Genomic DNA, 60,948 nt, shown 5'->3' with positions numbered 1-60,948 from the left:
GAATGATCTTGCAGCCACTTTCTTCCCTGCCCCCCTTAAATACATATTCGGGTGAGCAAAACACGTATGAGGAAGTCAGGGGTATAGCTGTCCGACGTACAATCGTTCAGCCAACAGCTCTTGAAATTGTATGGCCGCCATTACTGTTTAGCTATAGAGGACACTATGGCTGGCTCTTAAAGGGGTTGTCCAGGTTCAGAGCTGAACCCAGACATATCCCCTTCTTCCCCGACTCAGCCCCTCTGACATGAGCATCCATTTCATGCTCCGTTGCTTTCTTGCTTTTTTCTTTATGTTTACGGCGGAGGCTTCCTTCCTAACAGTGTTCACAGTGATGTCACAGTCACTAATGGGCGGGCTTTAGCGCTGCCCTAGCTTGTTTTACAGGCTAGGGCAGCACTAAAGACCGCCCATTAGTGCCGGTGATGTCACCGGGCTCACTGCTAGGCGAAAGCCTCCGCCAAGCTTACCCATGGACAGCCCGGATCTGCAGAAAAAGCCTTTGACCTGCACGATTCAGCACAAGGCAAAGGAGAGGGTCGGAGCATGAAACACTCCGATGCTCATGGCAGAGGAGCTGAGTGGGAGAAGATGGCAATATGTCAGCCCTGAACCCAGACAACCCCTTTAAATTGAGACACAATAGCCTACATTTACTAATTGTCAGCGCACCTAGAAAATGTAGAAAACTGCACCAACTTTTGGTGCAATTTGAAGCTTATAGTTTTTGAAAAATCCCTTGTGCTTAGGCTGCCATGGGAGAGTGTCTTTGCAAGAGACGGGGAGCGATACAACATGGTGCCCTAATTCTTGTATAAAATTATGTTGCAGAAGGTGGTATGGCGGTAGACGGAAGTGTCCATGAGCCGCTGTGATAGATCTGCTGCAGGTCTAGACTGCCGGGCTAAGCTTCCGCCATCGACGGGTTTAGTGAATCTGTCCTGGTGACTGCACGTCGGGGGCATTGCTATGACATATGTATCCAAACAACCCCCAGGGGAGGCCAACCAGATTTTTTCTTTTTTCTGCACAACTTATCCCAAAATCATGGACATCCAACATTTGTTATGGCCAAATTGGAAAACCATAGTGAATGATGAAGATTATAAGTAATCCATGTCTACCGAACTCCTCACGAGCGCTTACTGTGAGCTGTAATATCATGATAATTACCACCAAAATAATCTGCCCAACTGCCATCAGCCTAAAAAAATCACGGACACAGAACAAAAAGTTGCCTATTTTCTTTCGGACTGTCCAGAAATTTCTGGACCTTTGGCAACCCTGACAAACCCCCCCCCCCCCCCCCAGCACCACAATCATGTCCACTAATTAGCACTGAAGAGACTCAATAACCATATTGCTCAACTAGAAACCTCTATCCCACTACTATCATACACCGCTATACAACCGCTACCACGGTGACGGAAGGATACCACCATAATGCTGTCTCTGATTGAGGTTGTCCATTTTCCCAATCTTTTCTATCTGACCCAGACCGCCATGAAGACTTCTCCCGGCCACAACTGAAACAGACAGAACTGTCTTCAGAGACCATCTGCCCCCATAACCCAGCCTCGGCCTTCTCTTTAGGTTGAACACTTATAGGCCTCTCATTCCGAGCTATAACTCCAGGCCTGTAAGCTATATTGCACTAGTATTTATGACGCGCATGCGCAGAGGACGCTACCAGAAATCACTGCAGGTGCCCGAGGAACGCATGCGCAGTGGGATCTGCCGGGCTGGAACCTGTAACGTTGGAATCGGCTTGGTGGAACCGCTCTAGCCCCGCACCTTACATCCTGCAGGCGTGTCTCTCCGATTCACTCAGACGTCTCTTTGGTAACCGCGCCTTAGTCTAAGCCACGCCCACGTCAGACGCGTCCATGTCAGGTGGCCGCGCCCCTCCCTTCCCCCACTTCCGGTGCAGTTCGGGATGTGGCGTTCGTGACGTCATTTGGACCGCGTTGGAAGCGCTGCCGGGGCTGAGCGTGACGTGGCAGACAGACGAGTATCCGTCGGGCGACAGAGCAGAGCAGCACAGCGGCCGCCGAGCACCGACCTCCGACCATGGGCCTCACCATCTCCTCGCTCTTTTCCCGGCTCTTCGGCAAGAAACAGATGCGAATCTTGATGGGTGAGTGGGCCCGGCCTGTGACAGCCTCCTGCGGGCGCCGCTGTGGGGAGCGGGCATGAGCAGCCCTGGCTCAGAGGGGCACCCTGGGTGCTGGGGTAGGGGGGCACATAGGCAGAAGGGGGGCTCCGGGTGGCCCTTAAGCCCATGACCAGTGCACAGCATCTATAAGGGTGAAGGTCTTGCCCCCTGGCATAGGCTGCTTGTTGATGTGCCCAGTGCTCAGCCCTTGTGTAGGACTCTGAGCTGCTGCACAATTGGCACAGTCCTTGGGCATCTATTGTAACCTCAGTGATGGCAGCGGGTCCCCTGGCGTCCCCTGGCAGTCCGGGGAGCGGGTCCCCTGGCAGTCCGGGGAGCGGGTCCCCTGGCAGTCCGGGGAGCGGGTCCCCTGGCAGTCCGGGGAGCGGGTCCCCTGGCAGGTCTTCTGGACCCCAATGAAAACCTGGCTGTTCTTTCCTAGTCAGGTGCGCTGACACCCTCCCCAGGGAGAATAGTGGTCTCTTTTCTGGTGATGATAGCCAGTCTCTAGGGACTGCAGCACCCTCCTCGGGCATAATGGCTAGTTACTAGGGACTTCAGCACCGCCACATCATCTCTGGTGATAGGGACTCCAGCACTCCCACATTCTCCCCCCTGGCGGGTCACTACTGGACTCCAGCACCGCCTCATTCCCCCCCCCGGCGGGTCTCTATGGACTCCAGCACCGCCACATTCTCCCCTCCTGGCTGGTCTCTATGGACTCCAGCACCGCCACATTCTCCCCTCCTGGCCGGTCTCTATGGACTCCAGCACCGCCTCATTCTCCCCCCCCCCCCTTGCGGGTCTCTATGGACTCCAGCACCGCCTCATTCTCCCCCCCTGGCGGGTCACTAGGGACTCCAGCACCGCCACATTCTCCCCCCCTGGCGGGTCACTAGGGACTCCAGCACCGCCACATTCTCCCCCCCTGGCCTGTCACTATGGACTCCAGCACCGCCACATTCTCCCCCCCTGGCCTGTCTCTAGGGACTGCAGCACCCTCCTCGGGCATAATGGCTAGTTACTAGGGACTTCAGCACCGCCACATCATCTCTGGTGATAGGGACTCCAGCACTCCCACATTCTCCCCCCTGGCGGGTCACTACTGGACTCCAGCACCGCCTCATCCCCCCCCCCGGCGGGTCTCTATGGACTCCAGCACTGCCACATTCTCCCCTCCTGGCCGGTCTCTATGGACTCCAGCACCGCCACATTCTCCCCTCCTGGCCGGTCACTATGGACTCCAGCACCGCCTCATTCTCCCCCCCCCCCCCCCTTGCGGGTCACTATGGACTCCAGCACCGCCTCATTCTCCCCCCCTGGCGGGTCACTAGGGACTCCAGCACCGCCACATTCTCCCCCCCCTGGCGGGTCACTAGGGACTCCAGCACCGCCACATTCTCCCCCCCTGGCCTGTCACTAGGGACTCCAGCACCGCCACATTCTCCCCCCCTGGCCTGTCACTAGGGACTCCAGCACCGCCACATTCTCCCCCCCTGGCCTGTCACTATGGACTCCAGCACCGCCACATTCTCCCCCCCTGGCCTGTCTCTAGGGACTGCAGCACCCTCCTCGGGCATAATGGCTAGTTACTAGGGACTTCAGCACCGCCACATCATCTCTGTGATAGGGACTCCAGCACTCCCACATTCTCCCCCCTGGCGGGTCACTACTGGACTCCAGCACCGCCTCATTCCCCCCCCGGCGGGTCTCTATGGACTCCAGCACCGCCACATTCTCCCCTCCTGGCCGGTCTCTATGGACTCCAGCACCGCCACATTCTCCCCTCCTGGCCGGTCTCTATGGACTCCAGCACCGCCTCATTCTCCCCCCCCCTGGCGGGTCACTAGGGACTCCAGCACCGCCACATTCTCCCCCCCTGGCGGGTCACTAGGGACTCCAGCACCGCCACATTCTCCCCCCCTGGCCTGTCACTATGGACTCCAGCACCGCCACATTCTCCCCCCCTGGCCTGTCACTATGGACTCCAGCACCGCCTCATTCTCCCCTCCTGGCCGGTCTCTATGGACTCCAGCACCGCCACATTCTCCCCTCCTGGCCGGTCTCTATGGACTCCAGCACCGCCACATTCTCCCCTCCTGGCCGGTCTCTATGGACTCCAGCACCGCCACATTCTCCCCTCCTGGCGGGTCACTAGGGACTCCAGCCACCGCCTCATTCTCCCCCCCTGGCGGGTCACTAGGGACTCCAGCACCGCCACATTCTCCCCCCCCTGGCCTGTCTCTATGGACTCCAGCACCGCCACATTCTCCCCCCCCTGGCCGGTCTCTATGGACTCCAGCACCGCTACATTCTCCCCTCCTGGCCGGTCTCTATGGACTCCAGCACCGCTACATTCTCCCCTCCTGGCCGGTCTCTATGGACTCCAGCACCGCTACATTCTCCCCTCCTGGCCGGTCTCTATGGACTCCAGCACCGCCTCATTCTCTCCCTCCCCCCCCCCCCCCCCCCCCCCTGGCCGGTCACTATGGACTCCAGCACCGCCACATTCTCCCCCCCTGGCCTGTCTCTATGGACTCCAGCACCGCTACATTCTCCCCTCCTGGCCGGTCTCTATGGACTCCAGCACCGCTACATTCTCCCCTCCTGGCCGGTCTCTATGGACTCCAGCACCGCCTCATTCTCTCCCCCCCCCCCCCCCCCCCCCCCCTGGCCGGTCACTATGGACTCCAGCACCGCCACATTCTCCTCCCCCCCCCCCCCCCCCTGGCCTGTCACTATGGACTCCAGCACCGCCACATTCTCCCCCCCCCCCCCTGGCCTGTCACTATGGACTCCAGCACCGCCTCATTCTCCCCCCTGGCGGGTCACTAGGGACTCCAGCACCGCCACATTCTCCCCCCCCCCTGGCGGGTCACTGGGGACTCCAGCCCTGCCACATTCTCCCCCCCTGGCCTGTCACTATGGACTCCAGCACCGCCACATTCTCCCCCCCTGGCCTGTCACTATGGACTCCAGCACCGCCACATTCTCCCCCCTGGCCTGTCTCTAGGGACTTCAGCACCGCCACATTCTCCCCCCCCCCCCCCCCAGCCTGTCTCTAGGGACTCAAGCACTCTTCCAAAATGCTTCCCTAGTGATATTAGCCAGTCTCTAGCACCTTTGATTTTAGAACTGTGCGGAGTGTTATTCCATCTAGAAATGTCTCTACATTTGGGGGGAGGTGGAGGACGGTTACTCCTTTTGAGAAGGGAATGGCATTTCCTCACATGAGGACACAGGCAACACTCATTAGACACGGTTGACAATTTTTACATACATTCCTAGGAGGAATAACAGAGGGACTACACCACACAGAGTCCTGAGATGCCCCAGGATTTATATATTATGGGGTAAACTAATACTTACTAAACCAGAGATGTCACATGACCTTTCCTTACCCACCCAGCCAGGCACACCGGATACCTGAGTAAGTATCGGCGTTGTCGTCATTCCCACCTCTCATCAACTCACTGATTCTCCACTTTGGTCAATCCCCATTTGTTAGTTGATTATAGGGTGGCGGGGTCCTGCAACAACCTGTGTTGAACCCCCCCCCTCCCGCAGCGCCTCCACTGGTGCAGTGATGCATTACAGTTTGTATGAGCTGTCCATATAACGCATGGATCTGCTGGGTCCCGCCTGCTCTTTGGAGATAAAAATGTATAGTTCAGGCAAGTATTTCCTTTCCACACATCGTATAATATTTATATGGTGTTTTAGTCACTGTTCAGAGAGTTTTGACCTTTTTCCATAGATTTTTAATGGTAGTAGAACTGATGGAATAACGTATTGAACGAAACTTTAATAGGACGGTAAATGGAAGCTGTAGAGCTGGAATCCTGGCAGGTGGCTGGCTGCATTGTGTTGTATGACTGGGTTATACAGGTAGAAGGAATTTGAGGGAAGGGTTGGGAGGCGGCTCCAGGATCCTGTAATCCCAGTTGTCACTAGCCCTGACAGCCACATCACTTCCAGCAGGTCCCCGGCCCATCTGAGGCCCTTTGTGTCAGGAATGTGACACATCGGACTCCGGCCGCTGCGCGCGGCTCAACCACAGCCTGTCATCCTGTGCAGAGCCCGCAGCGCCGCTTCCTGGTTGTGTCTCCGTTCAGGCAGCAGCATTATGCAATCGCCTTTTCTTCCTGTTACAGGACTCCTCAGCGATGTGGAGGGAGACTTCTCGGCACGCTTAAACTTCTTGTCTTGCAGCCCTAGTTAAGGAAAGGCGCGCGGGTCCGTCCAGTGTCACGAAGTGGCAAGCTTGTTTTTCTTCGTACGTTGTTGCAGCCGCTTTTGTGGTGACACGCGCAACTCGTCGGGTGAAATTTGCAGCAGTTCAGGCAAGTGGTGATAGAGCTAGACAAGTGAACTGGGGGAGGGTAACCCTTTCCTGACCAGAGGATTTTGCATTTTCGTTTTTTTTATAGACTTTTACATATGGGCTTCTTTTTTGTCGGTGAGACAAGTTGTGCTTTCTAACTGCACCATTTAATATTGCATACTATGTAGTGGGAAGCTGGAAGAACAAGTTCCAAACGGATAGGATTTTGAGGGGGGGGGGGGGTCATTCTGCCACAGTTTTTAGTGTTTTCTATGCAGTAAAACTCACCTGTCCCCTTTGTTCTGTGGGTCAGTACAATGACAGCGATAGCACATTTATAACGTTTTTCTTCTGTTTTAAAGCCTCATGCAGACGTCAGTGTTTCACAGACGTGTGCTGTACGTGTTCTCCACGGACAGCACACGTCCCTATTCATTTTAATGTGTGTATTCACACATGAGTGGTTCAGTTTTTTTACCACGGATGCATGCTCTATTTTGTCCGTGTTCACGGATCCATCACGCCCATTATAGTCTATAGCCATATTCTGACCACCCCCATAACTTTATTTGTCAACATAGCTATGGGATGGCTCACTTTTGTGGGAAGATCTATAGTTTTTATTGATATGACTTATTGAATTTTTTGGGTGGATTGAAGATAAAAAAAAGAGATGAATTGCTGCCCCCCCCCCCCCCATTACTGTACAGGATAAATGCGTTTATTTTAAAGGGAACCTGTCACCTTGATTTTAGGTATAGAGCTGAGGACATGGGCTGCTAGATCGCCGCTAGCACATCTGCAATATCCGTTCCGCATAGCGCTGTGCTTTTATTGTGTCAAAAAAACTATTTTATATATATGTAAATGAGGCTACTAACGTTTCCGGAGCCCAGCCACGCCCACTGTGAAGGAGCCCAGCACCGCTCCGCATCCTCCGAATATCCTCCTTGCTCCCCGACGTCACAAAACTAGAGCGTCATAAACTCGCGATGCGCGAGCTAGCGCATTTACAGTGTCGGCATAGTGTTCCTTCCCTGCCTTCTAGCCTCAGGGATTAAACTGCATGCGCATCGCGAGATTACGGCGATCTAGCTTTGTGACGTCCGGGAGCAAGGAGGATGTGGGGCGGTGCTGGGCTCCTTCACAGTTGGCGTGGCTGGGCCCCCGGAACGTTAGTAGCCTCAAATATATATATTTAGTTTTTTTACGCAATAAAAGCACAGAGCTTGGATATTGCGGATGTGCTAGCGACTATCTAGCAGCCCATGTTTTCAGCTCTATACCCAAAATCCAGATGACAGGTTCACTTTAATAGTTTGGGTGTTTTGTGATGTGGCAATACTAATCAATTTTATTTTTTTTGTGGAAGAGGGTTTATTCTTTTTTTTTATTTTAATTTTTATTTTTTACATCCCTCTAGGGGACTTTAACATGCCATCATCTGATCACTTCTGTAGACTACAATAAATTCGCACTGCAGCCTGTGGGAGTTCCATTATGGTCCATAGGAACTATTGCTGTGGTAGCCTCGGATCCTTCAGAGGGACTTGAGGCTACCACAGCAATCCAACGGCTTCCCGGGGCTTTTTTTTTGTTTGTAGCTAATTTGAAGATCTGCAATTACAATTTCAGTATAATGTAAATCATAGCACCTGCTCGAATCGGATGAACTTTCAAAGCGAATAAAGGGACTTTAAATGGGGTTGTCTTTCCTCATCCCCCCTGCCCCCCAGGCCTCAGCGGGTAGTAGTACAAGGCAAACAATTCCGTAGGTACCTGCTCCATTCCGGTCCGTGGCTCCCTTACTACTTCTGCACAGACAGGGTCACGTGCTGCTTGGGGACACATGACTTCTGAAGCCAGTAGTCCGCACATGACCCTTTCGGTATGCCAGCTAAAAGTAAACAGATTGGACACCCGGCAGATTGTTGAATGGAGCCGGTGGTTTTATTTTGGGTTGGAAACAAAAAAAACTGCCTGAAATTCATTGATTGGCTGATCTTTTACCTTGTGGCAGGAAGTAGATACCGGTAAGGGGACCGGACCTGTAGGGAAATGAGGTGAGTATACCTTTTTGGTATTTTGCTCCATTCTCAAGCTTTTATATATAAAAAAAATCGCCTGGAGAACCCCTTTACCAGTTCTTTGCAATCTGATCAGATTATGTCCTTTGTCTGACCACCAAACTGAAGTGGTTGCCCGAGATTTTGATATTGATGACCTATCCTCAGAATTAGTCATCCATATCAAATCTGTGGGAGTCTGACTCTCGGGACCCCACTGATCAGCTGTTTGAAGAGGCCAAGGTGCAGCTCAGTCCCATTCAAGTAAATGCGGCTGAGCTGCAGTACCAAGCACAGACACTATCCAGTGGATGGCACTGTGCCTTGTGAGCTACGAGAAGGTGGCACTCACCGGAGCGCTGTAACCTCGTCAAACAGCTAATCAGCAGCGGTGATCCTCGCCGATCTGATATCAATGACCCATCCTCAGGGTAAGCCATCAATATCAACATGGCTTTTACATCCCGGTCTACAATGGCTTTTCATCAATTTTCTGTGTAGTCAGAAGTCACCATATTTCTCACTTTGTGTTGCCCGTTTTACCTCTTAGTCTGGCCTCACTTATCGGGAGCCCCCTGAGCCTGTCACCCCTTGCCCACCTCTGACCTCCACTAACAGGGATGTCCTCTTGGTGCATGCATTATTTCCTTTCACTATAATGTTCTATGGATTTAACTCAGGGCAGTTACTTCACGTAACACAACAGTTGTGCCCAGCTGGCCAGTCTGCCCATTACTGCGGAGAGACTTGGCACTGAACCTCCCTCCCGATTGATCGCTGGTAGTTAAGGAATGTGAAGGGCAGTGGTATGGTGGTGCTGGCCCTGCCGTGTGCTTGTTCCTTCCGTCTCTCATCGTGTGCTAGGTGAGGTGGTAACAGGAGGCACTGCTACAGGTGACACCGTCCTGTTGACTCCATCTAGACAAATCTGGTGTACAATAGGGGTTCTAACCCTGAAATGTGTTGTCTGTTTGACCTTTGCAGCCTTTTTATACTTTTATATGGATTGGAACATTATCATTTGTTGACTTTGGAAGTTCTTCAACTCTGGACTGTGCTCTTCAGCATTGCTAGCAAGTCCGGTGTACGTCTATTGGTTAGGCCAGGGATGCTTAACCTGCGGCCCTCCAGCTGTTGTTGAACTACAACTCCCACAATGCCCTGCTGTAGGCTGACCGGACATGCTGGGAGTTGTAGTTTTGCCACATCTGGGGGGCCGCAGGTTGGGCATGCCTTGGTTAGGCTGTACCACATAGGTGGCAAGCGTTTTGGTATGATTTTCCAGCAGAGTAGCAGAATACCGGAATTGAAATGTCTGGCCTAGCCAGGGCCCCCCAAATCGCCTTCACTATAATGGGGTCCATCTAGTTTCTGGTATTCTGCCAGACAAAAAACGATACCCGTTACGCCAATTCCCGTATTCTGTTCCTATGTCGGAACAGATAACCTGCCGTGTATGTGGATGTAGCCTTAGGTTAGTTGTGATTGAGATGCGACTGATAATTACTTTTTTTTACCTGTAACGCGCCGGTGCCGTAAGCTCCTATTCCCTTGAGTCTGTGTTTACATGGACACCACAAGCTTTTTTTGCAGATGGCAAGATAGATCTTTAGTAAATGAAAGTCCAGCTGGCCTGCCCTACACCTGGGATGCATTTACATGCTTACGTTTCACGTGTAACTTGTATGTAGAGGAAAGAAGATCTTGTACAGGAGGCCGGTGGGTTGACAACCTCTCGGTGACCACAGGAGGATGGAGGTGTGCTGTTGTCACCCAGAACCTTGGATAGTTGTATATGTTATGATACTGCTGATGTGTTGGCATACATCTTCAGTCCCTCTTTAGGTCAGTGAGTGATCAGACATGACCAGTCGGACCTGCCCATAATGTGCCCAGTGTTATGGCTGGTGGCGCTTTTTGTCTTTCAGCTGCGAACACGTCCTCCCGGGCAGTGGTCATGGTACAATGGGTTGTTCTGTTAGATGGAAAGAGAAACCTTAGACGATTGACATTCACTTTGTCATTATCGTTGATTTGTCATGTATTCACTCAACATCTGATCTGTCCTGAGCGACGCACAATGGTTATCATTCCAGATCATCCAGTGTTTCGACCCCTCAATAAGCAAAATTGACTCGTGAAGTATTGTGTCCTTACCTGGCCAGGAATCTGGGTTTGGGAATGCCAGGAGAATGTTACCTACCTGACTGCATTGTGCCAACTGTAAAGGTTGGTGAAGGACTGATAATGCTGTGGGGGTCGGTTTAGGCCCCCTGATTCCATTGATGGGAAATCTTAATTCTTCGTCATACCAAGACATTTTGGACAATTCCTTCCAACTTTGTGGGAACAGATTTAGGAAAGGCCCTATTACTGTTCCAGCGTGACTGAGCCCAAGTGCACAAAGCTCTGTTGGGGGAGTTTGGTGTGGAAGAACTTGAATGCACCAAGCCCTGACCTCAACCCCATCCAGAAGAACTAGAATAGAGATATTGAATCAGTCTTCTGACCTCACAAATGCTCTTCTGGATAGATGGGCAAAAATTCCCAGACACCCTGCAAAATCTTATAGAAAGCCTTCCCAGAAGAGCAAAGGGGGGGGACAAACCTCATATTAATGACTGTGGCTTTAGAATGGGATGTTTTAAAAATGTAAAACCTGCAGTGCCTCCCACTGACCCTCATCCTGTCCTGGTATCGGATCTCGCTGATAGTCTTAAATATTTTGTTGTAATAAGTTGCATTTTAATTCCTGATAAGATAAGGAAGGGAAGGGCTAGGTGTGCCGGGAAACCAGATTCCTGAAGCCTAAGGATCTACTGCCGGGGCCTTACTTTTGGATGTATTAGTTTGAGATAGGCAACTGCAAATCTCTTCAGCCATTTGAGTCCTAAGATCAATCCATTGACCCACCCAAGGTGGTGGTCTCAAAAAGCATCTTTCCTGTATATATGGCATTTGGGGAGGCAGATAAGCTGCTTCGAGACTCGTGTCATGGAAAAAGATGATCACCATGTAACAGTCAGACGGCCCCCATTGTGTTAGGTTGCCGTCCTCATTTGTTGTACAGATCTGCCATGTGGGATTTCGACGTGCCCTGATCCTTTGTTCTGACGGCAGATTAACCTGGCAAAGGTGTCTGGCAGCTGCTCGTTCTCTTCTCCCCATTGGGAACGCAGACCGAGCCAAGCATTCATGTGTATGGGAAAGGGTGATCAGGAGGAATAGCTAAATGCAATTTAAAGGGTCAGTGAGTTTTCAAAAAACACTATCTCCTAGAGATGATCGGCGCAGGTCTGAGTGCTGAGACCCCCACAATCCCTAGAACTAGACTAGAGAAGCGCTAGCATATGGTGGTCTGCCACCTTGCTGCAGAGGACAGAATTGAGCCAGGCCATATACTTCTAAGGCGTAAGAGCGCGATATGTGAGGGCTTGTCTTGTTCTGGTGATCGTGGTGGTCTCGGCAGACCCTCACACGTGGTTTATTTTTTTTGTGTAGCCCTTTTTAAAGGAGTTGTCTGACTTGTATGAACCTCGGTGCCCCTGTATGATAAATAGCATTCAGTAGTCATTTTTTATATAGCGCCAACAAATTCTGCATCTCTTAACGATACTCATCACTTCTAGCGCTCCATCCTCAGCTTTGGGTTGTATTTACAGGCTGCAGCTGTGACCTAGCTGTATGGCACGTACCTCTGCAGCCAGTCACTGGCCACAGTGGTATACAATGACAGACCTCTGAGGCCAGTAATTGGTTGCAGCAGAGTTAACGCTGCAGCCTGTAAACAACTTGGAGTTAAAGGGCTTGTGTCATCTCAGACTTTGGCGTATCACTAAGGATATGTCATAAAAGTCAGGTGCAGGTCCCACCACTGAGACCTACACCTATCTCTAGAATGGACGCCTTCGAAATTGAAGAGCACCCTGCGCATTTCCGAAAATAGCTGAGCCAGCACTCACTTCGGGGGGTCCCGTCCCGGAGATGGGTACGAGCCCCGGCTCTGGCAAAAATCCTAGCAATAGGTCACCAATATAAGTATTCTTTTATTATTTGAACTCATTTATGGGCAGGTGTTATTGTTTAATTTTGGTTTCTTCATAAATGGGTGGCATTCATGGACCTTTGCCTGCTGGGTGGCCGGGTTTAGATCCAGGGGTTCAATTCCTTTGGAGATATTGGTGTCCCAGAGGAGGAACGTTTTATTGAAATGGAGAATAAAGTTTGTTCTAGAAAATGTACACTCTGCCATTAACTTGCATTGGATTTAGATCTCTGTAAACTGTTACAAAATGGCCGCTGTAAATGTTCCTAGACACTAGGGGCATTACCCGTTACCATAAACTGAACTCGTCCGGCCTGTTCTGTGTACTGCGCTCACTTCATTTATTTAGTGTTGGAGTCTGTTCATTGTCACTCTGCCACCTGTCATAGTAGCGGTAGGTTAATAGTCACGCGTTAATGGATATGTGTCCTTTCGTTTCAGTCGGTCTTGATGCTGCCGGTAAAACAACAATCCTGTACAAGCTGAAGTTGGGAGAGATTGTCACAACCATCCCCACCATTGGTGAGTACATGTCAAATGTCAGATGAAATCTGATGGTGTCCTTTGCTGGCTCAGTGTGTTAAAGGGGTACTCTGGTTTCATACAATAACCTGTCCTTGGAACAGGTCATAAATATCAGACAGGCGGGGGTCTGATTCCCAGCACCCTCGCTGATCATCTGTTTGATGGGGCCGTTGCACTGGTGAAAGTGCTGCATCCTCTTCAGTGGTCACCTGAATGCTTGTAGCAGGGGTGCGGTGTGATCACTGCTGCTTGTCCCATTCAAGTGAATAGGAGAAGCTGTAATTACTCTGCACCGTCCTAACATAGACTGTGCAGGCAAGAGGATGCAGCACGAGTGCAAGGGCCCCCTTTAAATAGCTGATCAGCGTGAGTGCTGGGAGTCACTCCTGATTTCATATTGATGACTGGTCCTGAGGAATAATAAAGAAATGGCACCAAAAAAGAATATTAAATGTGCAGCTGATCTAAGAAGCCCTCAGGTGTTTGGACTGAAATGGTGCTTCTTAGGGCACTTTTACATCAGCGTCTTTGTATTCCGATTTTCAGAGGGTCTCAAAACCGGGCCAATGTATTCTGAATGGGGTATGCATTCCGTTCTGGCGGGCAGCCCGTTTTATGACCGGACGCACAACTGCTGCAAGCTGCAGTTGTGTCCGATCATTGAAACTGAACAAATTGGATCAGTCACTAAAAAGTAAGGCCGAATGCACACGACCGTGGAACACGGCCGTGAGTGGTCCGTGGTATCCCGGCCTGGCATCCTGCTGAGAGCAGGAGCGCACGGCATCATTGGTTGCTAGGACGCCGTGCGCTTCATGCCGCCGCTGCACTACAGTAATACACTGGTATGATATATACAAGTGTATTACTGTACAGCAGAATGAAGCGCACGGCGTCATGGCAACCAATGATGCTGTGCGCTCCTGCTCTCAGCAGGATGCCAGGCTGGGATACCACAGACCGCTCATGGCTGTGTTCCACGGCCGTGTGCATTCGGCCTAAGTCAGTGGTGCCTGATCCGGTTTATTCTGATCCTAGAAAAAAACATGCCCGTTATCCATTGACTTACATTGTTTTTAGTGACCCGGTTTGTTCCATTTCGACTTAACACAACCGCATCCTAGCGGAACGGATGCGTCCTGATGTGTTGAATCAAACTGAACCATTGGTTTTGACATCCTCTGCTGGATCTCAAAACCAGAAACGAAAACACCACGTGTATTCCGCAACATGTGCAGGTGGTCTAACGTTGGTCAGATAGGACATCCCTATGATGCTGGGGAGGGAATGGTGGATCAGTGGTTAGCACTGGTACCTTTCAGCACTGGGCTCCTGGATTTGATTCCAGTCAAGACCATTATCTGCATGGAGTTTGCACATTCTTCCCTTGTACGTGGGTTACCTCTGGATACTTTGGTTTCCTCCACATGACAAAAACATACTGATTGATTCTGAATTTAGATTGTGAGACCAGTGGGCGACAGGGACTGATTTGAGTGAAGGCTTTGGGGGTCATTTACTATAGCTCTACACCACTTTTCTGGCATAGAAAAGTTGCCCATTTTGTCACTAGTGCTGTTTTGTTGCAAAGTTCAACTTTTTAGCTTTTTCTGGAACCCTGGACTTTTTTTCAAAAAGTGAGCTGGGTGGGAGGATGTGGTCAGCAGACGGGGTCACCGTGTCCTGACTTGGTTAACGTGCACCAGAAAATTAATGATGAGCAAATTGTTCTTGAGCAGCAAGTGGCTGTCCCTGCTGGAGAAGTAACTCCACCTGCCGCTTGATTGACATGGTGCCCGGCCCTGGTGCTGTTGCTCCAAGTAGCAGCTGCTGAGCCTCTGCGCTTGCGCCTCAGCTTGGGGTAGGTGCAACATGTTCGGTCTTGTCTATCTTCAGCAGTGGGACAGCCCCTCTAAAAGAATCGATTTGCTCATCTCTGCCCCCATTCAGTGTACAGCGGCGAGCAATATGTAGGCGCTATATACCGTAACTTTTACTGGCTCGGGTTTTTAGGCTTGTCAAATATATAAGTGTGTCTTAATTTGTTTTACAGGTTTTAATGTGGAAACCGTAGAATACAAAAACATCTGTTTCACCGTCTGGGATGTTGGCGGTCAGGACAAAATCCGACCCCTTTGGAGGCATTATTTCCAGAATACACAGGTAAAGGCGTTAATGTTTTTTATTTTTCAATTCTTTGATCACGCTGATGTCATGGCCTCTGTGGTTACAGGAGATGTGAGGGGTTTGTTCACATGGTGCTATCATTAGTAGCCTGCTACAGTTCACCAGCCACTTGTATAAGTGAAGGGAATGGATAGTCAATAGTTCAAGACTGAAGCTGTAAACCATTTGAAAAACTGCTGTCATTCAGCTAAGGCTTTAAAAACTTGTAAACTCAGATTGTTAGCTTTAAACTTTAAACATGACTATGGGATTCTACTAGGGAAATCATGTTTTAAAATAAACGCCCCTTCCTGGATCTTTCCTTTGCCCGATCTTCAGCAGAAGATCAGCACACAAAGGAGAAGGCAGTGGCTTCTGCCCAACTACCTCTCTGCTATAAGAGCTTAGAAGAACTTGGTGGAACAGCTGTATGTTGCCTTTCTTTCTTTCAAGGAATGTATAAAATATATTTGCATATTAAATACAGAGGAGTTGGGGAGTCTGAGTTGGAGTTGGAGCATTTATCTACCGACTCCACGGCCCTGGTTGACACCACTGAGTTCGCTGCTGCTGCTAAGGATTGTCTGCAGCAGTCACATGTCCATATGTCGTTGCTGTGGACCAGGCTACAGAAACTAGCGGGACGTGTCAGAACAGGAGTCTCAGGGTATCGGTAGGGTGTATACTGCTTCCGTTATTTTATACCGTGCTAATTGGATATACACACATTTTCGGTGGTTGGATAACCCCATTAATATATAGGTTAATACATGTTTAGCCTAGTAATTGGTAATGATGTATCTGTTTTGTACGATCATTTCTTTCCATCTCGGTTTAACCCCTGTTGTGCCAGGATTCATCACATTTTCTGTCTTTCTTCTAGGGCCTAATTTTTGTTGTAGACAGTAATGACAGAGAGAGAATCCAGGAAGCCGCCGAGGAATTACAGAAAATGGTAAGTAAAATAAGAGCAGAAATTGGGGGAATAAAGATCTCTTCCATTATTTTTTATTTATTTTATTTTTTATTTTGTTTTGTTATCAGACATTTATTTCCTTTGGTTAACTTATTGGTGTACATATAACTCAGATTTAAGACTCAAAGCAGGTGGATGATGAGTGTTCTGCTTTATTGGTTTTATAACACATGCAGGTAACTTGGTGACCCATGTTTTAGGCTAGGGATGCTTGCCTTGGGGTATGTTCAGATGTCATCTCTCTGGGCAATGCTGAAACAGCCTCTTATTGTTTTCAGTGGGAGGTGATGCTGCCGTTCATGTGGCCGAGGATTTTTATCTGCTGCGATTCCTGCCATGGGATACGCTGGATTTTGACAGTCGGTCTGCCATGTGAACATACCCTTAGGCCTTTTTCACATGAGCGTTACGGATTAGGTCCGGATGCCTTCAGTGAAACTTGTACCATTTTGCAAGCAAGTTCAGTCAGTTTTGTCTGTGATTGCGTTCAGTTTTTTCCGCGCGGGTGCAATGCGTTTTTCACGCGTGTGATAGTCTGTAAACCTTCAGGTTTTTTTTATCTCTTAGCAACCATCAGTGAAAAACGCATTGCATCCGCACTTGTGTATTTTACGCAGCCCCATTCATTTCTATGGAGTCAGGGCTGCGTGAAACACAGAATATAGAACATGCTGCGATTTTTCACACAATGCAGAAGTGATGCATGAAAACCAGCACTCATGTACACAGACCTATTAAAATGAATGGGTCAGGATTCAGTGCGGGTGCTATGCATTCACATCACGCATTGCACCCGCGCTGAAAACTTGCTCGGGTGAAAGGGACCTTAGAGTGGGGTCATATGGCTTTTTGAGCCAGAACAAGACCAGAAAGGAATGAGAAATGTAAAGAAGGATTTACACTTCTCCTTCCTGCTGGATCCACTGCTGTCTTTGGCTCAAAAAACTGCACCAGAAACTGCTACAAAAGCCGAGTGTGATGTCGCCTTTAGGCAACCTGCACACGGGTGCAGGTTTTTAAAACAGAAAATGTGTCCGGATTTTGGTGCTGATGTTCATGCAGATATTCCGTAGATCTCTCCCTTGCATTTAAAATGGTGAAATTCTCACACACACAGAATTGACATGCGGTGGATTTCCACACAGAAAAAAATAAAGCCGTATACATGGGGTTGTCCAGTCTAATTAATTTTTCTGGTACTGTATTAGGCTTAGGTTTTTAGCACATTGATCCCTGCAAAGTATGTAGGAAGCCTTACAGAGTATAAGGGAACGTTCACATCTGCAGCAGCGATTTTAGCATGCTGGATTTTGCTGTGAACTGTAGAAAACAGCAATGCTGGATATCCACTGGCTATATTGGGATTCAGCGGTGATCCAGTCGGTTTCCAGCGTAAATGCCAGGCTAACGGAATAGCCTGCCGGGATAGTGAACACAACTGGGAACGTAGACTTGGTTGCCAGCGGATTAATGAAGGTTGCCTGTGCTTATAATGGAGCTTAGCAAAGGGCAACTTTTGTTCAGCTGAAATTTGGGACATGCTGACTTCTCTGCAACAGAAATGTTCGCTTCGTTGTTCACATGGCAACTCTATACGTGAGCGTCCCCAGTACAGGCGTCCCCAGTGTGTATGAGACCACTGGCCTGGAGCAGAATTACTTTTTCTGCTGTAAAGGTCAAGACACAAAAGGATAAAAGTGCACGTGGTATAAAAGGGAACCTGTCAGTAGGATTGGGGCCACCACCAGCATGTCCTTACACAGCTGGGGTTTAGCCTTCCAAACCTGCCTGTATGAACGCGCTATTGCTTCGTTACACATGTACTGCACATCAGGTGCATGCGAGGTGTACCACCCTTGGCTGGCTTCATTTACACATGTGCTCAGACTCCTCTCTAGTAAATTTCATGTTCTTTAATTTTAACCTAATTCCAGAACAGTCAGATTTGATATAAGCCGGTTTTGAAAACTAAACCCTAGCTGCATAGAGATGCTAGTTTAGTGGCCCCCAAACCTACTGTCAGCTTCCCTAACATTTTTTTTCACGTCTTTTTCAGCAAAGACCTTGGGTATAGCTGCTGCCTCTAGGAAGCGGACACTGAGCCAAACGTGTTACTGTAATTCCTCCTAACAGCTATATACCCCTCCTGCTGGCACTGAGCTCATCTGTTTTAAGCTTGGTGTCCGTAGGAGGCAGACATCTGCTCTGCAGGTCTTGCCTTTTAGATGAACTTGGGCCCAGGGTGTATTATCCCCCGGTTACCCACCTGGCAGCACAGTGGGATGCCCCCAAACATTCCCCGGTAGTCAGTATGGAGGAAAAGGTGGCATGGGGGACCACTAAATCCTCCACCAGCCTCAGGTCTCTTCTACCTTGGGCATCCCCCATCAAAGGGAGCGACTTGGGAGGCTAAAGGGTTCCAGAGTTACTGTTCATGGAGCTTGACTATTTAGTAAAACGGGCATCCCCGCAGAGCTGACAGGTCGTCTGTAGGCGATATTGCTGTAGCATATGGCGTTGTCAGTGACTGGTACAAAATATTCCATAGACTGCGGCAAAGTGTGGGTGTGTTGTCAGAAGATCCTGCAGTTCTGGGCAGATATAATCGTATCCTCTGTAAAGCAGCACATAAAGAGCAGTCTTCCAGCGTATCCGCAGAACAGAAGCGGTTCACTTAACAGATGTCTTCATTATCTTTTCAGCTCCAAGAAGATGAACTGAGGGATGCCGTGTTGCTGGTGTTTGCTAACAAACAAGATTTGCCCAACGCTATGGCCATCAGCGAGATGACCGACAAGCTGACGCTTCAAACTCTCCGCAACAGGACTGTGAGTACATTTCCCATCATCCTCACCTAGAGTACATCCTTCATATAGATTCTTCTAGGAAGCAGGGTTGCATCTGGTATCAGTCTCAATTTTTCTTTCAATGCTTTGATACCCGGTTCAGTTTGGGATTGGCATTTTCTCCATACTAAGCTGCACTATTGCACAGCTTAGCATCAGTTCCTGTCAGAGAACCTGGTGCACACAAAGTGCAGCAAACTCAATGTTATCAGCAGCCTCACAGAAAGGAGGGAGAGCATCCTTTACCACTGTGACGTGGCCGGCCACTGCCACCAGTGGGGAAAAGAGTGGCTCGATGGAGTGTCGGAGCGGGGAGAAACTCTCCGCAGTAAACACTCCTGGCGGTGCTGGATGCTCATAGGATAAAGGACCTGTGATGTCATCGCCTTGTGACCAGTAACATCCATTGTTACTGATCATATAGCGATGACATCACAGGTTCTTTATCCTACAACATTCAGGAGGATCTTGCTGCAGTGGTTTCCTGCTGTTTTTACATGGAGCAGGTGTGACTGATAGTGCCTTTAGTAATGTGAGGCACATGGTCTTATTACTTTAGTACAGGCATCCTCAAACTGCGGCCCTCCAGCTGTTGCAAAACTACAACTTCCAGCATGCCTGAACATCCTACAGCAGGACATTGTGGGAGTTGTAGTTTTACAACAGCTGGAGGGCCGTAGTTTAAGGATGCCTGCTTTAGTACTTAAAATGTCTCACATAAAGGCCCCATTCACACGTCCTGGTGCGGACCCATTCATTCTCTATGGGCCCGGACGTGAAGCAGAGAGCACACTATGTGCTTTCCGCATTTGCAGAGCGTGGCCCAGAACTTCCAGGTTAAAAGATAGAACATGTCCTATTTTTGTCCACAGCTGCGGACAAGAATAGGCATTTCTATAGGGGGTGCCGGCCGGGTGTGTTGCTGGTCTGCAACACACCACGGACGTGTGAATGGACCCTAACAGTGACCTCATCATATACCTCATATAATGGGCAACATGAAGTTATGATGGTGGAGACCCAAAATGTAATAACATGTGCCTTACATTAATTGTAAGTAGCCCCATCATGTACTGTACAGCCTCATGAAATGGACAACATGGAGTAGATGTGAGGTGTTTTTTTTTTTTTTAATCATTTTCTATTGAACATTTTCAATAACGTATAAACATTAGGGATAAAAAGCATTTCATAGTATACTGAAATAAGGTAAAAATACAATCGTTAAACAAATATTCCCCCACTAACCACCCACCCCGCTAGTGAAGAGACGGCTAATAGGAGAGTGCACCTATATCCCACCAGGATGTGTCCCAACACTAAAGTGTATACATAGATGTGCCTTAGGATGGACCACAACCCCCAAATCGCATGATCCAATTATAACACTCTCATTCTACAAAATGTGCATAGAAGCTGGTGAGCTGAATTAACCCAGCAGGACGGAGTGGTCCCTAGTCTCTGGAATGATCGCTCAGGCTGGGAAGGGGAATCACTTATCCCATAGGGCTGTAAATATAGAGGCCTTTTCTCTTTAGATAGACTCCCTTCTAAAGACGTAGCAACTCGTTCACTCTGCATATAAACTCAGTGATTGTAGGGGAAATCGGATGGATTCAGTGTCGTTCAGTTTCCAGGCCTGAAATGGCAAATGTACCCTGAGTTATGTCATGATCTCGGGTACATGATCCCAGGATACCCAAGACACAGATCCAAGTGTGAAAGTACCCTAAGGGTACTTTCACACGTGCGTTGTTTGATTACTGGCAGGCAGTTCCGTTGCCTGAACTGACTGCCTGATCAGGCAAACTGTATGCAAACGGATGTCCTTTTTTCTGACTGATCAGGCATTTTTCAGACTGATCAGGATCCTGATCAGTCTGAAAAATGCCTGATCAGTCAGAAAAATGCATTGCCATACCGGATCCGTTTTTCCAGGTGTAATCAGGCAAAACGTATCATTTTTATTTTTTGCTCTCCATTCAGAATGCATGGAGATATGCCTGATTAGTTCTTTTCCGGTATAGAGCCCCTGTGACGGAACTCAGTGCCGGAAAAGAAAACCGCTAATGTGAAAGTAGCCTTAGCTTATTCATTCTCAGATTTTTCAAATTCCCATTACGTTACAATGTGTGGGTGTTTTTTTTTTTTTTTTTTATTCTTTTGCTTGTTATAAAATTATCAAGTATCTCAATACTTGGTATCGAAAATAAAATTCTGGTAGTCATGATCTCTTCTATGAAGTTTTGATGACTTAGTAGCTGATTCTTTCTTTGTCTTCTAGTGGTACGTGCAAGCAACATGCGCAACTCAGGGGACCGGTCTGTACGAAGGACTGGACTGGCTATCAAATGAGCTCTCCAAGCGTTAAGGTGGAGTGGCGTTCAGCAGAGGACACAATGAATAGAAGTGGTCTAGGCGCATAACATCCAAACTAGTTCTAAAATGGTATAAGAAATGGAATGGGGGCAGCAAACACTCTAAAAGTTTCCAGATTCTTTTGTTGCCGGTTACTTTACAGAGTTTTCACGTTGCTTTCAGAGCGATGTGGTTAGACATAAAGCAGAAAATAATAAATTCTCCCTTATGTGAAAGTGTTTTCTGGTTTTACTTCTCCTTGCCATGCCTGGAAATCATTGTGATGCTATAGATTTGACTGCCTCCCCCCCCCTCCCCTCCTTTCCAACGCAAATACAATGTCATTTCCAAGTCGGTCGCAGCTCTCCTTTGTAAAGTCAGGGCTCTTTTAATTATTGCACACTTGGCAGAATTCTTGCTTTACTGAAGTTTTTTGAAGTGTCCCCATCTTTTGCCCCCACGTGTCATTCCTTAGACTTTCTGCTGAATTAAAACGTAGCATTCCATGTCTATTTATTGTTCATCTATGCCAAAAGATTTAGTTTTTGGGTTTTCCTTTTTTTTTTTTTTTTTTTTAAACTACTTGCCCATTATCAGCAGAGAACACGAAACACTATTCGAAACACCAATTTTCATTTCTTTTAGGCACTTGTTAGCTGAGACTAACTTTGCTTTTGCAATGAGGGTTGGTGGGAAAGGCCTTTGCTGGAGAGCGAGTTTGCAATAACGCCTTTTGCTCAGAACTTGCAGCGGAGGAGCCCCGGCTTGTTTTATTTCAACAGATTTGTCTTCAAATTTAGGGTATTTTTTTAATGTTTCTTTCAGCTTGACTGTTTTTGCCCATTGTATCATAGTTCTGCTGATTGTTTTATTGTTTATTGGTGAACATATCTTCATGATGCAAGATTATTCTTTTTTTGTTTTTGAAATTCCTGAATCTAAACAATTGACGTTTTCTTCATACCCCACTAAGAATTATTCCTAATAAAATAACAAAAAAAGGTTTTTTCTTTGTATTTTTTTCTGTTAAAAATGATTGAATTGTGGATGAGATGCTACTCAAAAACTGTTACTCGCTACTACAGCATTTGGTGCTTTAAGGAGTTATCCGACTGATAGCCTATCTGGACCCCTGCCGATCAGCTGTCAATGGTACTTTCACACTTGTGGCAGAGGATTCCGGCAGGCAGTTCTGTCGCAGGAACTGCCTGCCGGATCTGTCAAAACGTATGCAAACTGACGGCATTTGTAAGACTGATCAGTCAGAAAAATGCATTGAAATGCCAGATCAGTCTTTACAGTGTCACCTGGAAAAACTGATCTGGCATTTATTTTTTTTTTTTTTCGGTCTGCGCATGGATACATTGATGCATTCCTATGGAAAAAATTGCTGGATCCGGCAAGTGTTCCGGATTTTTGGCCGGAGATAAAACCGTAGCACGACTGCGGTATTATCTCCGTCCTGAACAGTCAAAAAGACTGAACCGAAGACATCCTGATGCATCCTGAATGGATTTCTCTCCATTCAGAAGGCATGGGGATAAAATTGATCAATTCTTTTCTGGTATAGAGCCCCTAGGACGGAACTCTATGCCAGAAAAGAAAAACGCTAGTGTTAAAGTACCCTTAGAAAGCCCCAGCACTCCTGTGAGCGCCGGGACCTTCTTGCTGCTTAACCTAGGCCAATGACATCACGACCAACAGTCACGTGGCCTAGGCACGCAGCTCGGCCCCAATCATCAGTATGTCTGTTTCACAGTCCCGCAAAAAAAGATTTTTGTCCGTTTTGTGGAAAAGAATAGGTACTGTTTTGTTAAACACAGACGTCACCTGTATTTTTTGCGGATCCTTTCTTTGCATACAGCAAAATACGGTCTTGTGAATGCACCCCAACTCCCATAGAAGTGAATGTGCGTTGCGGTAACAGCATAGCACAGTGAGCTTAGCTAGTGCAGTGTTTCCCAACCAGTGTGCCTCCAGCTGTTGCAAAACTACAACTCCCAGCATGCCCGCACAGCCAAAGGCTGTCCAGCAATGCTGGGAGTTGTAGTTTTGCAACAGCTGGAGGCACACTGGTTGGGAAACACCGAGCTAGTGGATGTGGCGGCCAGCTGGACAGGGTCAGGAGACTACCATTCTAGAGATAGATTTGGGCTCAGTCAGATTTTTGGCTTTTCTGTGGATCTCAGAATACTGTTAGAAGGGTTAATCCCATCTAGACATTTCTTGCATATTCACAGGATATGCCTTATAATAGCTGGGCACCTGCCACAGATAGTGAGATGGTGCTTCTCTCTCCATTCACTTCTATGGGATTTTGTAAAATAGTTGAGTGCATTTACTTACTCCTAGAGCTGGCTGATTCTCTTATGTTGCTGGAGGTGAGCGTCATCAGATGCATCACAGTCGCTCCTCTGGTTAGGGTGGAATTGGTCATTTTAGTTGTTTGGTAGAATCTGTTTTGGTTGTCAGACTGGAGCAGGAATTCTAGCCTCATGAAAAGGGTTCTAAAGCTGATAATGAAAGGGAGGATTTGCAGTGCCTTATAGAGGAACCAGGATCAATATTCTAATCTTAAGGTATATGCACAGACGTTCGAGCAGAAAATCCGCAATACAATACCAGCTAAGAGGATGAGATTTTCTAAATGTCATATGCATGGTGCAGATTATGAAATCCACAGCATGTGTAGCTTTTCAGCTGTAGCAATGCAAAAGGTGAGATCTGGACCAAATCTGTAAGTTATACATGCAGATTTTGGTGCAGAAATGCAGTAAAAACTGCATGAAAAACCACATACACTACACTGGGATTTTCCCGGAAATTCAATATTAGTGACCTATCCTCAAGATAGGTCATTAATATCTCAGTGGTATGTTTCACTCCCGACAACCTGCCTTTCGGCTGTTAGAAGGGGCCCTATTGCTTGACCAAATGCTGTGGCCTCTTTGTAGTATATACCAAGGACTCTGCAGTGTTCAGCTAGGAAACACAAAGAAGGCGCACCATAAGGTGAGAACGTACGTATATAGTAAAGTGTCTCCAATAAGGAGGCTCACCTTGTGTAGTTGTGCTATACGCAGACACAACTCTAGTGTAAGCTCATCTGTGGTTGTTTTGACCCCCCTCTTAAACAGATGCAGGTACTTCTGGTCAGGGGTGCCTGGAGTCCCTCAGAAGATAAGTAGATCAGCAGAGATGTCCTGTGGCACAAGAAACCAATGATAGTTTGAATCAAATACATAGGTTTTATTCAGCAAGTGGTACAACGCATTTTGGGGACAACTGTCCCCTTCGTCAGGTACAGAATGCTTGTATACAATATTGTCATTGCTACACACATATATAAATACCCTAAAAAAAAAGCCAAATGCACTAAATTGGGGATCAAGGGGTGGGTCATCTGAAGTAGTGTAAAGAGGGTTAAAAAACAGGCCACAGGAGTTCACGACCAAATAGGAGTCAGCCACAACTCCCATACAAACTACAAAACAAGAAAAGGGGGGGTCAGTCAGCACATCCCAATGCGCAGGTGCACGTTGCTATGGCTGAAAACACATATAGAACACGTGTTCTGTCTTGTGGCTGACTCCTATTTGGTCGTGCACTCCTGTGGCCTGTTTTGCATCATGGGCTGATTTTTAGCATGAGTACATAGTTTGCATGCATGCTGGTATTTGTAGTCCCTGGATTCATTGGAGGCCATTTTGGCACCATAGAGATTTAAACCAAAAGGGGCCCAGCATGCATGTGGGACCTACACTTCCTGAATTTCATGGTCACTGTTATGGCACCCAACAGGTGAAGTTTAGTGTTAGGACCCGTCTTATAGAGATCGCCTTGGCGTGCGACAGACTGGCTCAAATAATTTTGTACAAAATGTATTTGCTAAGCATCTCTAGTTTATTAGCATAGCATTGGCAATACAATATACCTTTGTACTTTATTTGGTTTGTAGAGTGCTGTTGCACTAGGTGTTCTATGTGTTTTTAGCCATAGCAACGTGCACCTGCACATTGGGATGTGTTGACCCCCCCCCCTTTCTTGTTCCATGGCCGGTGTGTGTTATTCCCTCATTATCCCAATTACAAAGAGCAGATAAAAGCTCCAGAGTTCAAGTGTGCTATTTGCATTTGGAATCTGGTGCTGTCAACTCTCAAGATGAGATCCAAAGAGCTGTCACTATCAGTGAAGCAAGCCATCATTAGGCTTAAAAAAACACAACAAACCCAACCCATCAGAGAGATAGCAAAAACATTAGGTGTAGCCAAAACAACTGTTTGGAACATTCTTAAAAAGAAGGAATGCATCGGTGAGCTCAGCAACACCAAAAGACCTGGAAGACCACGGAAAACAACTGTGGTGGATGACCGAAGAATTCTTTCCCTGGTGAAGAAAACACCCTTCACAACAGTTGGCCAGATCAAGAACACTCTCCAGGAGGTAGGTGTATGTGTGTCAAAGTCAACAATCAAGAGAAGACTTCACCAGAGTGAATACAGAGGGTTCACCACAAGATGTAAACCATTGGTGAGCCTCAAAAACAGGAAGGCCAGATTAGAGTTTGCCAAACGACATCTAAAAAAGCCTTCACAGTTCTGGAACAACATCCTATGGACAGATGAGACCAAGATCAACTTGTACCAGAGTGATGGGAAGAGAAGAGTATGGAGAAGGAAAGGAACTGCTCATGATCCTAAGCATACCACCTCATCAGTGAAGCATGGTGGTGGTAATGTTATGGCGTGGGCATGTATGGCTGCCAATGGAACTGGTTCTCTTGTATTTATTGATGATGTGACTGCTGACAAAAGCAGCAGGATGAATCCTAAAGTGTTTCAGGCAATATTATCTGCTCATATTCAGCCAAATGCTTCAGAACTCATTGGATGGCGCTTCACAGTGCAGATGGACAATGACCCAAAGCATGCTGCAAAAGCAACCAAAGAGTTTTTTGAGGGAAAGAAGTGGAATGTTATGCAATGGCCAAGTCAATCACCTGACCTGAATCCGATTGAGCATGCATTGCACTTGCTGAAGTCAAAACTGTAGGGAAAATGCCCCAAGAACAAGCAGGAACTGAAGACAGTTGCAGTAGAGGCCTGGCAGACCAACACCAGGGATGAAACCCAGCGTCTGGTGATGTCTATGCGTTCCAGACTACAGGCTGTAATTGACTGCAAAGGATTTGCAACCAAGTATTAAAAAGTGAAAGTTTGATTTATGAATATTATTCTGTCCCATTACTTTTGGTCCCATAACAAGTGGGAGGCACATACAGTACAGACCAAAAGTTTGGACACACCTTCTCATTCAAAGAGTTTTCTTTATTTTCAGGACTATGAAAATTGTAGATTCACACTGAAGGCATCACAACTATGAATTAACACATGTGGAATTATATACATAACAAAAAAGTGTGAAACAACTGAAAATATGTCATATTCTAGGTTCTTCAAAGTAGCCACCTTTTGCTTTGATTACTGCTTTGCACACACTTGGCATTCTCTTGATGAGCTTCAAGAGGTAGTCACCTGAAATGGTCTTCACTTCACAGGTGTGCCCTGTCAGGTTTAATAAGTGGGATTTCTTGCCTTTATAAATGGGGTTGGGACCATCAGTTGCGTTGTAGAGAAGTCAGGTGGATACACAGCTGATAGACCTACTGAATAGACTGTTAGAATTTGTATTATGGCAAGAAAAAAGCAGCTAAGTAAAGAAAAACGAGTGGCAATCATTACTTTATGAAATGAAGGTCAGTCAATCCGAAAATTGGGAAAACTTTGAATGTGTCCCCAAGTGCAGTCACAAAAACCATCAAGCGCTACTAAGAAACTGGCTCACATGCGGACCGCCCCAGGAAAGGAAGACCAAGAGTCACCTCTGCTGCGGAGGATAAGTTCATCCGAGTCACCAGCCTCAGAAATCGCAGGTTAACAGCAGCTCAGATTAGAGACCAGGTCAATGCCACACAGAGTTCTAGCAGCAGACACATCTCTAGAACAACTGTTAAGAGGAGACTGTGTGAATCAGGCCTTCATGGTAGAATATCTGCTAGGAAACCACTGCTAAGGACAGGCAACAAGCAGAAGAGACTTGTTTGGGCTAAAGAACACAAGGAATGGACACTAGAACAGTGGAAATCTGTGCTTTGGTCTGATGAGTCCAAATTTGAGATCTTTGGTTCCAACCATCGTGTCTTTGTGGGACGCAGAAAATGTGAACGGATGGACTCTACATGCCTGGTTCCCACCGTGAAGCATGGATGAGGAGGTGTGATGGTGTGGGGGTGCTTTGCTGGTGACACTGTTGGAGATTTATTCAAAATTGAAGGCATACTGAACCAGCATGGCTACCACAGCATCTTGCAGCGGCATGCTATTCCCTCCGGTTTGCATTTAGTTGGACCATCATTTCTTTTTCAACAGGACAATGACCCCAAACACACCTCCAGGCTGTGTAAGGGCTATTTGACCATGAAGGGGAGTGATGGGGTGCTGCGCCAGATGAAATGGCCTCCACAGTCACCGGACCTGAACCCAATCGAGATGGTTTGGGGTGAGCTGGACCGCAGAGTGAAGGCAAAAGGGCCAACAAGTGCTAAGCATCTCTGGGAACTCCTTCAAGACTGTTGGAAGACCATTTCAGGTGACTACCTCTTGAAGCTCATCAAGAGAATGCCAAGAGTGTGCAAAGCAGTAATCAAAGCAAAAGGTGGCTACTTTGAAGAACCTAGAATATGACATATTTTCAGTTGTTTCACACTTTTTTGTTATGTAGATAATTCCACATGTGTTAATTCATAGTTGTGATGCCTTCAGTGTGAATCTACAATTTTCATAGTCATGAAAATAAAGCAAACTCTTTGAATGAGAAGGTGTGTCCAAACTTTTGGTCTGTACTGTATGCAAACTGTTGTAATTCCTACACCGTTCACCTGATTTGGATGTAAATACCCTCAAATTAAAGCTGACAGTCTGCAGGTATAGCACATCTTGTTTGTTTCATTTCAAATCCATTGTGGTGGTGTATAGAGCCAAAAATGTTAAAATGGTGTCGACGTCCCAATATTTATGGACCTGACTGTATAAAGAAGTGCAAAAATGTTCAGCTGAAATGATCGCAAATGCTTTAAAATGGCAACCAAAATCTGAAAGACGTGAAAGAAAGCAAAAAAGATACCATTTGAATGGATAGAAGAAAAGCGAAAATGGCAAGGACTCAGCCAACAATCAGCTCCAGGAAGATCAAAGAAGGTGTAAAGTTACCTGTGCAACATCTTGGTTCCAGACCAACAATGGAGTGGTCAGCCCAATCCACGGATCTTAATCCAATAGAAAACTTGTGGGGTGACATCAAAAATGCAGTTTCTGAGGCAAAACCAAGAAATAGAGAAGAACTGTGGAATGTGGTCCAATCATCCTGGGCTGGAATATCTGTTCACAGGGGCCAGAAGTTGGTGACTCCGAGCAACACAGACGTCCAGCAGTTCTCAGAAACAGCGGTTATACAACTAAATATTAGTGAAGTGATTCAAAGGAAAGCAAAATATTCAAACATTTTTCAGTTTATATAGTGAATGTTTGAGTTTGTAAAGAAGAATACAAACACTGCTATTTTTTTTGAACAGTCTGATATTCACTTTTTTTTTTTTTTTTACAGGAACAACAAAAATTTTATATTTTTCTTCATGTTTTGATTTGGAACAGAATGTGTAATTTTTCCACTCCATGATATTTGGTGCTTTTTTTTTTTTAACCCCACTCTCTCGCAATAATCACTCTTTCGACCATAAGACCTCTCATCCAAACCCTTTTTTCTTTTTGTCTCTAATTAATAGAGGCATGATACCTAGGACGGCCACTTCCGGGTTAAATGGAAGAGATATTAAAGACTCTACACTTAGGACACGGAAGACCTCACTCCAATAGAATTGCACACTTGAACAGCTCCATATCATATAGTCTGCAAACTCTTCTCTACATTTCCAACAATTTGATTCTCGCTCTTTATAGATCTTACTTAGCGATGTAGGGGTCATATATATTCTATGGATAATGTTAAAATAAATGAACCTAAAGTTACTGGAAATCGTTGTCTTTTTTATATTTTTATATATATTACCCCATTCTATTATATTTAATCCTATATCTTTTGCCCACTTTTCCTCACTCTTAAATTTTAATATTTTTCCCAAACCCTTCCTTATCCTCCTATACACTTGGGGGATAGTGACCCTAGTTGTCATGTGTTGATAACAAAATTCAGTAATTTTGTGTTTTGTAGTGATAAAATATTCCCTATTTTGTGTTGCATCAAATGCGTGTTTCAATTGGTGATATCGATACCGACTCATTAAGTCTAGGTTCATTCCAGGACGTAAATCTATTAACGATCTTATTTCCCCATTCCTAACTAAGTGTGATACGTAAATAATATCATATTTTTCCCAGTATTTGTGTTCTGTGATTGATTGAAATTCACTAATATTACTATTACACCACAAAGGTGAAAGACTCCCAGTATTACTTTTATTTTTCCCCAAACCAAGTCAACCATTCGACATATTAGGCATTTTTTACCTTTCGTTTTAATGAATCCAGTCTCCAATATGCTAAATATGTTGTATTTTGGTCCATTAAAAGCCTTTGCTAGGTATTCATTTATTTTATTTCCCTATGATTTTATCCATTGAACTTGAGAAGCTAATATCCCTGAAAAAAGGGAACCGATAACCCGCCGTCCTCTTCTTCTAACCAATGATATTTTTGTTTTAATTTTACCCTTTTTCTTCCCCAGATAAGTCATTCAGCAGCCGTTCCAGATGGTTGAAGAAATAATCCTCTATACAAACTGGGCAGGCTGCCAAAACGTACAAAATCTGGGGAAGTAACACCATTTTTATTAGTGCAATTCTATCCGCCTGTCCTATCGATAACTTCTGCCAAACGCTAATTTTATTTTTACATCTAATCAGCAAGGGAGAGACATTCAGTCTCGTGAAATCTAATATACTTGCGCTCAATTTTACCCCCAAGTATTCCAGGGATTCCATAGATTTGAATACCCTAATTCCTAAAGAATTTAGTGGAGTTACCTGGTCGAGCGGTAAAAGTACTGATTTGGCCCAATTGATTTTGTATCCCGAAATGTCACAGAACTTATTTATTAGTTCCATAAGATAAGACAGCTGAGATGTTGGGTTCTCCAAAAAGATTAAGTTGTCATCTGCATACATACCTATCTTGTCAGAGATCCCCTTCATACCAAAACCGCTGATCTGATCATCTGATCTAATTTGAGCTGCCAACGGTTCTATAAACAAAGTAAACAACAAAGGAGAAAGGGGACATCCCTGTCTTGTTCCTCTGCACAACTCTATTTGCTCAGACCATACGCCATTGATATTAATTCTGGCTTTGGGGTGATGATACAGGATCTGGACCCACTTGATAAAGTATTGGCCCAAATTCATCTTGTGCATTACTTGCCATAAATATTCCCACTCCACCCTGTCAAAGGCCTTCTCGGCGTCTAGAGACAGGATGTAGCGGGAACCTCCCCCCTCCTCAAACGGCAGGTTCAAGAAGGCTATATGCATGCTAGACTGCACCAATCTTTTGGGTATAAACCCCGTCTGGTCTGGGTGGATTAACCTATCAATAACGCCATTTAGTCTATTAGCTAGTATCTTTGCACAGATTTTATCATCTGTATTTAACAGAGAAATTGGGCGATGCGCACCAATCTCTCTTTCAGTCTTACCCTTTTTTAAGATAAGCGTAATCACGGGCTTCAGATAAAGATGGAGGGAGTTCACCAGTCTGGTACGTGTTATTTAATACCTGTAATAGCATTGGCAAAATTGTCTCTCCATGTTGACGATAAATTTCAAACCGGAAGCCCATCAGTCCCCGTAGATGAATTTCCTCGAATAGTCCGAACCGCCTCAAATATTTATTTTAAATCTATAGGTCCGTTTAGTCTTTTACATTCCTGTTCTGATAATTTAGGGAGGTTAATTTTCCAGGAACTTTTCAGCTTCTCCACACTGATGGTTTTTGTTACTTGTATATAAGGTTTTATAATACTCAACGAACTCTCGCTCAATCTCCTCCGGACGCGTAGTAAAAGCCCCATTTTCCAATCTAATATTTTTTATCCTATTAATATTTTTTAGATTTTGGATCAAAGATGACAACAGGTTTCTGGGTTTCCCGGCTTGAGAAAAGTATTTAGCTCCTGTAAAGAAGATCCTATGTTGTGCTTTTTCCATTAGATCAGGCATGCTCAACCTGCGGCCCTCCAGCTGTTGTAAAACTACAACTCCCATGATGCCTTTCTGTAGGATGATAGCTGTAGGCTGTCAGGAAATGATGGGAGTTGTAGTTTTGCAACAGCTGGAGGGCCGCAGGTTGAGCATGCCTGCATTAGATAATTCTTGTACTCCACTCTGTATCGCTGAGTTTGGTTTATTAGCTATCGCTCCCAATAAGGACTGAACCCTTGTTTTTAAAGCCAATTATTTCGCTGCATATTAATATTTTTTTTTTCCCCCGTTAACTCTGGCTATATAAACTCCATGGAGAAAAGCTTTAAAAGAATCCCATACAATATGAATGGGTGCTGATGGAGCGTTCAACAGCCAGAATTCCCGGATCTCCTTAGTTATATTTTCCTGATCCTTAACCAATTTCATCCAGTGGGGATTTAATCTGATAATTCTAGTTTTCTTCTCCATACATCCCATTTTAATCGTTACTACGGTAGGAGAATGGTCAGATATCGTATGTATTTCATTTTTATTATACAGTTTAATAAATCAGAATTAGCTAGGGCAAGGTCTATTCTGGACATAACCGTATTTGCCCGACTAAAACAAGAGAATACTCTTCTTCCCCCATGTATACAGGGTGGGCCATTTATATGGATACACCTTAATAAAATGGGAATGGTTGGTGATATTAACTTCCTGTTTGTGGCACATTAGTCTATGTGAGGGGGGAAACTTTTTTAAGATGGGTGGTGACCATGGCGGCCATTTTGAAGTCAGACATTTTAAATCCAACTTTTGTTTTTTCAATAGGAAGAGGGTCATGTGACACATCAAACTTATTGGGAATTTCACAAGAAAAACAATGGTGTGCTTGGTTTTAACATAACTTTATTTTCATGAGTTATTTACAAGTTTCTGACCACTAATAAAATGTGTTCAATGTGCTGCCCATTGTGTTGGATTGTCAATGCAACCCTCTTCTCCCACTCTTCACACACTGATAGCAACACCGCAGGAGAAATGCTAGCACAGGCTTCCAGTATCCGTAGTTTCAGGTGCTGCACATCTCGTATCTTCATAGCATAGACAATTGCCTTCAAATACGAGATGTGCAGCACCTGAAACTACGGATACTGGAAGCCTGTGCTAGCATTACTCCTGCGGTGTTGCTATCAGTGTGTGAAGAGTGGGAGAAGAGGGTTGCATTGACAATCCAACACAATGGGCAGCACATTGAACACATTTTATAAGTGGTCAGAAACTTGTAAATAACTCATGAAAGAATAAAGTTAGGTTAAAACCAAGCACACCATTGTTTTTCTTGTTAAATTCCCAATAAGTTTGATGTGTCACATGACCCTCTTCCTATTGAAAAAACAAAAGTTGGATTCAAAATGGCCAACTTCAAAATGGCCACCATGGTCACCACCCATCTTGAAAAGTTTCCCCCCTCACATATACTAATGTGCCACAAACGGGAAGTTAATATCACCAACCATTCCCATTTTATTAAGGTGTATCCATATAAATGGCCCACCCTGCATATCGCCAAATGTCTGTCAATGCCATTTACTGACAAACCTTACTTAGCAATGTTGGCTTGTCTTTTTTTGCTTTGTATACGTGTTCCTTAGAGTATCTATCTTCCTCTAAGTTCATGACATCATTAAAGTCCCCTGTTACTAAGACCGGGCACCTTGCGCTGGAGCCAATAAAGTCCGCCTAGTGTGACAAAACAGAGATAGAAAAAGGGGGCGGAACATACACAAACGCCACTATACAAACCGCGCCTTTTAGGCGGCAATACAGAAAAAACGAATCTGCCCCCTTTGTCAATTCTGTTAGCGATTAGAATATAGTCCGCACCTCTATGAACGTACACACTGACACCCCGGGAGTGAGCCGAGCAGCAAGTAGAACCTGCTATAAAAATATCACATGACCTAATCCCTCAGGTAAACACCGTAAAAAAAATTCTATAAAAACAGTGTAAAAAAAAGCTATTTTTTTGTCACCTTACATCACAAAAAGTGTAATAGCAAGCGATCAAAAAGTCCTACGCACCCCAAAATAGTGCCAATCAAACTGTCATCTCATCCCGCAAAAATGGTACCTTACCTAAGATAATTGCCCAAAAACTGAAAAAACTATGGCTCTCAGACTCTAGAGACACTAAAACATGATTTTTTTTTGTTTCAAAAATGAAATCATTGTGTAAAACTTACATAAATAAAAAAAACATATTAGGTATCGCCATGTCCGTAAAAACCTGCTCTAACCCCTCAGGTGAATACCGTAAAAAAAAAAATGTTTAAAAAAAAATTTTTTGTCACCTTACATCACAAAAAGTGTAATAGCAAGCGATCAAAAAGTCATATGCACCCTATAATAGTACCAATCAAACCGTCATCTCATCCCCAAAAAATGAGCCCCTACACAAGACAGTCGCCCAAAAAATAAATAAAACTACGGCTTTCAGAATGTGGAGACACTAAGAAATATTTGTTTTTCGAAAATGCTGTCATATTTGGTATTGTCGCGTCCGTAACAACCTGCTCTATAAAAATACCACATGATAATAAAAACTGTCCCAAAACAGCTATTTCTTGTTACCTTGCCTCACAAAAAGTGTAATATAGAGCTTCAAAAAACCTACCCTTAGGGCTCATGCACAAGAAAGTATTTTTTTGTCCGTGTCCGTTCCATATAATTTTTTTTCGCCCGTATATGGAACTATATATATATATATATCAGAGCTGTATCTGAAGCTGTTCTGTCAGAGTGCTAGTGGGGGAGGGGAAGACAGATGTAGCAGAGCTGTATCTGAAGCTGTTCTGCCACAGTGCTAGAGGGTACTGGCGAATATAGATGTAGACGAGCTGTATAGGAAGTAGTTCTGCCACAGTCTCCGCCAGTACCCTCTAGTTCTGTTGCAGAACAGCTTCAGATACAGCTCTGCTACATCTGTCTTCGCCATTACCCTCTAGCACTGTGGCAGAACTACTTCCTATACAGCTCTGCTACATCTGTCTTCGCCATTACCCTCTAGCACTGTGGCAGAACTACTTCCTATACAGCTCTGCTACATCTGTCTTTGCCATTACCCTCTAGCACTGTGGCAGAACTACTTCCTATACAGCCCTTCTACATCTATATTCGCCAGTACCCTCTAGCACTGTGGCAGAACAGCTTCAGATACAGCTCTGCTACATCTGTCTTTCCCTCCCCCACTAGCACTCTGGCAGAACAGCTTCAGATACAGCTCTTATATATATATATATACACTCACCTAAAGAATTATTAGGAACACCATACTAATACGGTGTTGGACCCCCTTTTGCCTTCAGAACTGCCTTAATTCTACGTGGCATTGATTCCACAAGGTGCTGATAGCATTCTTTAGAAATGTTGGCCCATATTGATAGGATAGCATCTTGCAGTTGATGGAGATTTGAGGGATGCACATCCAGGGCACGAAGCTCCCGTTCCACCCCATCCCAAAGATGCTCTATTGGGTTGAGATCTGGTGACTGTGGGGGCCATTTTAGTACAGTGAACTCATTGTCATGTTCAAGAAACCAATTTGAAATGATTCGAGCTTTGTGACATGGTGCATTATCCTGCTGGAAGTAGCCATCAGAGGATGGGTACATGGTGGTCATGAAGGGATGGACATGGTCAGAAACAATGCTCAGGTAGCCCGTGGCATTTCAACGATGGCCAATTGGCACTAAGGGGCCTAAAGTGTTCCCAGAAAACATCCCCCACACCATTACACCACCACCACCAGCCTGCACAATGGTAACAAGGCATGATGGATACATGTTCTCATTCTGTTTACGCCAAATTCGGACTCTACCATTTGAATGTCTCAACAGAAATCGAGACTCATCAGACCAGGTAACATTTTTCCAGTCTTAAACAGTCCAATTTTGGTGAGCTCGTGCAAATTGTAGCCTCTTTTTCCTATTTGTAGTGGAGAGGAGTGGTACCCGGTGGGGTCTTCTGCTGTTGTAGCCCATCCGCCTCAAGGTTGTGCGTGTTGTGGCTTCACAAATGCTTTGCTGCATACCTCGGTTGTAACGAGTGGTTATTTCAGTCAACGTGGCTCTTCTATCAGCTTGAATCAGTCGGCCCATTCTCCTCTGACCTCTAGCATCAACAAGGCATTCTCGCCCACAGGACTGACACATACTGTATGTTTTTCCCTTTTCACACCATTCTTTGTAAACCCTAGAAATGGTTGTGCGTGAAAATCCCAGTAACTGAGCAGATTGTGAAATACTCAGACCGGCCCGTCTGACACCAACAACCATGCCACGCTCAAAATTGCTTAAATCACCTTTCTTTCCCATTCTGACATTCAGTTTGGAGTTCAGGAGATTGTCTTGACCAGGACCACAACCCTACATGCATTGGAGCAACTGCCATGTGATTGGTTGACTAGATAATCACATTAATGAGAAATAGAACAGGTGTTCCTAATAATTCTTTAGGTGAGTGTATATATATATATATGGTTCCATATACGGGCGAAAAAAAATTATATGGAACGGACACAGACAAAAAATACTTTCTTGTGCATGAGCCCTAAGGGTAGGTTCACACTGAGGTTTTTTGAAGCAGGTTTTGAGGCAGATTTCCCTTCAGATTTTTCAGCCAACGGCAGAAGTGAATCCAGAAGGATCTTTTCCGATTCCTTTCGAACCCACTTCTGGTTTTGAATGAAAAAACTGCAGGAAAATTCGCCTCAAAACCTCCTCCAAAAATCTCTGTGTGAACCTACCCTTATTCATGCCCTTTTACCCAAATAACTGAAAAATAACGGGGCATATCTGTCAATTTTCTGGACAAAATGCTGTATTTATGAAGCGCTGCTCTGTACCATGCACCAGTGTTGATAGACCTGCGTTCACACTGAAGTCAGTGGACGCAGTTGGCGTATGTAGCCATAGGCCTGTATTCACCTGATGGAGGCCAAAAAAGCTTCCTCTTGGCTTCTATGGCAATTTATTACCTCAGAAAAGAGCGCGTCGGTCTGCCTACTCCTATACAGCAGCCCATAGCTTTTTTTAGTATTATTTAGTAGCCATAGCTTTTTTATTTTTTGGCTGATTGTCTTAGGTAGGGGCTCATTTTTTGCGGGATGAGGTGACTGTTTGATTGGTACTATTTTAGGAGGCATACGCCCATTTGATCGCTTGGTGTTGCACTTTTTAGACAAAATAGACAGGCAAAAAAATGTATTTTTTGGCACTGTTTTTATTTTTTTACAGTGTTCACCTGAGGGGTTAGGTCATGTGACATTTCTATAGAGCCGGTCGTTACGGACGTGGCAATTCCAAACATGTTTAGGGTATTTTATTTTCTTAATTTTTACTGAATTATAAAAGTGCGTATATAGGAAAATGTTCTTTTTTTTCTTACACTTTTTTGACTCAGACCCACTTGATTCTTGAAGATCCATTGAGTCTGATGCCTCTATAGTGTACTGCAGTGTATTTTCCATTACACTTAGCCTGGTAAGGCTCCTGCCTTTAGCAGGAGCCTGATCAGGCTTAGATATACCATGGCTGTGAAGGCGTCCGATTGCCATGGTAACCAGCGGGGCTGACACAGCAGCGCAGCGCCCGATGGGGGAGGGAGCTCCCCCTTCCATACAGCGGTCCTGGCATGGGGTTCCACTTGGCCATCCTGAAGTTATACACAGCAGCGCAGCCCCAATCTCGTCACCATTCACTGAGATCCGGGCTGCACTGCTGACCGCTGAAAGCCCGGACAGCTCCCCTCCTCCTCCGCTAATTCTACACCGTTCTCTCCTAACTGTTTGGGCGGCCGCGCATGCGCTAATCTATATTATTTGTGCCGCGTTTAGAATAGAGCTGCGCATGCGCGGCCGCCCGGAGCTGTGCTCGTTCGCGCTTGCCACTGGAACGCCGGAGTTCTTCTGCGCAAGCGCAGACCATGGATGCGGTAGGCAAAAGGAGGCTGTATCCATGGGAAACTGAACTAAACAATGAGGGAGGAAGCATGTAAATTTATGAAGAACGGTATGAATTTTTGTAATAACATAATGAGAAAAATGATTACTGGCACAACAATATTTGTATAAACTATAATCAATGAGATGGGAATACCCCTTTAACCACTTCAGCCCCGCTAGCTGAAACCCCCTTCATGACCAGAGCACTTTTTACACTTCGGCACTACACTCCTTTCACCGTTTATCGCTCGGTCATGCAACTTACCACCCAAATGAATTTTACCTCCTTTTCTTCTCACTAATAGAGCTTTCATTTGGTGGTATTTTATTGCTGCTGACATTTTTACTTTTTTTGTTATTAATCAAAATGTAACGATTTTTTTGCAAAAAAATGACATTTTTCACTTTCAGCTGTAAAATTTGGCAAAAAAAACCGACATCCATATATAAATTTTTCGCCAAATTTATTGTTCTACATGTCTTTGATAAAAAAAAATGTTTGGGCAAAAAAAAAAATGGTTTGGGTAAAAGTTATAGCGTTTACACACTATGGTACAAAAATCTGAATTTCCGCTTTTTGAAACAGCTCTGATTTTCTGAGCACCTGTCATGATTCCTGAGGTTCTACAATGCCCAAACAGTAGAAAAACCCCACAAATGACCCCATTTCGGAAAGTAGACACCCTAAGGTATTCGCTGATGGGCATAGTGAGTTCATAGAACTTTTTATTTTTTGTCACAAGTTAGCGGAAAATGATGATGATTTTTTATTTTTATTTTTTTCTTACAAAGTCTCATATTCCACTAACTTGCGACAAAAAATAAAAAATTCTAGGAACTCACCATGCCCCTCACGGAATACCTTGGGGTGTCTTCTTTCCAAAATGGGGTCACTTGTGGGGTAGTTATACTGCCCTGGCAATTTAGGGGCCCAAATGTGTGAGAAGTACTTTGCAATCAAAATGTGTAAAAAATGACCGGTGAAATCCGAAAGGTGCACTTTGGAATATGTGCCCCTTTGCCCACCTTGGCAGCAAAAAAGTGTCACACATCTGGTATCGCCGTACTCAGGAGAAGTTGGGGAATGTGTTTTGGGGTGTCATTTTACATATACCCATGCTGGGTGAGAGAAATATCTTGTCAAAAGACAACTTTTCCCATTTTTTTTATACAAAGTTGGCATTTGACCAAGATATTTTTCTCACCCAGCATGGGTATATGTAAAATGACACCCCAAAACACATTCCCCAACTTCTCCTGAGTACGGCGATACCAGATGTGTCACACTTTTTTGCCTTACAAGGTGGGCAAAGGGGCACATATTCCAAAGTGCACCTTTCGGATTTCGCAGGCCATTTTTTACACATTTTGATTGCAAGGTACTTCTTACACATTTGGGCCCCTAAATTGCCAGGGCAGTATAACTACCCCACAAGTGACCCCATTTTGGAAAGAAGACACCCCAAGGTATGCCGTGAGGGGCACAGCGAGTTCCTAGAGTTTTATTTTTTTGGTCACAAGTTAGCGGAAAATGATGATTTTTTTTTCTTTCTCTTTTTTCCTTACAAAGTCTCATATTCCACTAACTTGCAACAAAAAATAAAAAATTCTAGGAACTCGCCATGCCCCTCACGGAATACCTTGGGGTGTCTTCTTTCCAAAATGGGGTCACTTGTGGCGTAGTTATACTGCCCTGGCAATTTAGGGGCCCAAATGTGTGAGAAGTACTTTGCAATCAAAATGTGTAAAAAATGGCCTGCGAAATCCGAAAGGTGCACTTTGGAATATGTGCCCCTTTGCCCACCTTGGCAGCAAAAAAGTGTCACACATCTGGTATCGCCGTACTCAGAAGAAGTTGGGGAATGTGTTTTGGGGTGTCATTTTACATATACCCATGCTGGGTGAGAGAAATATCCTGGCAAAAGACAACTTTTCCAATTTTTTTATACAAAGTTGGCATTTGACCAAGATGTTTATCTCACCCAGCATGGGTATATGTAAAATGACACCCCAAAACACATTCCCCAACTTCTCCTGAGTACGGCGATACCAGATGTGTGACACTTTTTTGCAGCCTAGATGCGCAAAGGTGCCCAAATTCCTTTTAGGAGGGCATTTTTAGACATTTGGATCCCAGACTTCTTCTCACGCTTTAGGGCCCCTAAAAAGCCAGGGCAGTATAAATACCCCACATGTGACCCCACTTTGGAAAGAAGACACCCCAAGGTATCCAATGAGGGGCCTGGCAAGTTCATCGGAAAAAAAAATTTCGCATAAGTTAGCGGAAATTGATTTTTTTTTGTTTTTTTCTCACAAAGTCTCACTTTCCGCTAACTTAGGACAAAAATTTTAATCTTTCATGGACTCAATATGCCCCTCAGCAAATACCTTGGGGTGTCTTCTTTCCAAAATGGGGTCAGTTGTGGGGTGTTTGTACTGCCCTGGCATTTGAGGGTCTCCGCAATCATTACATGTATGGCCAGCATTAGGAGTTTCTGCTATTCTCCTTATATTGAGCATACGGGTAATGAGATTTTTTTTTCCGTTCAGCCTCTGGGCTGAAAGAAAAAAATGAACGGCACAGATTTCTTCATTCGCATCGATCAATGTGGATGGAAAAATCTCTGCCAAAAAAAAAAAAGGAGGGGAAAGGCGTCTGCCAGGACATAGGAGCTCCGCCCTACATCCATACCCACTTAGCTCGTATGCCCTGGCAAACCAGATTTCTCCATTCACATCAATCGATGTGGATGAATAAATCATTGCCGGGATTTTTTTTTTTTTTATATATATATAAAGTGTTTGCCAAAGCATAGGAACGCCGCCTCCTCAGCTCGTATGCCTTGGCAAACGTATCTGTTACTGCAGAGGAGAAATCCCGTCTTGCAGCGCCGCATACACCGACTTGCGTGTAATCTGACAGCAGCGCAATGCTTCTGTCAGAATGCACATCAGTGCTGCAGCTAGTCGATCGGTTGGTCCACCTGGAAGGTAAAAAAAGAAAAAAAAAAAAAAGAAAAAAACAGGCCGCAACGCAATAATTTTATTAACTTTGGAACAGAACATGTAAACTTTAACTTTTTGAACTAAACATTAACGTGTTTGCTTACTGGTGTTTTTTTTTTTTTTTTTTTTTTTACCTTTATAGAACAAACCTCTCCTTCCCCATGGGTCAATGTGCAAAGCGCAAATCGCCCAAAGATGTGGCGAAGTGCGTTATGCACTTTGTCCCAGGTGAAAGGAGACGTTTGCAGCAGCAGTGAGTGAATGGGCCCTAATAGCCCTGTGTGCCTGTCCTGGTGAGATGATCCCTATGCTAGGTGTACCTGTGTGTGGTACTTCCGGAAACACTCCCCTAAGCATAGGGCAGGGTGGTCAGGACAGTCAGGACAGAAATAGCGGGTGTCACGCCTTATTCCACTCCTGCTACAGACACGACATCTTTTTCGGGGTGACGGGTGGGTTGAGGTACCAGCAACGACATTGGGGAAATGTCGCTCGTGTAGACGGCTAACTACACTGGTGGATGGGGCCACGGAACCTCCTGGGTACAGGAGGTTCTCGATGATCTCTTCCTGAAATTTGAGGAAGGATCCAGTTCTCCCAGCCTTACTGTAGAGAACAAAACTATTATACAGAGCCAATTGAATTAAATATACAGACACCTTCTTATACCAGCGTCTGGTTCTGCGGGAAACTAAATACGGAGACAACATCTGGTCATTGAAGTCCACCCCTCCCATGTGAAGGTTATAGTCGTGGACTGAGAGGGGCTTTTAAATGACACGGGTTGCTCGCTCAATTTGGATTGTCGTGTCTGCGTGAATGGAGGAGAGCATGTAAACGTCACGCTTGTCTCTCCATTTCACCGCGAGCAGTTCTTCGTTACACAGTGCGGCCCTCTGCCCCCTTGCAAGACGGGTGCTAACGAGCCGTTGGGGGAAGCCCGCGCGACTAGTTCGCGCGGTACCACAGGCGCCAATCCGTTCTAGAAACAAATGCCTAAAGAGGGCCACACTTGTGTAAAAATTGTCCACATAAAGATGGTACCCCTTGCCGAATAAGGGTGACACCAAGTCCCAAACTGTCTTCCCACTGCTCCCCAGGTAGTCAGGGCAACCGACCGGCTCCAGGGTCTGATCTTTTCCCTCATAGACACGAAATTTGTGTGTATAGCCTGTGGCCCTTTCACAGAGCTTATACAATTTGACCCCATACCGGGCGCGCTTGCTTGGGATGTATTGTTTGAAGCCAAGGCGCCCGGTAAAATGTATCAGGGACTCGTCTACGCAGATGTTTTGCTCTGGGGTATACATATCTGCAAATTTGAGGTTGAAATGGTCTATGAGGGGCCGAATTTTGTGGAGCCGGTCAAAAGCAGGGTGGCCTCTGGGACGGGAGGTGCTGTTATCACTAAAGTGCAGGAAACGCAGGATGGTCTCAAATCGTGTCCTGGACATAGCAGCAGAGAACATGGGCATGTGATGAATTGGGTTTGTGGACCAATATGACCGCAATTCATGCTTTTTAGTTAGACCCATGTTGAGGAGGAGGCCCAAAAAAGTTTTAATTTCGGAAACTTGGACTGGTTTCCACCGGAAAGGCTGGGCATAAAAGCTTCCCGGGTTAGCGGTTAAAAAATTGTGTGGCATACCGGTTTGTCTCTGCCACAACTAAGTCTAAGAGCTCCGCAGTCAAGAACAGCTCAAAAAATCCCAGGGCCGAACCGATCTGAGCTGTCTCAACCCGAACTCCAGACTGGGCGATGAAAGGGGGAACTACAGGTGCGGCTGAAGTTGGGGACTGCCAATCAGGGTTTGCCAGCACCTCTGGGATTCTAGGGGCTCTACGGGCACGTCTTTGCGGTGGCTGCGACGGGGTCACTACTGCACGTGCCACCGTACCAGCTTCAACTGCCCTTCTGGTGCTCGCTACTTCACCATGTTCTACGGCAGTGCTGGTACTAGGTCCAGGGAGGGCTGCTCTGCTGGTGTATGCCTCACCACGTAATCCGACAGCACCAGCCCCACTCTGCTGCTCTTGAAGCGGATCCTGCGCAACCTGCGGTCTAGCGACACGGGGCCGGGTACGCCTGGTGCTATCAGGGACCTCAGCCTCCTCGTCCGAACTTTGGGTCAGAGAGCCACTGCTTTCTACAGGTTCGTATTCTGACCCGCTGGATTCATCAGATGAGGGTTCCCACTCCTCATCCGACTGGGTCAGAAGCCTGTAGGGCTCTTCAGAAGAATACCCCCTGTTTGACATGTGGGCAACTAAATTTAGGGGTATTCCCTGAGACTACCCAAGAAAAAAAAAGCAAGCCTGTCTTACAAATGGGAGGCTAGCGAAGTACCGGAGGCCGCTGCGGTTGATAAAAAATATCAAAACTGATTTTTTTTATCGCCGCAGTGCGTGTAAAGTGAATGTGCAGCGATCCAAAAAAAAATTTTTTTTTGTCACTGCGGTGGGGCGGGCGTGGGCGTGGGCGAACGCACGTGTGGGCGACCGATCAGGCCTGATCGGGCAAACACTGCGTTTTGGGTGGAGGGCGAACTAAAGTGACACTAGTACTATTATAGATCTGACCGTGATCAGTTTTGATCACTTCCAGATACTATAAAAGTACAAATGCTGATTAGCGATACGCTAATCAGCGAATAACGGACTGCGGTGCGGTGGGCTGGGCGCTAACTGATCCCTAAACTACCTAACCAAGGGGCCTAAACTATACCTAAAACCTAACGGTTAATACCAGTGGAAAAAAAAAGTGACAGTTTGCACTGATCACTTTTTTCCTTTCACTAGTGATTGACAGGGGCGATCAAAGGGTTAATAGGGGTGATCTGGGGGCTAAGTGTGGTGTAGTGGGTACTCACAGTGATGTGTGCTCCTCTGCTGGAACCAACCGACCAAAAGAAGGAGCAGAGGAGCACAGCAGCCATATAACCCCATCATATTTACTAATATGATGGGTTATCTGGCTGCTGATTGGTTTTTTAAAAAATCAGCAACCTGCCAGCCAATGATCGTGGCCGGCAGGTTGCTGATGAAATACTTTGCTACGAAATGCCGGCCCGCGATGCGCATGCGCGGGCCGGCTGTGACGAAATCTCGCGTCTCGCAAGATGACGCGCCGATGCGTCCAGGAGGAACAAATCAACCACCTCCCGGACGCATCGGCGCGGTCGGGAGGTGGTTAAGGTGAAAAATGGCAGGGCCCTGATGGGGTTAAACACACTGCTATTATTTTGAACACAACTGTATATGTATATACACTGCTCGAAAAAAAATAAAGGGAACACTAAAATACCACATCCTAGATCTCCATGAATGAAATATTCCAGTTGCAAAGCTGTATTCATTACATAGTGGAATGTGTTGAGAACATAAAAATGATCAATGTAAATCAAAATTAATATCCCATGGAGGTCTGGCTTTGGAATGATATTCAAAATCAAAGTGGAAAATCAAATTTCAGGCTGATCCAACTTCAGTGGAAATGGCTCAAGACAAGGAAATGTGGCCTCCATGTGCCTGTATGACCTCCCTATAACGCCTGGGCATGCTCCTGATGAGGCGGCGGATGTTCTCCTGAGGGATCTCCTCCCAGACCTAGATTAAAGCATCAGTCAGCTCCTGGACAGTCTGTGTTGCAACGTGGCGTTGGTGGATGGAACAAGACATGATGTCCCACATGTGCTTGATTGGATTTAGGTCTGGGGAACGGGCAGGCTAGTCCATAGCATCAATGTCTTCATCATGCACTGCTGACGCACTTCAGCCACATGAGGCCTAGCATTGTCATGCATCAGAAGGAACCCAGGGCCCACTGCACCTGCATATGGTCTCACAATGGTTCTGAGGATCTCATCCCAGTACCTAATGGCAGTCAGAGTACCGCTGGCTAGCACACAGAGGGCTGTGCGGCCCTTCAAAAAATGCCTCCCCACACCATTTTTTACCCACTGCCAAAACTGGTCATGCTGGAGGATGTTGCAGGCAGAACGTTCTCCGAGGAATTTCCATAATTCTGTGATTTCTGTCACATGTGCTCCATGCAAACCTGCTCTCATCCGTGTCAAATCTGCCAATCTTGGTGTTTTCTGGCAAATGCCAATCGCCCTGCACGGCGTTGGGCTGTAAGCTCAACACTGACTTGTGGACGTCGGGCCCTCATGGAGTCTGTTTCTGACAGTTTGAGCAGAAAAATGGATATGAGTGGCCTGCTGGAGGGCATTTTGCAGGGCTCTGGCACGGTTCCTCCTTGCACAAAGGAGGAGGTAGCGGTCCTGCTGCTGGGTTGTTGCCCTCCTAAGGCCCCCTCCACGTCTCCTGGTATCTGCTCCATGCTCTGGACACTGTGCTGACAGACACAGCGAACCTTCTTGCCATAGCTCGCATTAATCTGCAATCCTGGATGAGCAGCACTACCTGAGCAACTTCTGTGGGTTGTAGGCACCGCCTCATGCTACCTCTAGGAATGAGAGCAATGACGAAATGCAAAAGTGACCAAAACAACAGCCATAAAAGATGAGAACAAAGAAGAATAGAGGGAGGAATAATGTGACATAGTAGGATGGTGTTTTTGCTATTAGCGGATGCAATCTGAGGGAGCTGCTCTTTTCAATAGAAGTTCCTGTCATGGGCTCATGGAAAACAGATTGCCGGTAAGTGTAAACCAATATTTTTTCCCTTAAAGGGATTCTGTCACCTCCCCTCAGCCAAAAAACGATTTTAAAGCGGCCATGAAGCACAGCTTACCTGGATTAGGCTGTGCTCTTTTATCTTGAAATCCGTCCAGCAGTTACTGCAAAAAACGACTTTGATTGATAAGGAAATGTGTCCTGAAGGTGCCCAGAGGGGCGTTTTTTTCTTCCTAGTGAGCCCAGTACCGCCCCTCTTTCAGTGCCCAGCCCGCCTTCCTTGTACTGTCTAACCGCCTCTGCCACAGCCTCCCCTCCCTCTCCTCCCCCTCCCTCACGCCGAACGAACTCTCGCACAGGCGCAGTACCCACTGAGGGCTGCGCCTGTGCGATCATCAGGAGACTGAGGGCGGCAGCTTCATCTTCGTCACTGGGCATGCGCCGAGCCCAGTGACGTCCGATGTTCGCTCTTTCCCTCAGTCAGCCTGGTAGGAAGCGCAGAGGATTGCCGAGGATTTCCCTTCAGGAAAGAAATCAGTATTTGTTGGGGCGAATTAGGTATTATTATATTAAGTAAAGCTGTATTGTATTTAGCCGATCGGCAATCCTCTGCGCTTCCTACCAGGCTGACTGAGGGAAAGAGCGAACATCGGACGTCACTGGGCTCGGCGCATGCCCAGTGACGAGGATGAAGCTGCCGCCCTCAGTCTCCTGATGATCGCACAGGCGCAGCCCTCAGTGGGTACTGCGCCTGTGTGAGAGTTCATTCGGCGTGAGGGAGGGGGAGGGGAGGCTGTGGCAGGCTGGAGGCGGCGGTTAGACAGTACAAGGAAGGCGGGCTGGGCACTGAAAGAGGGGCGGTACTGGGCTCTCTAAGAAGAAAAAAACGCCCCTCTGGGCACCTTCAGGACACATTTACATATCAATCAAAGTCGTTTTTTGCAGTAACTGCTGGACGGATTTCAAGATAAAAGAGCACAGCCTAATCCAGGTAAGCTGTGCTGCATGGCTGCTTTAAAATCGTTTTTTGGCTTAGGAGAGGTGACAGAATCCCTTTAATGAATCAGTGAAAAAAAAAAAATATACTAAATGAGAGGGACCGTATGGGCACCATAATAACGATTCACTTACAGGATCTTAATTGGTTGACCTATAGCGTGTGGTATTACCTGAATCACTCTACCCGTAGGCCCCTTTCACACGAGTGAGTTTTCCACGCGGGTGCAATGCGTGATGTAAATACATAGCACCCGCACTGAATCCTGACCCATTCATTTCAATAGGTCTGTGTACAGGAGCATTTTTTTTTCACGCATCAGTTCTGCGTTGCGTGAAAAACGCAGCATATTCTATATTCTGTGTTTTTCACGCAGCCCTGGACCCATAGAAGTGAATGGGGCTTCAGTGAAAAAACGCTTTGCATCCGGAAGCAGGTGCGGATGCAGTGCGTTTTTCACTGATGGTTGCTAGATGTTGTTTTTTTATCACGCGCGTGAAAAACGCATCAAAGCACATTGCACCCGCGCGGAAAAAACTGAACGCACTCGCAGACAAAACTGACTGAACTCGCTTGCAAAATGGTGCGAGTTTCACTGAACGCATCCGGACCTAATCCGTCACGCTCGTGTGAAAGGGGCCTTATTGTAATAGAAATCAACCTTCATGCAGACAGTGGTGCACTGTAAAGCATGGGGGAAGGAGAGAAGCAGTATTTAACAAGATGGGAAGGTGGATTCCGTTAGAGCTATTAAGCAACACACCGTATAGAAAATACATGGGGGGCGATGTGTCAAGTATGTACACCAGAAAAGTGGCATACAAAAGTTTGAATTTTTTGGTGCAAGTGCCATTTTGTGTGAAAAATTTGGGCTTTCCTTATTTCCACCTCCTTCACCACTATTACAAAAAGTGGGTTGGAAGAGACAGGCCCGAGGACAGATCTGTGTAACGTGCTGCAAAACTGGCGCACATTAGACCAAAAATCTACACCAGCTTCCTAGTACCGTATGCCAGCAGGGTTTGCTGGTGTCCGAAACGCCAGTATTCATAAACTCCCCGCTATAAAGTGTTCTTCAATGCCAGAGTCACATGTCCACAAATAGGTGACAGACATTGGGAGAGAAAAGCTGCATGGACGCGATTATCTACGCCAGGGGTCAGCAACCTTCGTGCCATTCATTTCTATGAGAATTCTGAGAAGAGTAGAGGAAGTATGCATACTGGGAGTTGTAGTTTCACAACAGATGGAGTGCCGTAGGTTGCCTACCCCTGATCTACGCAGTCAGTCCCTGATGGACTTTTGCTGTACTCAGGGTGCACCTAACCTTTCTGCTGCCTGAGGTGAAAACTGAAACGCCCCCCATGCCAATTTCTTAACCTAACCCCTTTGCCACAATGAAAGCGCTCAATGCCCATGGCCCTTCCGCTGCCCCCCCCCCCCTTATGCCCCTGTCTGAGCCTCCTTGGTGGTGTACCCCTGGCTGTACCCAGGCATAGAGTGGGTTACATGGCATTGTATGGCCTCTCTAGCAACCCTTCCCAGTCAAATACGAATTTGGAGCAATCAGTCTTCAGGCGACAGACCGTACAGGTACAAATGGCACTACGGGAAAATTGCTGATCTGAAATGGCTTTTTCTTCCCTGTTAAAGACCTAGACATAGACCTGGAGGGAAATTCCTTGACTGAGAAATCCATCATCAAACCTCTGAGGAGGAGTTCACACCTGGTGGAAAAATACACCCTGAAATGAGCGCCTGTGTAAGGTTAGCTTCACGTAGTTTGATGTGGATTATGATTTCCCATTGTAATGTCAAGGAGAAAATGGGCTTCACAAAATCCGTTGAAAATGATGTATTGTTTAAATCACGCTTTTATGTAAAACTTTTTTTTTTTTAAATTTTTGGGAAGTTTTCGTTAATTTGTCCATGTCAATATATATATATAATACAAAAAATTTCAAACTATGGGAGTGCCATAAATCAAGATTTTCTGTTCTGTACAGGTAACGTCTCATTATCACCACAAGCAGAATTACAAGTAACACCTCTGTATAGATAACACATGATCCACCATTCACAATAGGTGATATCGCAGCTTATCAGCTCCCTCCTGACCTCAGCACAGGTCCTATGCCTAGAAAACTCCCCCATATACTACAATGGGGTCATCTCCTGTCCGTTGTGTCTACAGCCCATGTAGTCTTAAAGGGAACCACCCGTGACCTCCCTATCTGTTTGCATAGACGCATAGCTGTGGTTCACCTGATTAAAACACTGTTTTTCTTTTGTTGATCTAAGGCTCCGTTCCAGTTATACTTTTTCTTCATATAAAAATTTGGCATTTGGTGCAATAAAGGCATCACCATTGCTCTTACTGCACCCTAGCTCCGCTTTTTGCCACAGCCTCTCCTTGGCTTCTGATTGACAAGACCAAGCAGTGGCAAAACAGCCGGGGAGCGGCTGACCACCGTTCAGCAAACCCTCCTGCCTATGGGGCTCTGCAATCCTAGCAGACAAATGGTCACCGCACTTCTGCTAACGAAGCTGCATCGGCAGAAAAAAGCTTCAATTTTCACTGCGGTATTGGAATCAGACTTTCGCTGATTGGCAAAGGGTCGTCTTCTCTGATGAGTCAGAAGGATGGACATTGGCGAGAAACATCAGAGAAGAAATATCCTGCAACCCCTGCTAGGAGAGCAGACGCTGGTGGTGGCAGTGTTATGGTCTGGGGAATGTTGTTGTGGCATTCTTTGTGCCCACTGATCCATGTGGAAAGCACGCTCAACTGATTTGGGTATGATTACATCCTTGCAGATCACATACACCAGGCATGCTCAACCTGCGGCCCTCCAGCTGTTGCAAAACTACAACTCCCTGCATGCCTGAACAGCCTACAGCAGGGCATTGTAGTTTTACAACAGATGGAGGGCCGCAGGTTGAGCATGCCTGACGTACACCTATACAGGCTCGGACTGGCCCACAGGGGTACAGGGGAAACCCCCGGTGGGCCCCTGAGCAAAGTGGGCCCCAATTCTCCCACCCCCTGCACAAGTGGCATATAACACAGTAGACTTACTGGATTTCATACATATATTCAATGTACAGCACCTCAACCAGCCTATGTTCATATAAAAAACTTGTTAGATTATTTATTATATTTGAATGTATCCGTATGGTGGGCCCCCAAAATAAATTTTACTGGTGGGTCCTAGGTAACCCAGTCCGACACTGCACCTATACATGCTGATTGTCTTCCCTGGTGTGAAAGGGATCCTACAGCAAAAGACAATGAGATGTCACATGGCTAGAAATGTCTGACGTTGGTTGGAAGAGCAAGACCAAGACTTCCAAGTATTACCCTGGCCCCTAATTCACCCCAGCTTGAGCATATGAGGGACCACCTCGATGATCGTATTCGCTCTGTGGATCCTGCCCCACACACCCTCCAGCAGCTGTGAGATGCAGATACCTGTGACCACCTACCCGGACCTTATGGAAACACTCCCAGCCTGTCTAGCTGCTGTCTGTGCTGCACACGGCCGTTGCTCTGGATATTAGCTGGTGGTCCTAATAATGTGGCTTGAGTATGTATCTACTCAGGGCACTAAAAACCCAATGATACATGGCTGTTAAAAATGGATGCACAGACTGATGGAAAATGGCCATTAAAAAGAACTGACAGGGTGACTGTTTTTAATGGCCATTTTTTTTTCCCACTCGTGTGCATGAGTCCTTAGGGCTCTTTCACACTTGCGTTGTCCGGATCCGGCGTGTACTCCACTTGCCGGAATTACACGCCGGATCCGGAAAAACGCAAGTGTACTGAAAGCATTTGAAGACGGATCCGTCTTCAAAATGCTTTCAGTGTTACTATGGCAGCCAGGACGCTATTAAAGTCCTGGTTGCCATAGTAGGAGTGGGGGAGCAACATACTTACAGTCCGCGCGGCTCCCGGGGCGCTCCAGAATGACGTCAGAGCGCCCCATGCGCATGGATGACGTGCCATGCGATCACGTGATCAATGCGCTTGGGGCGCCCTGACGTCACTCTGGAGCGCCCCGGGAGCCGCACGGACGGTACGTATGCTGCTCCCCCGCTCCCCACTACACTTTACCATGGCTGCCAGGACTTTAGCGTCCCGGCAGCCATGGTAACCATTGAGAAAAAGCTAAACGTCGTATCCGGCAATGCGCCGAAACGCCGTTTAGCTTAAGGCCGGATCAATGCCTTTCAATGGGCATTAATTCCGGATCCGGCCTTTCGGCAAGTCTTCAGGATTTTTGGCCGGAGCAAAAAGCGCAGCATGCTGCGGTATTTTCTCCGGCCAAAACACGTTCCGTTCCGGAACTGAAGACATCCTGATGCATCCTGAACGGATTTCACTCCATTCAGAATGCATTAGGATAAAACTCATCAGGATTCTTCCGGCATAGAGCCCCGACGACGGAACTCTATGCCGGAAGACAATAACACAAGTGTGAAAGAGCCCTTAGACAAACGGTCTAGACCTGCACCACATCCATCACAGGGGCTCAGACTGGATGATAACTCTGGTGCAGGGATGGACACTTTTCTGTAACTTGATGCCACTTATTAGTTGGCTTAGTTTGAGACAGAATTTTACAGAATTGTGGCACGAATTTGGTGCATATTATTCCACAGACATGGGGCAGGAGCAGATGCTCCAAAATCTAGGTGCAGTCACATCAGTAAACGTGGGCCAGTGAATGTAGTGTGCAGCACCAAGGGGGAGCATCTGAGATCTCCATAATGCGCAACCAGGCAAGGAGACCACAAATCGCTTGAGAGAAATAGACATTCAGGGACATAACGTTGTCTATTATGGAGGCGGTTGGGGTTCCACAAACTGGTTGCTGGCCACGTCTGCCCTGCTCTTTTAATGGGAAGCAGCCAGCCGTCACATTAGCTCATTCATGACCTACCGCAGCTTAGGCATCGGTTTAGGATACTTTACTGTAGAAAGAAGACCCATAGCAATGCTGAAGACATTTTATGGAGAACAGTGTTAGTATCAGCAGCATAAAATATGACATGTAATCATGGATGGAGCTTACTTCCACCTTAGGTCACATATAAGAGCTATATGGTCAGACGGGTGTGAAACGCTAGGCAGAGCCTGGTGGCTGGTGACTTCTTCATGACTTGGCATAGGAATCACTTGTTCCACATCTAAACTTTCAGAGTCAATGAATATATAATCTAAGCAGCCATGGAAGCCACCCACATAATTGGTGTAGGCAGGCTCCCCGCTGGCGCTCTTTAGTTTCAGAGGGTGGCTAAGGGACATGTTGCAGCGTTCCTCATCTCCATTCGATGTCCAGTCTTCATGGTCCTCAGCGATGGTCCCATCTCTTATGAAACTGTACATACCAGTGGAAGGGGTGCTATTAAAATCTCCACAGAATATGATGGGAATGCCAGGGTAGAGTTCGTATGCCACATGTCGGATGTGAGATAAGGCAACAGCTATCTGAAGTAACCGGATGTTGCCACCTGTAAAGACAGAAACGAGGGCATTCTGATTTAAAATAAATAAATAATAATAATAATAATATCTGACCACGAGGAAATTTATCATGGTCTGTACATCCGTTTTCTGGTGTTAAGAAGCGTCACACATTTTGGCACTAAGTTGTACAATTTTTTTTTTTACTTTTAGAGAGTTAGTGCCGTTCATGGCACTTAAAGAAAAAGAAAGTGGGAGGGGCTTAGTGGAAGGGTGCTGACATCATCATTCCAACATATTTATCCATAGCTTAAAGGGGTATTTCCATCTTAGACTTGAGGCATATTGCAATGTCCGATAGGTACAGGTTCACCACCTCTGGGATCCAGATCTATACTTGGTATGAAGTCGCAGGGCGCACCTGCGGCCACCCTCCATTCACTCCTATGGGAGTGCCAAAAATAGCCAAGTGCTGGCTTGGCTATTTCCGTAAACCCCCATAGAAGTGAACAGAGCGGTGGCCTTGTTTGCGTGGGGCTCTTCCCATTCATTTCAATGGGTCTTCCAAAAATAGAGTGCCCTGCTTGGCTATTGAGGGGAATGAATGGAGGGTGGCCACGCATGCACGGTGCGCCCTCTGGCACTTTGCGGGCTCCGTTCTAAGTATAGTATCCTAGCGATACACCCCCAATGTTTAAGATGGAAATACCCCTTTAAGGCCTTGTTCACAAGTCTAATTGACAAGTTCTCAATGATTTACGGATGTGTGGTGTCCATGTTCTCCAGGGACAGCACATGTACCCATTGATTTTAACGCGTTTATTTACACATCCGTGATTCTCGACTAAACCTGGGTTAGAGAAAAAAAACACGGAGACGTGCATTATTTTGGTCCATGAATCAGCTCAACTATGCCGATTGAAATCTATGGGTCCCCGAAAAACCACTGACAACACTGATGGCATCCATGTTCTACTACTGGTAGAGGTTCTGGAAATTAAATTTACAGCCTAGCCATGTCCGTGGAATACGGATGACAAAAAACAGAAACCGACCAAACACGGATCCTTCAAGGATGAACTACTGACTATCTTGTCACAGATGTGTGACTAAGGCTTAAGGGGTTGCTTGGGCTACAGGTGTTGACGACCTATTCTCAGAATAGTACATCGATATCAGATCCTGTGGGGTCCCAACACCCCCACCGATCAGCTGTTTCTGACAGCCACGGCACCAGGTACTACAGTGTATGAAGCTCCGTGGCCATGGGCTGGAAAGTACAGAGTGCGGTGCCATGGCTGCCCGACCAAAGCAACTGATAGGTGAGGGTTCCGGGAGGTCGTACCCCCCACAGATCAGATCCTAAGGATAGGACATCAATATCTGTAGACCGGACAACCTGGGATTTCAGTTTGATATAGGCCTCTTTCACACGAGCGTGACGGATTAGGTCCGGATGCGTTCAGTGAAACTCGCACTATTTTGCAAGCAAGTTCAGTCAGTTTTGTCTGCAATTGCATTCAGTTTTTTCCGCGCGGGTGCAATGCGTTTTTCACGCGCGTGATAAAAAAAACCTGAAGGTTTACAAACAACATCTCCTAGCAACCATCAGTGAAAAACGCATCGCACTTCCTTCCGGATGCAATGCGTTTTTCACGCAGCCCTGGCCCCATAGAAGTGAATGGGGCTGCGTGAAAAACGCATTGCATCCGGAACGCAGAATATAGAACATGCTGCGATTTTCACGCAACGCAGAACCGATGCGTGAAAAACAACGCTCATGTACACAGACCCATTGAAATGAATGGGTCAGGATTCAGTGCGGGTGCTATGCGTTCACGTCACGCATTGCACCCGCGCGGAAAACTCGCTCGTGTGAAAGGGGCCATAAAGTTGTACATGCGCAGGCCGAATATGCGGCAAATTTATTAACAGCTCTGCACCTCTTTATAAATTCACCACAAATCATTCCAATGGATTTTTCACTAAAGGCACGTTAACATGGCGGGTTTTACCGCGGAATTTTGGTGCAGACAGCCACACCGGCCGTGTCCTTTCTGCCTCTTATACATTTCAACAGGAGACATAACTGAGGATCGCGGAGCAGCAGCTTATAGCACCGCGCTGAGAAGGGACATGTTTGTTCTCGCCACCGCTCCGTAGTCCTCAGTCCTACCTCCCATTGAAATGAATGCGAGGCAGAAAGGACGCGGCTGCCAGCGGGTCTGCACTAAAATCACGCTGTAAAACCCGCCAAGTGAATGGGTCTAAAGGTTAATTTACATTCTGCCCAGTAATGCACAGCCTCAGCCTCTCCAGAGATAAGCGGTGCCAGGTGCAGCAATAGATGACATATTATTTAGCCTTGGGCTGTACACCACTGAGGCCACTGACTGGCTGCAGCAGTATACAGGAGGTCTCCTCTGCAGCCACAACAATAGGTCACTGGCTGATGTCTGGTGGAAGAGGACGGAGCAGCAGCGCTGCATTGGAGGAGCTGAAGGCGAGGCAAGTTATTTCAGCATTTTACCAGCCCCGCAGCAGATTAGCATAATAACATAACTCGGACAACCCCTTTAAGGACAGCATCGTCTGGAGAAGCGCTCAGTCAATCACCTTTTGGGTGGAAGTAAAGATGGGTGTTGGCCACACATATTTTTCTGGGAGGATCAGCCGTGGACTCCAGGACAGACACCTAGGAGAACAGATCACATAGAGAAATATTAAAATGCTGGAAAAAAAAAAAAAAAAAAAAAAAAAAAAGTAACAATAACATGCTAAATCATCACTATCCAAGCAAGAGGCAGCTTTTGGGCCCAGTAAAATTGTCCAGACATGGTAGGTATTGGTCAGGCGAATGCCCTTTTGGAAGGGTGAAATGTCGCAACTGTGACCGTCACAAATCATCCAACACTGTTGGATTTTTGGTCGCAGCTTGCCAGTGACTGTCATCATAGAGCACCATACAAGTTGCATGCAGCTTTTCTAGGATTTCACAGCTCTAAAATAGTCACGCGACAGAAAGTGCAGTAACTTTTGCGACTGTCACATGACACACAAGGCCGTACAGCCCCAACCTTAGGCTATGTTCACATTTGCACTAAAGGTAATCCAGTAGCCTGTTCTAGCAGAGGAACAGGCTCCTGGAGTTACTGTGTCCAGCGTAGCCGTATACCGCCACATACTGCTGCATCCCCATTTACTATAATAGGATCCAGTGGCTTTCTGCATGCAATGGTATTTGTACGGCCAAAAGTCTGCATTTATGCCGGAAAGCAGTCGTATCCCATTATAGTCAATGGGGGAAGCAGCAGTATGCGGTGGTATATGGCTATGGCTTCTTTCACACTAGCGTTAGGCCTGTCCGGCAGACTGTTCCAGCAGGGGAACAGCGTGCCAGATCCAAACTTCCGGCAGCACACGTGTGCAAGCGTTAGTACGGATAGACAAGCCTAACTAGAATGGGGACGGGCGGGAGATGCGGCCGCAGCACGGCAAACATGCAGAGAGGCAGCCGGACAAATACTGCAGCATGCCGCTGTAACAGCCTGCCCGACCAGCATAAGGCTGAGTTCACACGTCAGTAGAACACGGTCCGTGAGATACCGGACTGGCATCCTGCTGAGTGCAGGAGAGCACGGCGTCATTGGTTGCTATGACGCCGTACGCTTCTTGCCGCCGCGGCTTTACAGCAATACACTTGTGATGGATCCTTTTTTCCCCCCGTTTTGATTTCACACAACCGCATCCTAACGGAACGGATGAATCAAAACGGATCCGTTTTATTCTGGTATTGAGCGCAAAACATTGTAATGCGTTTTGCACTCGCGTGAGAAAAATCGCACATGTTTGGTACCCAAACCCAAACTTCTTCACAGAAGTTCGGGCTTGGGATCGGTGTTCTGTAGATTGTATTATTTTCCCTTATAACATGGTTATAAGGGAAAATAATAGCATTCTGAATACAGAACGCATAGTAAAATAGCGCTGGAGGGGTTAAAAAAAATAAACAATAATTTAACTCACCTTAATCCACTTGATCGCGCAGCCGGCATCTCCTTCTGTCTTCATCTTAGCTGTGTGCAGGAAAAGGACCTGTGGTGACGTCACTCTGGTCATCACATGATCTTTTACCATGGTGATGGATCATGTGACGGACCATGTGATGACCGGAGTGACGTCACCACAGGTCCTTTTCCTGCACACAGGAAATAAGAAGACAGATGAGATGACGGGCTGCGCGATCAAGTGGATTAAGGAGAGTTTAAAAAAAATTTAACCCCTCCAGCGCTATTTTACTATGCATAAGTATAAGGCTGCGTTCACACCACTGTGGTGCCGCTGTGCTTATGTTGTGGACTGCAAACTGATCTGCAAGATACGGTGAAAGATGGAATGTGTCCTTTTTGCGGCGGGGAGACACAGACTTGGAAGCCTGTGGAAACACACAGAAACCCTTCCGTGTCTGTACCGCAAAAGATAGAATATTTTTCGCTGCATCTTGGGGTTGGGTCTGCACACCAATGTGAGTGCACACAGCCGATGCCAGCGTTCTTGCGGACTCGCGGTTCGCAGACTCCACAACACGGGCACAGCAGCACCACGGTCAGATGAATGTGGTCCAACAGCAGGCACATCTCCAGCGGAAACCAGGGAACACCACTTTAAAATCTAACATGCCTGCAAAAAAATGGGCTGTGGAGCAGTTTTAAAAACTGCATGGTGTGCACATTTCTGTTCACTTCAATGGCACATTTGGCCGCTGCTGAAAGAGTATAAAGCACACAAAAAAAATTAATAATTGTGCCAAAGGAAAAAAGGCTCCTCGTTGTCACTACTGATAGGCTACATAATAAATCATTACAACTGGAGTCGGATGGAGTTCCCCTTTAATTGCAGCTCATGTGGATAAACGCACAGGAAGTGGAGCCTGTGTCCACAGCAACCAATAATATTACTCCTCTCATTTTCCAGCAGCCCTCTGAAAAATGGAAGCAGCAATCTGATTGGTTGCTATGGGGGGGGGAAAAAGCCAACCTATCAGATCCCTGCGTTTATCCCTCTAGGCTGCCAGCGATGAAAGCTGACACGTCATTGGTTGCTCTTTAATTTTACAAGCACGTGGTATCAACCTGCTGTGGAACTACAGCTCCCAGCATGCCCCTTCACTACCTGTAGGGCGGAGGACCTCTGCAGCATCTTCTCCTTGGCGGCCGGGAAGCAGGACAGGCGCTGGAGCATGTCGTCGTGCAGCGGGTTCCCGGTCAGCGCCTCCCCCAGCAAGATGTCGTGCTGGCTGCACAGGCGGAAGCGGCCGCGCCGGTAGAACGTAGCCAGGCCTTCGTGCTGCTTGTCCTTGAGGCGGAAGAGTCCTTCCAGGCCAAAGGCCTCCAGCGCCGGGGCCAGGCTGTCCGAGAAGACGGCGCGGTCCACCTCCTGCAGGCAGAGCAGGTCGGCGCGGTAGCCGCTCAGCTCCTTGCGGATGAGGCAGTGGCGGTACTCCAGCTCCAGGGCGTAGGGGGCGCAGTAGGGGAAGAGCACGGTGCGGGCGTGCTCGGTCTGCGCGTACACGTCGGCCAGCAGGTTGTAGGACACCGTCCGTATCACCGGCTCCTCGGTCAGGCGCTGCGTGTACAGGTGCCGCCCATCGAACGTACAGGCCCCGGGCCCGGCCTCCACGGGGCCCTCCACCTCCAGCTCCCGGCCCTCCCCGAACCTCTGGCCGTCTCCGGGGGTGCACCGTACTTTAAGCCGCAGACCGATATCTCCGATAGCCGGGGTGAAGACGCGCTCATGGCCGGCCTCCACCCACTGTGGCTGGGCAGGGCTCCCAGGAGAGTCCCCGGCTTCCCCTCCGGCCTGCTGCTTGTACCAGACGAAGAGCGAGTGGTCGGGATCGGAGAACTCCAGCTTTAGACGCGGGCAGACCGGGAAGCCGGCCATGACGTGCCGGGGCAGGTCCAGCTCGTGGCAGGTCGGCGGGTTCCGCTCCACCCGGTAGATGACGTTCCCCACCAGCAGCTCGGCGCCGTCCTGCCAGGCCTCCGCGTTGGTCGCCGCCTCGGACACCGGCTGCCCCCGGTAGAAGAGCCGCACCGGAGGCCCCGGGGCCGGCGGCTCCTTCCGCTTCTTGGTCTTGGTGGCGCTGGCGGAGATTCGGGCCAGGGCTCTGCCCAGCGGCTCGGTCTGGTCCCTCTGCAGCTGCCGGTGGGAGCCGGACAGGGTGAGGGAGATGCTGAGCTTGACCTCGGACGGGACGGCCCTCACTACCGCCTTGTCCATGCTGCCCGCCCGGCCGAAGAGGCGCAGCGCCCCGCTAAGCAGCCGCGATGAGGCGCCGCTCATTGTACCGCCCTCTGCTGGCTGCAAACCACAGCGCCACCTGCTGACCAATCGCGGGAGTGCACCACGTGCTGCCAGTGATGCTGGACCTGGTTTAGGAATTAAAGGGGCTCTTCCATGACTAATGTACATCTTTTTTTAAATCGGACATCATGTAGTACGTGGCAACCTCTTTCTAAGGCTACTTTCACACTTGCGGCAGGACGGATCCGACAGGCTGTTCACCATGTCGGATCCGTCCTGCGGCTATTTCGCCGTGCCCGCGGACCGCCGCTTTGTCCCCATTGACTATAATGGGGACGGGGGCAGAGCTCCGGCGCAGCACGGAGAAAGCCGCCGGGCTAAAAAGCCTGACATGCAGTAATTTTAGTCCAGCGGGCTTTCTCCGTGCACTGCCGTGCTGCGCCGGAGCTCCGCCCCCGTCATAGTCAATGGGGACAAAGCGGCGGTCCGCGGGCACGGCGAAATAGCCGCAGGACGGATCCGACATGGTGAACCGCCTGTCGGATCCGTCCTGCCGCAAGTGGGAAAGTACCCTTAGGCTAGTTTCACACTAGCGTCAGGAGACTCCGGTGGGAGCCTGTGGGATCCGGGTCCTGCCACTAGTTCACGTGTGCCCCCGGACTGCCGCTCCGTCCCCATAGACTATAATAGGGTTCCGGTGGCGGCACGGCGAGAGGCAGCCAAACTAAAAGTACTGGCTGCCTCTCGCCGGAAACAGCCTGCCGGAGTCTTCTGCCGCTAATGTGAAAGTACCCTAAGTCCTCTTTCACACGACCGTTTTTCTTTCAGTTACAGGCTGTTTTTTTGCATTCCGTATATGGAACCATTCATTTCAATGGTTCCGCAAAAAAACTAACAAAATAAAAAACAGGAATGTACGCCGTATGCATTTCGTTTCAGTTTTTCCGTTCCTTTGAAAGATAGAACATGTCCTATTATTGCCCGCAAATCACGTTTTCGTGGCTCCATTCAAGTCAATGGGTCTGCAAAAAAAAAGGAACACATTCAGAAATGCATCCGTATGTCTTCCGTATCTGTTCCGTTTTTGCGGAACCATCTATTGAAAATGTTATGCCCAGCCCATTTTTTTCTATGTAATTACTGTATATGCCTCTGTGTTAGAATATACTGTCGGGGTAATAATACCTCTATTGTATTATTTTCATTGGTGGCCAGTGCACCCCCTCCCTCTATTGTATTCTTTTCATTGGTGGCACAGTGTGCGGCCTCCCCTCTCCCCCCCCCCCCAAGAGGTTAATTGTGCATATCATAGCCCCCTATAAGAGATCCGGGGCTGCCAGGCAGCAGGGGGCAGTCATGTACACAGTTTGTAGTATATTCTAACTAGAAGCGTCCCCATCACTATTGGAACGCCTCTGTGTTAGAATATACTGTCGGGAAGCAGACTCCCCCGGCCCCCCCCTCCCTCTATTGTATTATTTTCATTGGTGGCCAGTGTGCAGCCTCCTCTCTTCCCCCCCCCCCCCCCGATCATTGGTGGCAGCAGAGAGTTCCGATCGGAGTCCCAGTTTAATCGCTGGGGCTCCGATCGGTAACCATGGCAACCAGGACGCTACTGCAGTCCTGGTTGCCATGGTTACTTAGCAATATTAGAAGCATCATACTTACCTGCTGCGCTGTCTGTGTCCGGCCGGGAGCTCCTCCTACTGGTAAGTGACAGATCATTAAGCAATGCGCCGCACAGACCTGTCACTTACCAGTAGGAGGAGCTCCCGGCCGGACACAGACAGCGCAGCAGGTAAGTATGATGCTTCTAATATTGCTAAGTAACCATGGCAACCAGGACTGCAGTAGCGTCCTGGTTGCCATGGTTACCGATCGGAGCCCCAGCGATTAAACTGGGACTCCGATCGGAACTCTCTGCTGCCACCAATGAACGGGGGGGGGGGGGAGGCCGCACACTGTGCCACCAATGAAAAGAATACAATAGAGGGGGGGGTGCACTGGCCACCAATGAAATTAAAATTGGGGAGGGAGGGGGGTCTGCCCCCTGCTGCCTGGCAGCCCCTGATCTCTTACAGGGGGCTATGATACGCACAATTAACCCCTTCAGGAGCCGCACCTGAGGGGTTAATTGTGCTGATCACAGCCCCCTGTAAGAGATCGGCTGCTGCCAGGCAGAAGGGGGCAGTCATGTACACAGTTCTTTGTATATTCTAACTTGAAGCGTCCCCATCACCATGGGAACGCCTCTGTGTTAGAATATACTGTCGGATCTGAGTTTTACGATCTAACTCATATCCGACAGTATATTCTAACATAGAGGCGTTCCCATGGTGATGGGGACGCTTCAAGTTAAAATATACCATCGGATTGGAGAAAACTCAGATCCGATGGTATAATAGGGACTCCTGACTTTACACTGAAAGTCAATGGGGGACGGATCCGTTTGCAATTGCACCATATTGTGTCCACGTCAAACGGATCCGTCCTCATTGACTTGCATTGTAAGTCAGGACGGATCCGTTTGGGTCCGCACGGCCAGGCGGACAGCAAAACGATTTTTTCTTCATGTCCGTGGATCCTCCAAAAATCAAGGAAGACCCACGGAAGAAAAAACGGACACGGATCACAGACCTACGGACCCCGTTTTTGCGGACCTTAACGGTTGTGTGCATGAGGCCTTAGGCTGGGTTCACACGGGCGTTGCGGGTGACGTGCAGGAAAAGATGCGGGTGCGTTGCTGGAAAATGCACGATTTTTTTCCCGCAAGTGCAAAACGTTTTAATGCGTTTTGCACGAGCGTGAGAAA

At 47.0% G+C, this 60,948-nt stretch overlaps 2 protein-coding genes across 2 annotated transcripts; one reads left to right on the top strand and one right to left on the bottom strand.

Moving 5' to 3' along the window:
• Positions 1-1,920: 1,920 nt before the first annotated feature.
• ARF4 (ADP ribosylation factor 4) lies at positions 1,921-22,466 on the top strand. The gene is made up of 6 exons (XM_044301199.1): positions 1,921-2,137; positions 13,032-13,112; positions 15,169-15,278; positions 16,165-16,236; positions 18,960-19,085; positions 21,388-22,466. Exons 1-6 carry the CDS (start codon positions 2,071-2,073, stop codon positions 21,472-21,474), a joined length of 543 nt encoding a protein of 180 aa, XP_044157134.1. The 5' UTR covers positions 1,921-2,070; the 3' UTR covers positions 21,475-22,466.
• Positions 22,467-51,359: 28,893 nt separating this feature from the next.
• Positions 51,360-58,244, bottom strand: PDE12 (phosphodiesterase 12). The gene is made up of 3 exons (XM_044301133.1): positions 57,003-58,244; positions 54,447-54,525; positions 51,360-51,877 (listed from the first exon to the last, which is right to left on the bottom strand). The coding sequence occupies exons 1-3, from the start codon at positions 58,173-58,175 to the stop codon at positions 51,435-51,437; spliced, it is 1,695 nt and encodes a 564-aa protein (XP_044157068.1). The 5' UTR covers positions 58,176-58,244; the 3' UTR covers positions 51,360-51,434.
• Positions 58,245-60,948: the final 2,704 nt, after the last annotated feature.

This window comes from Bufo gargarizans, chromosome 7 (assembly GCF_014858855.1).
Source record: "Bufo gargarizans isolate SCDJY-AF-19 chromosome 7, ASM1485885v1, whole genome shotgun sequence".
In the NCBI taxonomy this organism is placed as follows: domain Eukaryota; kingdom Metazoa; phylum Chordata; class Amphibia; order Anura; family Bufonidae; genus Bufo; species Bufo gargarizans.
Note: the sequence above shows the minus strand (reverse complement) of the source record. Positions and strands in the feature narration are given on the sequence as shown.

Excerpts from the sequence above, each read along its gene's own strand:
- ARF4 (XM_044301199.1), top strand. The coding sequence starts at position 2,071 with ATGGGCCTCACCATCTCCTCGCTCTTTTCCCGGCTCTTCGGCAAGAAA. Across the intron at positions 15,279-16,164 it reads ATTATTTCCAGAATACACAG|GGCCTAATTTTTGTTGTAGA; the intron begins GTAAAGGCGTTA and ends TCTTTCTTCTAG. Across the intron at positions 16,237-18,959 it reads CCGAGGAATTACAGAAAATG|CTCCAAGAAGATGAACTGAG; the intron begins GTAAGTAAAATA and ends TTATCTTTTCAG.
- PDE12 (XM_044301133.1), bottom strand. The coding sequence starts at position 58,175 with ATGAGCGGCGCCTCATCGCGGCTGCTTAGCGGGGCGCTGCGCCTCTTC. Across the intron at positions 54,526-57,002 it reads AGAGGTCCTCCGCCCTACAG|GTGTCTGTCCTGGAGTCCAC; the intron begins GTAGTGAAGGGG and ends CTGTTCTCCTAG. Across the intron at positions 51,878-54,446 it reads TCTTTACTTCCACCCAAAAG|GTGGCAACATCCGGTTACTT; the intron begins GTGATTGACTGA and ends CTGTCTTTACAG.